Here is a 72,089-nt window from a genome sequence, read left to right as displayed (position 1 = left end):
CTGTATATAGTATGTATGTTTTTTTGTTTTTTTGATGTTTTTTTAAGTTGTTTTTTGTTGTTGTTGGAAATCGCATATGTTTGATGTTAATATTATTTTAGAAAGGTAAAATCTTTGTTTATTTGTATGTGAAATGGATTTGTTAATGAAATTTGTTTATATTTGTTTCGGTTTGAACAGTTTTACTTTAAGAAAATCTTTGTTTATGTTTGTTTGAAATTGATGAACACATATGAAATCTTTGTTTTTTTAGTTGTTTGTATTTCACGTGGATGACTACTTGTTTATTATTTATCTATCTCTACTGTAATGTAATAGGATTTTATCATTGTAAGTTCCATTGAATAGTAGTGTTAATGCCACATTTCAAATACAAAATACAGAAGATGGATCTAGGTATTTTACAATCAAAATACATCATGGAGGTGTGGTGAGGTATATTCCACAGAGGGTTTACAATGGTGGTATGGTAAGTCATTTTGACTTTTGTCATTCAAATCAAATTTCCATTACAGAGTTGTGTTGCATGGCTAAGGAATTAGGACATAGGCCAAGTAATAACTATTACAGTAAGGTTAGTGGTTATGGTGGGATGGAGTTATTAAAATCTGATGCTGATGTATTGATGTTGGACACATATGTGGATGAAGACAGAGTAATAGATGTTTATATAGGACACAATTTGGATGATTATGTAAGTACACAAAGTAGTCAAGTAGGCTCAAGTGTAGAAACAAGTAAAGGTAAGGGGGTAATGCCTGATGTTGAATTAGAGGAAGATGAAGATAATGATGCCTATGATCCTGACCAGTCAGACTCATCCTCTGATGAGTCTGAAAAATATGATGACAGTGACTATGAGCAAGGTGATAATGATGCTTTATATGATAAACATGTTGACAAAGATGTGGAATTTGGTGGTTTAGGAAGTAGTAAGGATGCTATGGGTGATGTGGCTGACAATGATGGCCTACAAAGCATGGACAACTCATCTGATGAGCTAAGAAGCCTTCATAGCTCCTCTGATGAAGATAGTCAGTGCACTAGGCTTAAGTACCCTGTTTTCAGTAAGAGTGACATGCATAATCCTACATTCCAACTTGGCATGGAGTTCAAAACAAATGTGTTGTTTAGAGATGCTGTGAAGGAGTATGCTATTAAGTGCGGCAAACAATTCACAGTTACTAAGAGTGACAAACAGAGGGTTAGGACAGAGTGCAAATCTGGTTATCCTTGGGTTTTGTGAAGGGTGAAGGGATGTTTAGGATCAAAACTCTTGTAGATGAACACACATGCAACAGAACATTTGATGTGCCACATGTGAGTAGTAGATGGATTGTCAATAGGTATTAGGAAAGGATTAGGTTAAACCCTACCTGGCCAATTAAGTCATTGGCAGACACCATTACAACAGAGCACAATGTCAAAGTTGACCTGTAGAAAGTGAGAAGGGCAAAAATTAAGGCTCTCACAATGATTGAGGGTACTACATCTGAACAATTTGCAATGCTTTGGGGTTATGTAGAAGAGATTAGAAGTAGTAATCCAGGAACAACAATTTTCATGAAGGTGAAAGAACTTCCAAAAGTTCATAAAGAGGATGAGCAAATGTCATTTGAAGGGGTCACATGGTGGAGTGTTGTTGACTGCAGTGGGGATAGATTGAAATAATTGTATATTCCCATTTGCCTATGCCATTGTTGAGAAGGAGAAGAAGAAAATATGGTTATGGTTTCTGAATTTGTCGGGGCAAGACTTGAATATTGTGAATTCTCATTGTTACACTTTCATGAGTGACAAATAGAAGGGCCTAATTGATGCAGTAGCTGAGCTATTTCCAAATGCCTCATACAAGTTCTGTGTAAGGCATTTGTACAATAATTTCAAGGGTCAGTTTAAGGGTAGGGTACTGAAGGATTTGTTATGGAAGGCAGCCAGGGCAACCACTGTTGGTGTATTCACTAAAGTTATGAAAGAAATGAAAGGGGTTGATGAAGAAGCATACAATTGGTTGGCTAGAAGAGCACCAATCCATTGGAGTAGGAGTCACGTCCACAGTTTTCCCAAATGTGACATTTTGTTGAATAATCTTTGTGAGTGTTTCAATGCAAGCATATTGCAGGCTAGGGATCAACCTGTGTTGTCCATGTTAGAGAAGATAAGAGTTCTGTTGATGGAAACCATTCAAAAAAGAAATGAAGCAATGAAAACGTACAACAGAAGTGATATATGTCCTAAGATTCAGAAGATTTTGGAAAAGGTCAAAGTGAGTGCAGCTAGATGGATTCCTAGATAGAATGGGGGTTCCCAATATGAAGTTGTTGGCCCATATGGTGAGCAATATAAGGTGGACTTGAAATAATGGACTTGTGGATGTAGGAAATGGGATCTATCAGGCCTTCCTTGTGTCCATGTTGTGGTTATTGCAAACTATATGGGTAAAGAACCAGAAAAGTATGTGCATCATTACTATAAAGTTGAAACTTACCTGAGGATTTATGAGAACATGTTGACTCTAATCAATGGTAAACAAATGTGGCCAAGAAGTCAATATGGTAAAGTGCTACCACCTGATGTGAAGAAGAGAGCTGGGAGGCCAAGACTGAAAAAGAGGAAGGACACAGATGTCCCAATTGATGCAACTGATTCAAGTAAGTTGGGAATAAGGGGAACTCAGATGACATGCAAGAATTGTGGCAAGTTGGGACACAACAAAAGGACATGCAAAGTCAAAGGCCAATTCACCTACCTGAAAGACCTTGTGAGTTCTAGTCAAGTAATTAATATATATTTTTTTTTAAAGTTTGTTAACTTACACATTGCTAACTTTTGTTTTTTAGTTTTTGCAATGCCAGCATGAAGGAAGCCAATGTCAAGCCCAGACTAAAGGGAGCCAAACTCAAAGTTGGGTAAAAGAAAGCCTGGTTGGGAGTCAAGTTACAGAAGCAACTCAAGTTAGAAAGAAGAAGCTAGCTGTAAGTTTTGCAAAGGCCCTATTTGTTAATTTACAAATGTCTTCCTTGCATATGTCGTAACAATGATGATGGCTATTACAGATAACAAGGAGAAAGGTTATGAGAACAAGTGACTCAACTCTATTGCATGCAAGTCAGGATGTGCAGGGGTCTGCAGTAACTTCCAATACTAACATTCCTGTGCAAGCTCAAATGAGATGGAGAAGAAGAGTGATGTACAATGCTAATGCTGTCAAATTTGTTGTGGGTCAAACCAAGAATGCAGTTGACACAAAGTAATGGATGTGAAGGACCACCGTTTTTTTTTTTTTTTTTTTAATGTTGGAGAAGGTTTTTGTTACTTTTGTTCATGAAATACAATGTAATGGATGTGAATGTTTTTGCTACTTTTGTTCATATTCCATAACCTTCATAGTGGTAGGGGCTTTTTGTACGTTTGAAGCCTGGTTTTTGTATTGGCTGCCCCTTTCTTAGTATATGTTTTGAACAACATGAATGGCAAGTGTGTAACTAATCAACATTTGAATGATAATTTACTGTTGATTTGCTACTGTTTCCAAGTCATGATGTTCATTGGTTATGTTCACAATTGTTGATATTCATTGTTCATTAGTGATGTTCATTGTTCATTGAATTTGAAGTGACAATTATGGTCACAGATTGTGTACCTACTTCTGTATGTTTCCTTTGTCTATGTCAAAGTCACCAAACACAAAATAATGGAGACAACATTAATAAGTCACCGAGCACACAATTTTCATCTCAAAAACATATTTTCTATTAACAACACTTCACCCATTGCATATAATTCATAAACAGGATACAGACTCCATTCATTCTTACACTACCATACAACTTCAAACTTTACATTACAAACCATATTCCTACAACCAACCATGACAAAACCAAGCAAATCCATAGTTTCTTCTCTCTTCAAGTCCTTCTCTTCGGTTGTGCTTCCATTTTATTCAACTTCTTCAACAGCCCAGGAATGATCTGCACTGCCCGATCGCACATGGGTGGGTCTATCCAGGTAAAGTGATTACAACCACTGTCAGGGCAACTAAGAAATCTCCTTCCAGGATTTGTGTCGGTCCATGTTGTGTGTATCAGCCTTCTTCTTCCACAAACATTGCAAAACATCTAGTCTACACCACTTGCGTTCTATCTACCTTGATTTCTTGAGCTTCGATTGTTCCTCATTGCTTCGCTCCAATTGATTTCATTGATGCTCTGTGTTTTTCTTCTATTTGCAGTCGTCTCTATTTTTATAGGTTGAAGGGAATACAATGGTAGGTCAGGTTTTGGGGGGAATGCCTTAATTTTCCCTCCATGTGAAAGTATAGGGGGCCACGTCACCCATTCTGTCCACTTCCTTGACGGAAATAGATGGTAGGGGTAAATTGAAAGGAATTCACATAGTATAGCGGTACGCGTGAAAATAACAGTAGTCTGGGGTGTCTTTGAAAAACGTGACAAAGTTCAGAGGTAAAAATGAAATAATCTCTTTTTTCTATCTCAACTTACCCTCTTCTATAAATTGTTTTTATTCATTTTATAATAGCTAATAACATCTTAGCCTTCAAATCCACATCCAAATTAAACTCTTATACTCTGTTTGGATTGAGGGATGGGAAGACTATGTTTGAATTATGAATTTCAACAGAGATAAATAAAAAAAAAAAGTAAGTAAAATGACAATATAAATGGAATATTGTTATATTTTACTTAAATTTTTTCTTTTTTAAATCTTTATTAAAATCCATTATGTAAGTATCTTAAGCATTGTTGAAGCGGCAAGATGGGTACATCTTGTGGTTGAAACTAGAAAGGTCTTTTTGCGAAATGAAGGGTTAATTGGGGTTAGAGATGTGTGTTTATAATAGTAGTAGTTGTGTTATTGACTAATTCAATTAAATAAATACTTAGTCTTATGATCGGTTTTGGAGGCCTAAATTACAACGGAAGAATCATATTTTCTAAGAGTTGCATTGCACAGCACTTGGGGAAGATTTTGACCTTATGGCCTCGTTTGTTTTTAGAGATAGAATGAAAGGGATTTATACTTAGGAGATTAATAGTGAGGGAATTGTTAGTGAGGAGATTGATAGTGATGGAATTAAGTAAAATTATGTTTATTTTGATGATAGTTGTTAATGCAGAAATTGTTAAATTATTTTTATATAAAATAATAAAACAAAATATAAAAAAATTAAACATTAATGTTTTAAAAAAATTGCCAATATGTAAAAAATAAAAAATAAATAAATAAATTTATAATCCTCTCACTATTTTTCTAATACCACCTCCACCTCCACCTCCTCTATCCCAATCCCCCTTCCAACCTCCATCTTAATCCCCTCCTCCATCCTAATCCCTTCCCCAACTCTACAAATAAACACAATACTATATAACTCCACATCCATCATAATCTCATCCCATCCATTACACCCCAAAACAAATAGGGCCTATAACATCAATTCCAAGCAATGAAATACTCGATGCACCTTTTTTTTAAAGGAAAAATATTAAATTAGTGATATGTTTAAAAAAATAATTATAAATTAATAATAAATTTTATAAATATTAATAATTAAGATTATAAAATTTTCATATATATGAAATTATTTTTTTTAAATTACATTAGAGTGTAATTGCCCCTTTTTTATAAACCATTTGTTTACTTTTTGACTTCGAAGGTCATTGATTTTCCACAGATCTTTGGTCCAGCAAATTCAATTCAGTGTTTCTTCACATCCCTGCTCGTAGGTCATGACGGACACCTAGGTCCTAGGACATATCTTAAGCAAGGTACCTTTACTAAGAGTAGGTCATGACGGACACCTAGGTCCTAGGACATATCTTAAGCAAGGTACCTTTACTAAGACCAGTCAGCCTACAACTTCAAAGTCTTATTACTAATTTAATTAAGCATTTCTTTTATATATGTTCCATATTGTAACTGGAGTAATGAATGGTTGTGAACTTAATTTGACTAGTCTGTACAAACCATTGCTTAGACTTGCATTGGAAGTCCTGCAATGTGCATAATTATAACATGGAAAAGGTTCAATATTCAAGATTCAATGGGTTGAGTGAGTAATCCATACCGTCTTTGGAAAACACCAAGAGAGGAGAATCTCTCTTCAGCATTTTACTTGGTAGATGATCAATGGTCCTGTTTGGTACATAGATTACTAGTTAAATTGACAGTTATCAATTGTAACTGTTAGATAGGGCAAGAAACTGCTCCAGACAATTACTGGCATAATTCAGCTTCATCTATACTAATTTAAGAATTGACTTTATATAATAAAATAGATATATATTTAATTTTAAGAATCTATAAAAGAATATTTGGAATGACTTTTACTTATAATTTATGACATAAATATAAGTTAAATAACTTAAAAAAAACTTATGTTATTGGGAAGCTGAGGAGGTATTGTTTTTAATTTTTACTTTTTTATTATCAGATTTTAGCTTGTAAGTAGTTGCAACAAACAAGTTCAACACAGCACATTTTAAATAAGGGTGAACAGCTGATATATCGATCCGCCAAAACCGACCGAACCGAACTGATCCGCCGCATTTTGGATGGATGCGTGATGACGAGCGGACGGTTGCGGATTGATTTTCTCCAATCCGTCAATTTGGCGGACGGATGGCGGATTTGAGATTTATTTAGCCGCAACCGAACCGCCAAACCGCCAAACCACGAGCACCCCTAGTAATTTATAAAATTTTGTGTTTTCAATTTGTTTAAATATTATGTTTGTGTTTTCAATTGAAAAATAGTTTAAATATTCTGTTGAAAAAAAGTTTTCAACTTGAATATATTTTTTGAAGTGAAAAAAATAAACGTATTATTTATCTATATTTTTTGGTTTTTAAATCTAAATCTAAAAATAATAAATAGAAAATATGATATATGCTGGTTGGTTTTTGTTTTCAAAAACATATGTAGATGTAACAATACAGAAACATACAATCTCTACTACTGTTCTGTTCATGATTTTGGTAGTTTGAATTGTTATTATATTTTAAGAACCACAGATTGTAATACTTTATGTGGATGAATCATGCTGTGATTATAATATGTGGATGAGGCATGCAGTGATCGTGATATTCTAAAGTTTTAAATTTTCTTTCTTTAGATAAGGCATACAGTGATTGTAATACTTTTTTAAGTCATTGGCTGTAATACTTTCTTTCTTTTTTTTTTTTTTTTTTTTTTTTGAGAAAGTACACAAGTTGAATTATGTTGAATAAAATTTTAAAACGCCAAACTGATTCGCATCCATCCGCCAATCCGCTCAATCCACATCCGCCGGATTGGCGAACGAATGCGGATTGATTTTCTCCAATCCGCCAATCTGGCGGACGGATAGCAAATTGGAGGTTCCGTGGCCGCAACCGACCCGCACCCACCCCTAATTTGAAAGCCTCAAAAACAGTGGAAACTAGTTAGTGGAAAAATGAAGGGTTTGTTTGGTGTGTTTTTCATAAAAAAATTTGGGAAAATTTCTCTACAAACAAATTTTCAAGAGTAATCAAACCAAACAAATTTTTTCAAAAAAAATTTCAAAATTTTGTTTGGTTACCTACTTTCCAAAATTACTTTCTCTCTCATACACATCAAATCAATCACTTTTTTTAAAACTCTCTCCCCAAAATAATTTTCTACAACCATTTTTGAAAAAAGGCAAACCAAATAAGTTTACATACTTTTTATCTCAAAAATTATTCTACAAACACAAACTAAACACACCCTAATCTTACAGAAAAAATTAATCATCCCAAAATAAGTAACTTGATTTGTCCCTCATAGTTTTCCTTAAGGGAGGTTTCATGTTCAAACCCCTTAGTAGGGTCACGTGATTAAATTCAACAAGAAGATTATCAACATTGTTTTGTCAAAAAGTGAAGAGGCTGAATTAGGCTTCCCCACATACAGCCTGCCAAACATCACTTACATAGATTTGTCTGGTCTTTGGATACAACCCACGTATAATCAGCTCCTAGATTTTGTAAATCTTTATTAATATTGGTTTGTCTTATAACTATTAATGACACTTTTATCAGTAGTCTCCATCCAATTTGATGCTTTTGTTAGCCAACTCTATTTGACTATACTGCATTGAGCTGATCAAATCCCATGACAACATATTTTAATGTGATTGTGCATCATGTCTTGCTACTCAATCATTTTCCCAATAATCTAATAAATGGAAACCCTATTTTTTAATACGATAATGCTACGTACTTCAAATTTTGTAACTCAAAAGTGATTCAAATGGCCAAAACAACGTCGTTTTGACCATTTGAATCACTCTTGAGTCACAAAATTTAAGTTACAAAAGAAAAGCTGTACCTAAATGGTGTCATTAAACAATAACACTAGCATTCTTCAATCATTGTCACGTTTTTCTGTGGAAAGTGAGAGCCCCTGAATCTGACAAGCTCCCCTCCTCCCTTAAAGTTAGGGGTTTTTTTTAATTTCCAATCACAATAGCCTAAATTAATATTGGTTTGACGAGACTAATCATCTCTCCACCTCATTCATTTAAATGTCTCTGATTCAACAGACCATATAATAATTATTTAACATTTGTTAATGGGTTTCTTATGAAATAAGGTTGTCAACTGCATCTTCTCATGGGTTTTCAGATTTTAAGTTGAAAGTTGTGAAATGATAAAGTTTGGATAAATTCAATAACGACTTGAATCTGATTTTTTTTTTTTCTGTTTGATTTTCTTATTTTTTAGTTTGTTGATGTAATAATCATTCCTGTGTGGAGATTTGTTTCCCTCCCTTGTGGAGCCTTTTCTCCCCCCATATGGAGGTTTGGATCCTTCCTTTTATGGAGATTTTTTTCTCTTTTAAGATCTTGTGATACCACTATACCAGATTGATTTAATCTTGTATCAATTTTGTAATGAAAATTTTCTTATCGATTTTATTATAAAAAAAAATTTAAATTAAAGTAAAAAAAAAAATTCACCTTCTCATAATATTCATAAAGCTTTAAAAAATAGGCTGCATACAAAATTACAACCTGACCAAAAGAGAAGAAATTATAAACAAGAAATTACTAAAATTAAAAATTTTCATTAGTACATCGATCAGTATGAACGGAAGGAAGGGAATTTTATTATTATTATTTTTTTAACAATGAGTAGGAGGGGAATAAGGGAGGGTAATTTATATCACACAATGATAAGACTCGAATTCATGCATCACACCTGATAAGGAGCACATCTTATTCACTAAAAAATTTAGCTGAGCAAAGATATTATATAGCCCATACAAATACCTAGGAAATAACATATAATTTGAATCTATGGTGTAGTTTTGAACTTGGTGTGATATGAATTTGATCCACCACATTTCAAATTTTGAGCAAATTTTTTTTTTTTTTTTTTTTTTCCTGATTATGTAGCACTTTTGTTAATAGATACCACTTGTAAGTGAATGATAAATGAAAACTTTTTGAGTGGCAAAAATATTTTAGATTTTAACTAAATTTGTGGATTGTTGGTTAGTCTAAGTTTTATAGAGACTAAAATTGAGAAATCCAATCAGAAATAATCAGTAGAAACAGCTAGCAAACTCAAATGGAATCACAATCTGAAATCTAATTGATGCCTGATGGATCATCTCTCTTTATCTATATCTTTATGCATTGGTTGTAAATCCACAATGCTCAGTCTAGCGCAAATCAAGAATTTGTGTCACTATCTACAGCCTATCTTTACCCCAAATTTTATGATGTTGAGCTTTTGGAAGTTCCTGGTAGATGAATTATACTAGGTGGGAAGGTGTTCTTCATGTGAAATTGACCTTTCTACCTTGTCTGTAGGTAGAGATCAGAGGTTTGTAATAGGGACTTGACTATATTTTGGAAGATACTCAAATTCATAGAAATATTCGAGATTAGAAGAAGAAGAAGAAGAAGAAGAGCGACACGAGGAAGAAAGCAAATTCATGGAGTAACAAAGGTATTGATTTTTCTTATACTCAGGACTAAGATCAATCTCCTGAAATCATAAATGGTAAATTAGTTATTTCAATGTTGTTATAGGAGAAAGGGTGTTTAACGGAGACAAAAATTTAACAGCATAAGTGCATGAAACATCAAATTCATAAAATATGATTCAACCATTGAAGGGATTAAACTTTTGAACAACATAGGTAGTATGCAAGACCTACCATAATTCAACACAAACATTATTTCAAGAAACCCTTATTTCATGCAATCTGGCAATCACACGAGTATATTATAGTATTTAGTCTAAGGTTAGGAATCAACTCAAAATGGACCGACACAAAACCTCAAATATTTTGAAATTTTCATTGAATTACCTTTTTCATTCCGTGCATTATCATGTTTTGTTGACATTGATACAGAATCACAGATTGAATCGAAATGCTGTCTATTCTAGCAAAGATCAAAATACAATGCCTCGGCCCAATTTTGGGGGCTATGGCCAGAAACAAACCTGATATACAAACAAATAAATATATTTTTCATGTTGGCATTCTCTATTTTTCTATTTATTATTTTTCAAGGTAAAAATTCTAATATTATTAGTCTTTGTTATCAAAATCTTATGATTCGTGATTCAATTCACGATTCGATTCGTAATTTTTGCAAAATCGATACGTATCTATGGGTGAATCTATTTTGGAACGATTCACAATCAATTCACGATTCGATTCACTTTTTACGATTCATGCACTTCTTCGAACTATCATGTCCAACATATTTTCAATTCTTTTTTTCTCTATCTTTTTGTAAAAATGACATAATTCAACTTCTAATAACATTTAAAGCCAAAATAACCAATATATATACATGATTTGTTATTATTTTAATAATCATGAAATTTTTTATAGGATCCAATCATATTTCTGACTCAACATATTTTTAAACTTTCTACTCTTTTTTTCTTTTAAAAAATCATAATATATCTTCTAAAATGTGTAAGATTAAAGTACCTTGCACCATGAATTATCTATTACTATTTTATTAAAGTAAATATAATTGAATATTATATGTGAGGTCAGTTATACCATTTAAAATGTTTTATGCTTTAAAATAAAAGATCCTAAATGATTCTATCTTATTATTTGGTCATTATTACTTAAAAAAGTATGTATACTTATTGTTCAAATATCAATATCATTATCAAATTATTGTTACTTTAGAAATTGAGAGTTTGTCTTTATTTATTATATTTTATTATTAAGAATGGTTGATAAGAAATATCTAAAAAATGAAAAAGGTAAAATGGTGATCTTACATAAGAATCTTTGTTAACTTATTACATATTAAACTACATGATAATCATTTAAAATAAAATTTTCATCAATTTAAGTCTAAATATTTCATATTCATAATATATATTTAACATTGAACTGTGTAGATATATGTTTCTACGTAATTTAGAAAAAATGATTGAATCTTACGATTCACGATTCGATTCGTGATTCGGTACAAGGCCATTTTAATTCACGATTCGAATCCCGATTTGACAACTATTAGTAGTATGTATGACCAAATGAATCGTCTTCAATTCCCTTGCTCAGTTGCAATCTATCTTCAGGTCTTGTGGCCATCCGAACTCCTCCAAGAATGCCAATACAACTCCATTCGACCACCCAAAGCCCGTCTACATTGCCAACAAAATCAACCAAAGCCAGTTTGAGATTTATCGCTTTTAACATGTTCCATGGTTGAATCTTAGGGATGACTATTGACTGAAAACTATAATTAATATTCGTTACCTGGGGTATGTATTCACCACCTCCTCCAAATTCTCCACATTTTTCAACATCGTATTTTTCATGCATTGCACCTGATTTCTTGTAAGCAACATAGTTGGTTCTGATCCACCTCACAGCAATGTCCTCTGCCATCGACCTCGCTTCCTTTGATCCGGACCTCGCCAAACCTTCAACAATCATGTGCTGTAGTGGTGCCCAACCATTTGGAAAGTCCCTTTATAGAAAAGATTATTGTTAGATCACATTATTACATACAAAAGATACGATTTTCTCAACTAATTCTTCAACAGATACGATGATCTGTTCAAGGTACATTTTAAAGAGGATAATTACCATTGTTGTCCAGAATTAGTTAGAGATGTTGCAATCCCAACTGCACGAATCAGTCCTGAACTTCGAAGATTTTGCATAACTTGCTCCACCAATGTGCAATCTTCACATATTTAAAACAATATATAGGAGATTATGTGAAATAAAACCCTAAATTTATTATAATTGTCAGCACACTCAAAAGAGTTTGTAAAAGGAATCGCATCTTGGATATATAACAAGCACTACAAACCTGAGTTAAACAACTCAATCCACAGAGGAACGAAGTTTGAGGCAAATATATTCCGATTCTGGTTTGAGGCCTCCCATGTGTGACCCTGAAACAAGAAATTGATTAGGAAAAAAGGATACAACATATAATCTCTGCGAGGCATGTAGTCATAGATTTCACATGAAGACGCTACCTTGCATGTAGTTCCATTGCTAAGCCAATAATCAAACCATTGCCCCATCTCTGCATTCCAAAAAACAGAATTCATGCCTTGTTTTCTTGCTTGAGCCGCTTCTTGAAAGTGTACAGAAATGGTACAATCTCCAGTAACATTTGCTAAGAACGCTATGTCAAGTTCCATCTGAAACAACATGGAAGAGCTCATGTTATATATATATATATATATTGGATTATTGAATTCAACCAAAGGTTTCTTCTGATCAAACCTTGAGTATGAATGCATTTAAATCCACAGGTATAATTGATGTTGTAGCCAATGTTGTGAGATCGTATCCATTCCTGCAAATGAAAATCACACCATCTTTATTCAATACAGAAACAAGCATGAGTGTCTAGGTCCTACACATGTTTGGGTCAAAAATGACCAAAGTGAAACACTACCTCATCCATCTTGTACTGAAATCCCACCCACTTTCAGCGGTTGAAGCCAGTTCCCTATAAAGATGTTGTTTTGCGGAATCATTCATGAGCTTGGAAGCAGTTTCAATGTCCTGAGGGAAGGATCACATGTTTTTAAGCTAAAAACTTCAAATATTTCTCTATGAACTATTCAGATCACACCAGTTTAAATTTAAGTTTATGGGTCAGAGAGGATATACAATGGTTGAAGATTCTGGCCTTGGTTTGTTCCACATTGCATAGTATCGACTTAAAGTGCGATTGCATCCTTCAGCATCATGAATTATCACACTATGTATTTCTGAAAACAATTTAAAACCAATGAAACCAACTAACTTGCAAGGATTGCTAGAACAACCCAATTAGAGAAGATGAACAATATATAGATGTGCGAGATTAATAAAGCTCTCAATACCTGAATTCCAAAATTTGTGTTCTTTTAGCAAGGCAGGGAGAGACTTTCTAGCAAAGTCTATATCGCCGGTCCTAGTGTATATCTCATACACCATCGCACTCAGGAGTGGAGGTTGGCTGCAAAGTCCCAATAAACTTCTTGTTTAACCAAAAAAATATACAAATAAATGCAAGCAAAAACACGACACACTCACAAACCCCAACCCCCATTAACACACACATACAAAGAAAGAAAGACTGACAAGTAGACCATCAATTTGGGAGCTTGAATGCAGACTAATAAAGCCTTCAAAATTCATACTATTTAGTGGAGTGCAATGGTAACCATAGTTGTCAAATCGGGATTCGAATCATGAATCAAAATGACCTCATACCAAATTGCGAATTAAATCGAATCGTGAATAGTAAAGAATTAAATCGAATCGTGAATAGTAAAGATGTTACTTTTTCTAAATTACTTAAGAAAATATTACACACTTTGATGTCAAATATATTTTATGAATATGAAATATTTAGATTTAAATCAATGAAAACGTTGTTTTGAATGATGATCACATAGTTTAATAGGTAAGAAGTTAATAATGGTTCCTATGATCACCATCTTACCTTCCCCTTTTTAGATATTTCTTATTAACCATTTTTAATAAAGATAGTAAATAAAGATAAACCCTCAATTTCTAAAGCAACAATGATTTAACAACAATATTGATATTTGGACGATAAGCATACATACTTTTCCAATTAACAATGACCAAATAATAGGAAAAAATTATTTAGGATATAAAACATTATAAAAAGTATAACTAACCTCACCCATATAATATTAAACTATATTTAATTTAATAAAACAGTAATAGATAATTCATGGTGTAAATTACTTTAATTTTAAACATCTTTAGAAGATATATTATCATTGTTTTAAGGAAAAACTGAGAAGAAAGGTTAAAAACATGTTGGGTCTGACTGAATCTGATTGGATCCTATTAAAAACTCTATGATCAGTAAAATAACAACACATCATGTATTTATATTAGTTGTTTTGGTGTAAAACGCTATTAGAAATTGTATTATGTCATTTTCACTAAAAAGATGGAGAAAAAACGAAACGAAAATATGTCGGATACAATGGTTTTAAGAATTGCATAAATCGTAAAAAGTAAATCGATTGTGAATCGTGCGATTCACGAGAGATTCACTTCCAAAATAGATTCACCTATAGATTCGTATCGATTTTGCAAAAACCGTGAATCGAATCGCAAATCGTAAGATTCTAATAACAGAGATGGTAACTATTACCCTGGTTTTTATATAATTTGAATAGGTGGTTTTGTATTGATTTCAATCCTAATAAAGGTGGATAAAATAGTTACTATTCACTGAGAACTATAAGATCCTTAAATTCATGACCACATTGGTTGCAATGTGAATAAGCTAGTGTAAATAATTTATGATCCAACGTACGTCGTTATTATTCATGATACACAAATGCAAGTTTAATGGGTTAAGCATGTTTCATAGACATGAACTGCATCATGCATTAAATCTATTTTATACCAAGAAACATTGTTGAGAAATAAGCATATGATTTTTTTTGATGGAGAGACAGCGTGGAGGTTGGCAACCGGTGATCCAAAGGAAAGGGCCAGGCAGAAAGACTGATGAAGCTAGAATGGGAGGTTTATTCACGATATTTGTGGATAATATCCCAGAGCTTATGAATTCGAAAAGGTTGTTTGGCTTGTTTTCAAAGTTTGGTGTAGTAAAGGATGTGTTTATACCAATGAAGAGGAGGAAGGCTACTGGCTCAAGATTCGGTTTTGTCAGATATGATTGTCCTGTAGCTGCTGAGGTTGCAGTACAAAAAGCTGATAGGCTATGGTGTGAGGATAAGGAGTTAAAGGTTAAAGGAGCAGAGTATGTCAAAGGGGTGAAAAGCAACAAAAAGGGGAATATAGTTAGTATTCAATCAGGGGGAAAAGTATCAGAAGCATCAGAGGGTGAGTATGATTGGAAATAGGGGCATTCAGAAGGAAGGGTTACTAAGACAACAAGGGTATGGAGGAATGATGTCATATGCGGAGGCTGTTAGAAAAAGAAGTAATCAGGGAATGGAGAATGTAATCATTTAGGCGAGGGAAGTGGGTAATGGATGGTTATATGAAAGTTTGGTGGTCAGACTCCATAACTTTTTCTCCTTTGCAGCTTTTAAGGAGTGTATAAAAAGAGGTTTGACAGAGATATTAGTTAGAGCAGGGGATGGGCAGCTGGCAATTTTGACATTAAGTCTATTCAGGAGATGAAAAACAGTATCCAGAGGCTAAATCGATGGATATTCGACTGGTGCAGTTCGATGGAGAAGTGGAAAGCATGCGATATAGTTGAACAGGAACGATGTATATGGGTAAGTTGTTATAGTGTGCCCTTGAATCTTTGGAGTGTGGATACTTTTCGAAGTATAGGTTCAGTGTGGGGAGAAGTGGTGCAGTTTGATGAAGATACAATTAACAATGTGTCATTTAATTGTGGTAAAGTTAGAATCATAACAAAGACCAAGGAACCCATTAACATGGTCGTGAAGTTGGAGTGCAGAGATGTAATTCATAACGTCAGGGTATGTGAGAACATTGATGCTTCAATGGTTATGGACTAGAATCCAAGTGAAGATTTGTACAAGTCACTGGAAAAGGAAACTTCTGTGAGGAAGGACAAGGAAGATCGCATCTCGGAGAATGGTGGTGGTTAGATAGGGAGAGTCGGGGAGGTGAATAGGAATGATGACGTGGAAGCTGAGGTGGAAATTAGAGAGGAGGTGGCTGAACAAGAAGGCGCCATGTTGCAGCACCAGATTATAAATGAAAATGGTAGTGAAAGTTTGGTGTCTGAAACGAGGGCGGCTGGCACAGATAGGGGTATGGAGAAACCAAACGGTGGAGGGAGTGAGAGGATGGAACCCGGCATGCTTTTGAGCGAATCAAGGGGAAAGGAGGTGCATAGTGGGGTAGCCGTTGATGATCATGTAGTTACCCATGGGTTTGTAAAAAGTATTAATGGGTCTGAGGAATGTAGGCCCAGTATTAATATTGAGGTTCCATTAGTGGGAGCCCATCGAGAGGAATCTGTTAGTGGGCATGGGAATCCAGATAGTGCCCAAGTCTGTGTGGGTCTGTCTCAGTACCAGAATGTTTTAATTAGCTCACAAGCCAAGGTCAAAGAGAAAGGCCACTGCCCAGCTGTTGGTTGCCTTTCTCAGAATCGAAGTAAACTAGGTGGAAGGTATGATGTCAGAATGGCAGGTAACAGAGGAAGAAGGAGGGGAGGGATTCATAGAAATCGATTATCATTTTCTGGAGGGTTTCAAAGAGGAGCGTTACTTAGAGCAGCGGTTGCAGCAGTGTCACTTTCATTATCACAGAATTGCCAAATTAGTAGGAAGAGGAAGATGGTTCTTAAGGAAGCACAAGCTACCTTACATATTGGAAGGCAACTGGGGATGAGCTGTGAAGGGATGGAGCAAGAGGTGATAAACAAATTAGTGGAGTTGGAAAATCAAGATGCTGAGAGGTATGCTAAGATTGAAAAAGGGGGGGAGAAGGGTCAGAACTAGTGGACTGAAGAGTTAGGGGTGGTATGGGTTTTAAAATTAGTCTCATGAAAATTATGTCCTGGAATGTAAGAGGGTTGGGAAGGCAGGAGAGGAGAAGTAGAGTTAGAAATGTAATTAAGGATAAAAGAGTAGATGTTATGCTTATTCAAGAGACTAAAAAAAGCAACATAGATGAGTACTTTGTTCAGTCTATTTGGCCATGGGAAAGGATGGAGTATATAGTTGTAGATGCTGATGGGAGTGCTGGGGGCCTGTTGACTATCTGGAATCCTAACATTTTTACACTATCAGAGTGCAGAGTGCTATGGTAATAGAAATTTTTTGGCTCTTTCAGGTACTGTTAATGGATCTTTTGATTGCGTGTTACTTAATATATATGCCCCGAATGATGTGGTAAAGAGGGCAATGCTATGGGAAATCATTCTTAGGATTAGAGTGCATTTTCATAGCCCTTGGTGTATGGGAGGGGATTGTAATGAAGTCAAATGTATAGCTGAGAGAAAGGGGCGCTCAAGGAGAGATCGAGGGATGCAAGACTTTAATAACTTTGTTGTGCAATTACAAATGGTGGATTTACCAATGTTGGGTAGGAATTTTACATGGTGTAATTCAATAAATGGGGATAGGTGGAGTAATATAGACAGATTTTTGTTGGATCCTAGTTGGCTGGAAAAATTCAGATTCAAGCTATGGGGGTTGCCTAGAAATGTGTCGGATCATTGCCCGCTGCTGTTAATGGAAGATGAGAGAAATTGGGGACCTAAACCATTCAGGTTTCTTAATGCTTGGACCCTGCATCCAAAATTCAGATCAGTGGCACATAAGGCTTGGTCTGAATCATAGGTGGATGGGTGGACTCGGTACAAACTAAAGATGAAACTGTGTGGTCTTAAAGCTGACTTGAAAAGATGGAATATTGAAGAGTTTGGAATTGTGGAGGATCAACTAAAGAAAGCAGAGGAGGAGCTACATGCATTGGATTTGTTGGCAGAATCCAGAGTTCTAGGTGCTCATGAAATTGCATCTAGAAGGGAGGTTAGAAGCCTGGCATGGAAGTTGCGGAGGAGAAAGGATTGGATTTGGTTCCAGAAGTCTAGATTAAACTGGGCTCAATGTGGAGACAAAAATACCAGGTATTTTCACATTATAACTAGTAAACGTCAAAGTAGGAATTTAATTGACTCAGTAGTAGTTGATGGGGTTAGTGTTGAGGATCCTGGGTTGGTAAGACAAGAGGTGCTGAGACATTTTTCAAAGGCATTTTCAGAGGAGCGGAAGTCTAGACCAAAACTGTTGGGTAATTTTATCTCAGTTTGTAGATCTCAAGTGGTGGAGGTGTTGGAAGATGAGTTTATGTTAAAATTGATGTATAAAAAAAGAAATAGAGAATTGTATTATTGATTGATTACAAGATTGTTGAATTACAATTCCTATACAATCTATATATAGAAGAAAATGTGGTAGTAGGTGTAGTGGAGGTGATAGTGGGTTAGGTGAAGTGGAGTGTGTGGTGAAGTGGAGGTAGGTGAAGTGGAGTATGTAGTGGAGTAGGTGAAGGTAAAGATGGGAAATTCTAACAGCCCCCCGCAAACTTAAGGAGGAGAGAAACTAACCAACTTGAGTTTGGAGAGAGTAACAAAACAAGAAAATACATAAAAATAAAAAAGGATAGGAGACACTGTATGGTCGTGTCAGACCGTTGGTGAAGACACTGTATGGGGTGTCATAACGTTGTAGAGGACACTGTATGGTGGTGTCAGACCGATGTAGAAGACAGTTTATGGGGTCATGTCGGACCGTTGTAGAAGACAGTTTATGGGGTCATGTCGGACCGTTGTAGAAGACAGTTTATTGGGTCATGTCGGACCGTTGTAGAAGACAGTTTATTGGGTCATGTCGGACCGTTTGTAGAAGACAGTTTATGGGGTCATGTCGGACCGTTGTAGAAGACAATGTTGTGACAGTTTACGGAGTCTTGCTGGACCCTTGTAGAAATTAACCGGAATCAATGTCGGGACAGTTTACAGAGTCTTGTCGGACCCTTGTAGAAACTAACCGGAATCTATGTCGGGACAGTTTACAGAGTCTTGTCGGACCCTTGTAGAAACTAACCGGAATCTATGTCGGGACAGTTTACAGAGTCTTGTCGGACCCATAAAGGAGCTAACCGGAATCAATGTCGGGACAGTTTATAGGGTCATGTCGGACCGTTGTAGATGCTAACCGGAATCAAATGTCGGGACAGTTTATAGGGTCATGTCGGACCGTTGTAGAAAGTTGCACCCTCAAAAGGCGTGCCCAATTTTATCAAAAGGCGTGCCATCAAAAAGGCGTGCCGGATTCATCATGGCGAGGCACGTGAGTGCCTTGGTTGGAGCGCCCGTTTGTCGGTTGGTGGCAAGAGGCGCGCGATGCGCGTGGCTGCCTCGGCTATAAGACGGAGGCGGAGGCTGAGGCAGAAGCTGAGACAGAAAAACTGAGAGAAACCTCTGAACATTGTCATTCTGAAACACTCGGTAAAGACTTTGTAACCAATCCTTCTCTGAAACATCTAAACAATGGCCTCTTCTTCCCGTTCAGCTATCCAGAATACGGCATCCTCATCCCGAGGTCTACTCACTCTCTTTCCCGACCTCAATGAGTCAACAAGAGAGATAACGGGTGCGGTGGCACTGGAACCTCAACCAAGCGCCCCGGAGTTTGCTCCGTTGAACTTTCCGATGCGGTCTGTGGAGCAAAGAATGGCAGTGCAGTCGGATGTGGAGGCCAATCAGTATACTTTGAAGGCATGTGTGGAAAGCATGACGGCGGTCACAAATTTGTCGAACCGGCTGCAGAGTAGGACAAATGAGGTGCAGCATGTAAACTCCCAACTGGCTCTGCTCCAACGCATGTATAAGGATGCGCGAGCAGAGATAAGTGTGCTGAAGGCAGAAAATAAGGAACTGAAGCGGAAGGCCACCGTGATGTTCCGATTTGGAGGGCCGCCATATGCTACAGTGGAGGAGTATGGGGGAGTGAACGTGCTCGGTGGACAAGGAAGCACGGAGGCAACACCGTCAAGGGCCGGCCAGGACGGAGGCAAGAAGAAGAGACCTGCAGTAGAGTAGAGAAGAAAAAATCCCGCTGTGGGTGTGGGTGTTTTGTTGTGGTTTGTGTGTGTTTTTTTTTTTTTTTTTTTTTTTTTTTTGTGTGTGTAAAATGGTGATCGGGGTGGATCCCTGAGAGGAATAAAAGATGATTGGTTGTGCAAATGGTTTTTTTTTTTTTTTTTTTTTGTAATATAAAAATAAATATATATATAGATATATAAAATAAAGAAAGTTGGGAACAACATAATTTCTTCGGGGAATTGGAAAGTGAAAAAATGAGAGAGAAAAAAGGGGGGAACATGATCAGGAGGATGATAAAAGAAGAAAACAAATAAAAAAAAATGGGTTGTATATGTTTAAATAAAAAAGAGAGTGGGGTGTGGGTGGTGCAGGCTCGTGGGTGATATATAAAAAAAGAAAGAAAAGAAAGTGGAAGAGTGTGGGAATATAGTGAAGAGGAAAAGTGAAACCAACCCATGTGGGGGTGGTGTGTGAAACACTTAATTAAAAAAAAGAGAGAGAGAGACAATGCCCGAGAGAGAGAGAGAGAGGATTAAGCATCTCATATGCACACCTCTCTACTGTGCACACGTTTTTCAGAACGAAAAACACACACCAAACTCTGTGGGGTCGACAGCATCGAGTCTGAGGCTAGTGGAGGTCATGACGGTGGGTGAGGATTCGGAGTTGGGCCAGAGTTCCGATTGGGTTGGCCGGAATATGACCCACGAGTACGGCGACGGGAAGGCGGAGAGAGAAGACGAAGGAGCTGAGAGAGAAAAGAGCGAAGAGAGGATCATCATTTCTTGTCCATCAATGGCAGTCACGTCTCTTCTTCTTCTTTCTCTTGCAAGAGATATTGTCACTGCTGCTGCAATCTCAGAAGGCCTGAACTCCAAGAAGTCAATCGCTTTTATTATGCTCAGGATGAGTTGGGTTGATCTAAATATTGAAGACGTTGGCAAAATTTTATCACCATTGATCTTTCTAAGGAAATTGTCTATGAAAGAGAATGGGGTGACTGCTTGCATTCTCCACTTCAATGTGCTCAAGACTAGAAGCTCCATTTTCTGTATGGTTCTAGCTTCAAACACAAATTTAGACTCACTGACCTGCAAGTCGAGACATAAAGGAACCACAGTCTCCTCCATTTTAGCTGCGCATGACACAACCAGAGATGTAGATCTGAGATCGGATGAAGCAGATCTGGGGATTTGAGGAGCTAATAAAACGTGAGATCGGATTTGAAGCAGATCTGGGCTGTTAAAATGTGAGGAAACTGAGATCAGAGAGGTTGACGGAAGGCTTCCAAATCGATCTCCGATATCAGCTTGGAGGTTGATAGGCCTGCAGGCCAGGTGTCTGCGCTTGAATCGGTAGTCACTAAAGGTGGGAAGGTTGCAGAGAAGGATTTGTTGAATCCGACTGAACAGTTGATGAATCAACTGCTTAAACTGGATGCGATAATAGGCGATGGGGATGTCAAATTGCAGAGGAAAATGCAGGTGAGAAGAGTGCAGAAATTAGTTGAGATTCTGGAGGAGGGGCAGTGGTGGTGGACTCGAAGAAATTTCAAGGTATGTGTAGAAAATTCTAGCAGATTAGGTTGAGGTCCGGCGGGCGGCCAAGGTGAGGTTACCGCCCGCCGGGGAAGCGAAAATAGTAGGTTCTAAACCGGCTCTGATACCATGTTAAAATTGATGTATAAAAAAAGAAATAGAGAATTGTATTATTGATTGATTACAAGATTGTTGAATTACAATTCCTATACAATCTATATATAGAAGAAAATGTGGTAGTAGGTGTAGTGGAGGTGATAGTGGGTTAGGTGAAGTGGAGTGTGTGGTGAAGTGGAGGTAGGTGAAGTGGAGTATGTAGTGGAGTAGGTGAAGGTAAAGATGGGAAATTCTAACAGTTTACAATGGAAGAGATTTGGGAAGCAGTGCAAGATTGTGATGGAAATAAAGCTCCAGGGCCGGACGGATTTAACATGACTTGTATACAGAAATGTTGGAAGTTTATGAAAAATGATGCGTTCTAGTTTTTGTAGGACTTCTACACCAATAGGAAGTTGGTTAAAGGGTTGAATAGTTCTTTTATAGCTCTGATACCAAAGAAGATGTGTCCTGAAGGGTTGGCGGATTATAGGCCTATATGTTTGGTGGGAGTGATATATAAAATTTTGGCGAAGATTCTATCCAAAAGACTGGGAAAAGTTCTACCAAAAGTTATTAGTGAAGTGCAAACAGCCTTTTTGGGAGGTAGGAATATATTTGATAGGGCAATGATTGCTAATGAGGTGGTGGAATGGTGGAAGAAATCAAAAAGAAAGGGAGTCATCCTTAAACTTGACTTCGAAAAGGCCTACGATTCAATTAACTAGGAGTATTTGTTCTCTATGATGAATAATTTGGGGCTAGGAGAAACATGGGTGGGTTGGATGAGAACATGTGTCATCACAGCAAGAGTGTCTGTTTTAGTTAATGGGTCGCCAACAGAGGAATTTAGTCCAAAAAAGGGGTTAAGGCAAGGAGATCTGCTATCTCCTTTCCTGTTCAACATTGCAGCTGAGGGACTATATGTGTTATTGGAAAGAGCAAAAGAGTTGGGACTAATAAAGGGGGCTTCTGTTGGGACATCAAACTTAAGATTATCACATCTCCAGTTCGCAGATGATACGATACTGTTTTGTGAAGCAGAATGGGCTGAAATAGTGAATGTGAAAAGAATCCTGAGTTGTTTTGAGGTTATGTCAGGGCTAAAGAAAAAATTTCATAAAAGTGTGGTGTGTGGAGTAGGGATCAGTGAGGAAGAGTCTCAAGCTTTTGCTTCAAAGTTGTTTTGCTTATGTCAAAAGTCACCTTTAAAATTCTTGGGATTACCTCTTGGTGCAAACCCCAGAAGAAAGAAGATTTGGCAGCCTATTGTGGATAAGGTCAGTCCCAAGTTAGCACTGTGGAAAAGGAAGTTGTCATTTGCAGGGAGGCTAACTCTGATCAAATCTGTTTTGGATAGTTTACCAGATTACTACATCTCTATTTTTAAAATGCCTAAAGGAGTAGCAAAGGAACTTGAAAGGATCAAGGCAGCCTTCTTGTGGGGTAGCTCAGGTGTAAAAAGAAAGATTCACTTAGTGAACTGGAAGGAAGTAACAAGGAAAAAGGAGCAGGGTGGGTTAGGATTACGAAGGATCAATGAAATGAATGAGTTCTTGCTGGTTAAGTGGTGGTGGAGATATGGGGTGGAAGAGAACTCATTATGGAAGAAAATTATTATTAGCAAGTGTGGAGAAGTAGTTCGGAAATACTCTTTGGATCCTGTAGGACGCTCGTGATCCTCAGCTAGTCACTTGAAAAGGAATGAACACTCCGGTCGAGGGTGCCAGAATTAGCACTCCGACGGATAAGTCAGTGTATACTCTCTGGATTACTTATATCTCAAGTTAAACTTACTTGTTCTCACGTACCTCTCTTTGGTTGATACTCCTCTATTTATATTTTTCCCTGGGCCTCAGGGTCGGGCCTACCTTCAGTCCATCGTACAATTGCTTACTCGGCTTCTTCTGTTGCAGACCAATCTCCACTCGGCTCCTCACTCAACTGGTTCTATGGCTGATTAGAATACCTCTGAATTTATATAAGACGGGGCCGAATGAAATATATATAACTCAACTCCCTAGGAATAGTATTCGGCATCCTTACATCCCCAAATACTCGGCTCCCACAGTAAGTATGGGGCCGAAGGGGGAAGGTGGTTACCAATGAAGGAAGGGAGTGGCAATGAATCTATTATGTGAAGTGATATTCTAAATGTGGCAAGATCTAATACTGGATTGTTTGAGTTCTTTGTATCGAAGTATCAAATTAAGGTTGGAAATGGAAACAGGGTTGCATTTTGGCATGATAAATGGCTATTGAATGTCCAGCTAAAAAGGGAGTTCCCTAGGCTGTTTATGCTTTCAGTGGAAAAGGAAGGCACATTGAGTACTTTCATGCAAACGAGGGACAGCTTTGGGGATTGAAAGCTAATGTTCAGAAGATCATTACTTCCCAGGGAGGAAGAGGAGGTAGTCAGGCTGCAGGAATTAACAAGAGATGCTCCCAGCCTTAGTTTGGAGCAGCAGGATTCAGTCAGCTGGACTGCCACTCGCTCTGGTTTGTTCACATTGGCATCTTTAAGACAATGGTCTGAGGCCAACCAGGGTCCTTCCGTTCAGGTGCCTAGGATGCTTTGGAATAATGTGGCACCTCCAAAAGCACAGTTTTTGAGCTGGATGGTGTGGAGAGGGAGGATTAAAACCACTGATATGTTGGTAAAATTTGGGGTGTTAAGTTCAACAATGGGAAATGAATGTCCTTTTTGTAAAAGTGAAGCTGAAACAGTGGATCATCTATTTTTGCTCTGCCCTGAGGTGTGGATAGTCTGGTCAAAGTTGTTGCTCTGGTGGGGAATAAGATGGGTCACACCTCCTACTGTGGTGAGTCTGTTGCTATGGTGGTCGGGAACAAAATTCAAAAAACTGGTGTTGAAGATTTGGAGACTTGTTCCAATTGCAATGCTCTGGTCTATCTGGAGGTTGAGAAATGAGTGTGTTTTTAAAGGTACACTGCCCAACATGGAAGAGCTGAGTGAGATAGTAAAGGTGAGGGTTGGGTTGTGGGTTAAGTATAATTTATCTAATATACACTATTCAGTCGATGATATTGTGGAGAATTTGAATCAGATCAGGATGTGTCTACTAAGTGCCTGGATGGTTGCATGCTATGGCTGATGCTGTATATTGTGTTGGTTATGGTTTGGTATTTGAGGGTGGTTCTAGTGGGTGTTTTGGTTGGGGTTTGGAAGTCTAGCTTGAAGTTCGGAAGTATAGGAGTGTTACTCTGTTGCTATTGCCGCCAGTTGTTATTGCTACAGAGCTGATGGTAGTTTGTTGTTGCTGTTGCTACAGAGCTGCTGTAAGTTTATTGCTGCTGCTGCTACATAGTAGTGCCGGGCCTTGGGTGGTCATCTGTAGCATAGAGGGTAGTTTTCTTGCATTGGACTGATGCTGCTGTTAGGTCTGATGCTGGATGTTGCTGATGTATGCTGCTGTCTTGGCCTGCTGTATGCTGTTACTGCATGTGGCTGTTCTGGTCTGTGCAGTTGCTATGGGGTTGCCCTGGTAAAATGTTGCTTTTGCTGATGGAAGCTCAATGATTTGGAGCTGGTGAGGAATTATGTTACTTGTTTGTTGTTTTGTTTGTTTGGCTTTTGATTGCTTTTGATTGGCTTCTCACCAATCTTGGATTAAGTGCTTGTACATGATTGTGCTTCCTTTGTGGTTGCCAACCTAGTTGGGATTGTGGAGGTTAGCTATGATGCTTATGCACTTCCCTGATTTGTTGATGTAATTTTGCATACAATTTGCTTTTATCATTAATAAATCTTTTTTTGTTGATCAAAAAAAAAATAAGCAGATGATTTTGATACTTAATTCAAGAAATAAAAAGAAAAAGAAGAAAGATGCAAAAATTAGTCATCCTAATCATTTATCTGTAAAATTATTCAATACCAATTCAGTAATTTAATTCAAGAAATAAAAAGAAAAAGAAGAAAGATGCAAAAATTAGTCATCCTAATCATTTATCTGTAAAATTATTCAATACCAATTCAGTAATTTAATCTGTGATTGGCAGTACAGGCAATTAACCATGCCTACTGAGAAGCAAATAGATGTGCTGACGTCTTAGCAAACTAAGAAGATTGTATGACCGATGGATTGCAATTTTTTTACTACATTTCTCATTGTATTGCTAATCAGTAGTATACCAATGCTGTAGGGGTTGAATACCCAGAACTATGTACTGAATTTATTTTTAATAAGTTCCAACTAACCCAAAAACCATCCTCTAGCTAGGGCTCTCAAGAAATAAAGAAATGTTCAAAGGGACTTTACCTCCTGTTAGTGTAATATGCCCTCGCACCATTAAGAACATGCCCAAATTCATCTATAAGGGAAACGAGATTTGTCACAATTCCTTTTGCAGTCTCATACATTTTACTTGCTAGCAAACCCCTGCATGACAAATTCAAAGCCCGTCCCATTAAAAAGATATAAAACAAACGAAAATAATGGAGACAACGAAAAAATGTATCATGAAAATATCTCGAAGCTAATGCCAGATGACTAGAAAAACTTAGGATCGACTGAGTGGTTGATCAGAAAAGACATCGAGATTATTTTCACAACAACAAAAAAAAAAAGTTAATGGTCAATAAACAAATGTAAAGACAATAAACAAATACTTTGACTGACCAAATTAAAATATGCAATAAAGAAACAACGTATTTCAACCCAAGTAATTAAGGTACATTTTAAAAGTTAGGTAGAATAGTACATTATTGTAGGTATCATATATAAAATTGACTAATTAGAAATATTTAGTTAATTTAGTGGCACACATTTAAATGGTTAGAAGGTAAGGTAATGTTAATAATATTTTTAAAATACATATATATATATATATATATATTCAACTAATCATTTTGAGATTGTATATTTGAAAAAAAAAACATTCAAAAACATTGAAAAATCATGTTATGACTTGGAAGCTACTAACAACTCTGGTACAAAAAATTGCTATGCTAGAGTAATATATATATATAGATCACTCCCCAGTATTTAAGGGTGTGTAAAAAGTTATTACTTTAATTTTTTATAAAAAGATGTACAAAAAAAAGATAGAAATGTGATTGGATATTTCAAATTTTTTACTATTTTAACCAAAACAAAAATAAAAATTCCAACCCCAAATGGACCCTTAAGATTAGATTAGATTAAATTCAATTTAAGAAGAGAGTTTAAAGTAAACTACCAATGGGTCCTAATAGTTGAACTTAATTCCCATCAAATCCTATTAAAAATAAGTCTTGGTAAAATTGTTGATAAAAATAATTTTTTTAAGTTAATTTTTTATATATGTCACTAAAAATTGACAATTAGTAACTTTTTTTTTCATAATTTTTATAAATTATCGCTAAAACTTACAATTAATGACTTTTTTTATAACAATTTTTTTTCATAGAACCTATTAGACAATAAATTCACTTATTAAAACTTACACGTATGTACCTTCTAGTTATGCTATTGGAATCACCTCACTTTTGTTATTGATAGAAATCATCCATACCTTTGACGACATTAAGTCCTAACTTCTTCTCTTTTCTTTTCTTTTCTTTTTTTTTTTTTTCTATTTTTGGGATTAAATCCTAGCTTTTATAGGTATGCGGATTGATCCTATTCAAAATCATATTTGGATTCATTAATCAATGTCCCATCTATGGGACGACAAAAAAGTAATCATATCAAAATTAGTTTTATTGTTACTACAATTATATCGTTGACAAAGTTGAGGACTTTCCATGTTTCACCTAGACCAAAAACACACGATTATTCCAATCCTGACAAGGTAGGTAAACCATAAAAAATAAAAACAGCAATAATACATACCATTAAAAGTGGTATTATAAAACGAGTAATGCTAGAGGCGTTAAAAATTTTATCAAAAATTTTACTAAATGTCTCGCATGGGTATGGGACCCATACCATGTGGATCCCAGACCGCATGTGAGACATTTGGTAAAATTTTTGATAAAACTTTTAAGACTTCTAATATTTTTATTATAAAACACTTGTGAATTGACGCACACTTAATAAAAATAATATAAAATAAAAAAACAAGATACAGCAACAATGAGTACTATCATTAAGTAGTCTCAACTATTTTCCAAATAAAAAAAAGAAAAAACAATTCAATCACTTTTTCCTTCACGCATTTTCTCGGAAACCAGAAAAGAAAACAAATCAAAACAACTCACCTTATTACCCAGTAAGAATCCCAATAGTAAACCTCTCTAAACCTCGACCCGGGTATCATCACCGGTTTAGCCAACGGGAGCAGAGTATGAAACTCGGGCCGGTCCAAGACCCGGTCCGACACTTTCCGGCTCAAATTCTTCCATAGCGAATGAACCTCCAAAGCCCAAGCCCGAACCTCCCGGTTCACCACCTCCGGCAAAAAACCCTCTGGTTCGGGCACGAAATCGACCGGTTCAGTATAAACCAAATCTTCTCCAGCACCATTGAAGTAGCTCTGAATAAACCCATTAAAATCGGTAACCGATACAGATCCATTGGGGGTCCTTGGAAGATCATCGAATGCGTTTTGGGTAATTGACAGATTGGATTTTAATGAAAGATCTACGTAGAGTTTTGGGTCGAAGTTTTTTGGACCCAAGGTGTTGAGTGCAGTCCGTTGGAGAATTTCAAGAAAGGTGATTAATGGGGTTTTGCGGACTACTGGGCCTGAGTTAGAACATGTCGGACTTGGAGTTGGAGTTGATACGGTTACGGATGTGAAGATGAGAGAGAGGATGAAGATGATGAAGGGAGAGAAAGGGTGGGGGATTATGGGATTAAAGTTTGCCATTTTTGGATGGTTGAAGAAGACATACTAATCTGTGTATATATATAAATATGATATCAAGAAGAATGATTGAAGAAGAAGAAGAAGAAGAAGAAGAAGAGGAGGAGACCGGCACTGGAGCCTGGGTTGGGTTGGGTTGGGTTGGGTTGGGTTGGGTTGAGTTGAGTTGGATGCTTTGATTTTGGATGTTTCGATGAGTTGGGCCATTTTGGGAATATGAGGCTCGTTTGGAGCTATTTTCGTAATTTTTTTATTAAAATATAAGGTAAAAAAATTAGTATATTTTGAGTATTTTTTGACTTTTTACGAAAAAATATGTAAAAAATAGAGAGAAAAGAGAATCGTTGACTTTTTGATATATGTTATAGGCTTTTTGATTTTTTTAATAAGTTTTTGACTTCTAGGCTAAAACAGCTATTTGCGAAACGAGACCTGAGTCAAAAGTAAAAAAAAAAAAATTAATTTTTAATTTATTTTAAATCATATTTGCTTGTTTTCACTTTTCTAAAAATACTTTCAAAAAATTTATTTTTTTATTTTTTGTATTTTTTTATTTTTACTAAATTTTTTAATATTTTAAGCAATTTTTTTACTTTTTAGACATACTTAACATAAATATACCTAAAAAGTAAAAAAATTGTGAAATTTTTTTTAAAAAAATTCACTAAATACTAAAAATATTTTTTTAAAAAATACTAGAATTCAGTATATTTTTTATATTTTTATGTATTTATTAATTTTTTAAAATATTTTTTTTATAAATTTTTTACTTTTTAAATACATTTAAGTAAGGTGCATTTAAAAAATGTTTTAAAAAATGTTTAATATTTTAAAAATATTTACTAAAAATTAAAAAAAAAATACAAAAACTAAAAAACTCAATTTTCAAAAAATTTAATTCAAAAAATTTAAACCAAACATACTTATAGTTATAATAAAAAAAATTAAAATCAAAAAAATTAATTTTTAATCACCTTTTCAAATAATGTCACGAAAAAAACACTAATGTCATAATTTGTTGTAACATATTAACCCGATGTGTATGTACGGACGTTGTTCCTCTCTCATGTTTTTTTTTTCTTTGTTTTTGATGGGATTCTCTCGTATTATTGTACTAGCGTATATTCATACTTAGAAATATGGTGTAATTAATAAAAAATTATAATATAATTAAATATAAAATTATTAAATTAAAATGTAACTTATCAAATCTATTACTAAAAATTTGAGGTGAAAATATAAATACAGGTGGACTTTTTCAATTTTTAAACATATAACACCACTTTCATTATCTCTCTTATCATTGCTCGTGAAAAGATTACATTTTAATAATGAAACTAAATTTTTTTGTTTTTTTGGTGTGTTAACGGAACCAATTTAAAATTTTGAATTCAATTTGTTCACCAAAGAAGAAAACAATTTCCAAAAAAACTACTTCCGATTTTATTTTGATCTGTTTAGTGCTGTAGCAATAACTTTTTTAGTTGATTTTTTTAGCCTGAGACTTTTTTAGTCGTTTGATATTCTTGTTTGACTTTTTGGCTTTAGAATGGTAATTTTTTTTTGTCTTTTTGTGATTTTTGTCCTTTTATGATTTTTTAATTTTTTTTTTGTCCTTTTGTAATTTTTTAGCCCCAACTCAAAAACCAAGCAACACCTTAATGATATTTCGTCTCTTAATAATCAAGGAATTTCAATTTTTTTATTTATGTAAATTTTGAATTCAACTTTATAAACTAACGAAAAAAATTCCACAAACTTTTTTTAACATAACCATATTCAAACCCAACAGCACCAATTAGCACACAAAGAGAGGTAGAGAGAGAAAGGAAGATGTGTGAGAAATCAAATAATATTTTTAATTTTTTTTTTTTTTTGAATAATGCTAGAGACCCTAAATATTCTACCAAAAGTTTTACCAAATGTCTCACATAGGTGTGGGACCCACACAATGTGGGTCCCATGTGGGTCCCACACCCATGTGAGACATTTGGTAAAACTTTTGGTAGAATTTTTAGGGCCTCTAGTATTTTTGTTTTTTTTTTCTATAACCGAGGCATGTCTTAGATTTATGAATTTATGTATTTTATGCTCTTATGTGATTTATTGGTTTGTGTGTTTAGAGAATGAGTGGTGTTTTGGAAAGTTGATAAAAATTAATTTTTTGACTTTTTGATTTTTTTTGTGACTTTTTTAACAAAAAGTTGGGTTCTTTTGTGTAAAAAAAAACTAACTTTTTTTGCTAAAAAAGTTAAAAAGTCAAAAAATTGACTTTTTACTATTGTTCTCAAAAGATCCCTGAAGAGCGTGGAGAGAGAGAGAGAGGGAGTGAATATGTTTTTGAAATTTAAAATCTGAAAATTGAGACGGATTAGAGAGAGAATAAGGTAAGTTGTGAAAGAGAAAGAGGAAGGGTGGGTGAGTGAGTGGGTGGGTGCAAAGTTTTAAATGGTGATGTTAGATGTAAAGAAAATAATTGCAGTGGAGAAAGTAGTGCACTACACTTTAAGCCTCCGTTTGGAAAGTGGGTTGACTTTTTGGCTTTTTTATTTTTTTTTTTATTTTAGCCTGGACTAAAAAGCTTAGTTTGGGAAGGACTTTTTGGCTTTTTTTATTTTTTGGGCAAATTACATATACACCCCTCCAGGTTTGACAAAATTACAGATACCCCCCTGAGGTTTGAGAAATTACGAATTCCCCCCTGAATGCTATATTTGCATAAGAAATTAGGGAGTAATTTGTTATGAAATATAAACCTCAGGGGGTAAATTGTTATGAAAATACAAACCTCAGGGGGCGGGATGTAATTTCCGAAACCTCAGGGGGTATCTGTAATTTAACCAAACCTGGAGGGGTGTATATGTAATTTGCCCTTATTTTTTTTGTGAGAGAAGAGTGTAATGATTATGGATTGGACGTGATGTTTTGTTTGTTATGGCTAAAATAGCTTATTTTATCTTTGTAACTATTTAGAAAAAGACAGTGAGAGAGAGAGAGAGAGAGATTTTGAGAGGAAAATCAAAAAATAAAGAAATTATCTTGATCTTTAAATTGCTAGATAAAAAAATTTAAACCGTTGATATATTTTGAGACATCTTCAAAAACAATTTTACTTTATTATATAAATTAAATTCTGTGTATAAAGATCAAGTATTATGTCAAATCCAAAACCTTTAAAAAAATTAAATCCAAACATATATAAATTGAAAGTTACATAAAAAAAAATAAAAAATAAACAAACAAACAGAGCGCGCACACAAAAAAACAAAAAACAAAAAAAAAAAAGAAGAAAAAACCACGTCAATTTAAGGTTTGGAAACACAACCCTTTCCATCAATTTCCCACTCATTATCTCTCCTCCATCTTCCACCACTCTTTGTCACTATAAACAGAACTCACATATTCAAAAAAAAAAAAAAAAAAATTACACTCATTTTATGAATATTAAAGTATTATTTCAAATCTAAAATCTTTTAAAAAAACTAAATCTAAATCCATATAAATTGGAAGTTACATATAAAAAAAAAATTAAACAAATAAATAGAACACCAAAAACAAACAAACAAACACACACACACACGTCAATTTATGGCCACGTGAGATTGTCCATCAATTCCCCACTTATTATCTCTTTACACCCCTTATTGTCTCTCTACACAGAACTCATATATTCAAAAAAGGCAAATTACAAGCATCTCCCTCGAAATTTGATAAAAATACAGATTCTCTCTTAAAGTTTGAGAAATTATAAATTGTCCCTTGAAGGTCAAATTTACATAACAAATTGGGGAGAAATCTGTATAAAAATAAAAATCACAGTGGGACAATTTGTTATGAAAATATAAACCTTAGGAGGCATGATGTAATTTCTCAAACCTCAGGAAGGAATCTGTATTTTCACCAAATCTCGAAAGAGTGTTTGTAATTTGCCCTTCAAAAAAACATATATACGGAGGTATGTATGTCTCCACAATTTAGGTGGCGTTCAAAAAATATATCCACCTTCCTCTTTCTCTCTCTACCTTCATTTTATTTTCTCTTTCTTTTCTTAAGTTCTCATCAGCCTTTCTCTATGGTGTTTGGTACTTCCATAGATTTCAAAAAGTTATAAACAATATATCAAAACTCAAATATGTTGGAGGTTATTAATAGCTACAAAGACACTATTTTAATTAAACACAAATATACTATTTTAATAGCATATAAAGACTGATCTAATACACAAAGAACCACACTATTTAACAAAAAAATTAACTTGACTGTGTTGACAAATTATCAAATTCCCTAGTTTGAAAGAAATTAGAAAAGAGAAGTTAAATTAGGCAACAGCAAAATCTAAATCACACCAAATAAATTTATATTATAAAATTTTGAGATATTATACAATATATTTTGTATTCTTGGGAATGGAAAGCAAACCCACAGGTTGCCCCCCACTCCCTCTGCCTATTTTTTCTTTTCTTCTTATACTTCTTTTTGCTTTTGTTCTTTTTTGAGCAAGTTGTCTCTCTTTTTCCTCTACGTCTCTCTCTTCCTCTTCAAACTCCATTGTTGCTCAAGTTTAAGCTTCAAATGGGAGTCATAACCCAATTAATGAAAATTCATTAACCCAGAACATTCATTAAAACACATTAAAAATCACAAACCCAAACCCAAATCTTAGAAACATAAATCCAAACATGTACCTAATCAATAGAAATAAAAAAATACATAAACGCAACACAATAAAACCTTTCAGAAATCAAAACACATTTAAAAATGAAACCCATTTCAAAACCATCAACAAAAAAAAGAAACTAATCAAACTCTCGATGATGGAGGACGAAGGCGCTGCTGTGGGTTAAGATCGAAGAGAAGAGATGAAGAGTTACTGTCGATGGAGATTGCAGTGTGGAAGAGATGTGGCAATGGAGAGCTGTTGTAGTGGGTAGAAATGTTGCTTCCGGTGGCGGCAGAAGAGGGAAAGGGAGAGACATGAAGAGAGAGAAAGGGTTTTGTCGACGGCGTGCTCCTAGCTAAGAGCGATGGTGACGAGATGAGAGGTGGTGAGCGGCAGGGCCGAGAGTAGAGGCAGCGGACAGAGTGATGAGAGAGAGAGAAAAGCAAATGAGAGTGGAGCGTGGACGTGGCTTTTGAGAAAGTGGCTTTGGGCAAACCGAAGCGTGTTGAGGAAGATGTTTATGGGCGGGAATATGAAATCCTTAGATTGGTTCATACATTTTTAAGCGTTGGATATTGTTATTAAAAGTCAACTCAACCGTTCAAATGTCCACAAATGTATATAAGACAAATTCAAATTCAGCCTTCCATTGTTATATAAATATATATATATATATATATTCTATAAAAAAAAAATCATAAAAAAAATTTCTAGCCAAATGGTGACTTTGTTGAACACAGGAATATGGGAAGAAAGGGACTTTCATAATACATGGCCAAACTATACTGAAGAAGTGACATTTAGGTAAGGAAAACCTACTCCTACATATAAAAGAAACACGTGCATGCATATCTTATCACAATAATGAGATTTTAAGGTTATTTGCATGATGAAGACGCAGTTCATCCGACATAATCTTGCACTGCATGCACCGTCAGCACGCTTTCCTGTCGCCTTTAATCTGCATCTATCTCTTCATCTCAATTACGTCATCATCAAGTTGCAGCAGTACAGGTAAGAAAATACAATTATAACGCATCTCCAATGGTTAAGTTAAATGACTAGTCAAAGCATCTACCCAGTTATATGCATGGCGATTGTTTGATTATTGATCTAAGTGGCTAGATTTTGATTTGGTTTAGCTGTTGAATTGATTATTGATTTGGGATAAAGAATTGGTTGCTTGTAATGATAGAAGAGAGAATGGGGCAAATTTGAGTCTGATTTGAGGTGGTTCTGCAAAGTGGAGGTGGGTAAATAAGGCAGAAGAAAGGGTTCTCTTGCATCTTCCCTCCCTGGGATCATAAACTCTCACCAAGTCAAAACTCTACAGTTGTTGTGACCTATACAATTTACTGGTTACATAACATAAATGCACACACCACATATATACACAACATATATACACAATTCATGCGACCCACAAGAAGAATTGGCTGTTAGATGACTTGTATGGTGATTTGGATGTGTGATGGGTTTGTCATGAGAAGGGTAAAACAGGCATTTAAAGAAATTAAAATTATGCTACATCATCAAAGATTGTTAGGTCAACTAATGGTTGACTCACATGCAAATTCTACCTCAAACTAGTCTAGAATCAATCAATAGTACATCCCTTGCTTGATTGTTAGAAGGAAAGCTGGGAAGCCACACCACGATCAAGAAAGACGCATCCTTTCTTTGAGGCAATGGGGGTAAACATGCGATCAAATCCCGGTAAATCACAAATTGACATCTTGTAGAAAGGTGCAAGGAAGGCCTCATATTTAAAACATATTTTCAACCAAAAATTGTTCAACTCACCCATTTTATATGCTATATTTGATTGAGTCCAAAAACGAGGGCAAAAAATTATGAAGGTAAATGACATTTGTCATTAGACGTTTTCCCCATTTAATTTCAGCTCTATATCTACATGATAAATTGCATTATATCTAAAAATAATAAGACCCCCTATGATACATAGAAAATCATATTAAAGGTGAAGAATTCTCCTAAAATATTTGGGTGATAAATAGCTTCTCTTAAATACAAATGACAATTGCTTGGATTACATGAAGAGAACGGACAAGGTACACAAGCTACTATTCAATGTTTGACCTAATGAAATTATGCTCGAGTGTATGTAGCGTGCGCGCATGAATTAAGAGGGGCTAGGATCCTCCGTTTTGAAATTTTCTTAGTTCTTCTGTGCAATGCATTCATAGATGCTAATATGATACAAATCTCAAAACAAGATAGTACAACTAAAATAGTTTATTATGTATTCTTAGCAGCTAACCTAATAGGAACCTCAAAGCAGGATCATCTGACTGGGAGTATATTACAATGAAGGAACAGAAATTTCAGCACAAAAGCAAAAGGGAAATGAAGAAAATGATAAGCTCCTCAGTTGTCCCTTCAGTTCCACAGGTAGCTCTATCTAATCCGATAAAGCTTCAGAAATTGGAACGACAAGAAGTCTTCATCAACGAAGCATTTCTTTTTCTTTTCCTTTTTTTTCTAACAATGCCTAGCGCCGGGGGGGGGGGGGGGGGGGGGGGGGGGAATGAATGATAAAAACAAATAAATACATCCGATCAATGTGTATGATAACAACAAATAAATACATTCGATCAATGTGTATATATACACAAACAGAGACATTTGAGAAGGTGACTCGGGACTAGGAAGCCCAAAACTTCCTAAATATCAAGAATGGTTGTTACCATGACAAGCACAGATGAAATTGGAACAATACAAGACCAAGTGCCAACTGTCAAATCAACCAGATTGACCACACTGGATAGAACACAACCCTCTTCACCATTACAAATTGATAGTCACACAGGCAATGTTTTGAGCAAGTAGAATCACAGTTGAAAATTTCCTTTGAACTCTGGGATTTTCTAATTTAGCTGTATAATGTGTCTATGCTAAAAGAAAGCTAATTTGAACAATCAATCCTGAAGTTGAACATCACAGCAACCTTGGATTGCTAATGAAAAGCTAGGGAAGCAGATAAAAAGCGAGCTACAATAACGAACGTTTTCCCCTTAAGCTTCGCTTATCCCCCTTGGGGGGAAGCAGGTATCCTTACGTACTAGATTCCTCTTTGGGTAGGAAGCAAAGATGCTTCCTAGGGAGCACCCCACTATGAGGAGGACCTAGTAACCCAAATGAAAAGCTTTACAAGCCAGTGTTGTGCTAGTGGCATTGGCATGGTGTATGTCTAAGGAAGGAGTGGAATTGGGAATTCGCCTCCCATGGTCTTTTGGATTATCTTTCCAAGGTCAGGTGTAAATACTGTTTGAAAATACTTTACTAAAAATGCAAACAGTTCATGAAGAAGAGCAGTATGTTCAGGAGACAACACTTCAAAGCAGAGAACCCACCCCCTCGTTCACTGTCAAAAGCTTTGCAGACTCAACAATCTTGAGACATCTACTTCTTTCGACAACAAAGTACAGATTTCAAAGAAACAAACACAAATTCTAGTAACTCCCACAGATGTTTAAAACAGGAAAGGTTCTCTATGAATTAAGCAAAACAAAGCAAAGGGTTTGTTGCAGAGGAAAGAAAAATAACAAGAGGAAAACTGATGGTCCATGGAAGTTCTGACTTCTCATATGAAAAACAATTAAAGAATTTATCTACTTTTTTCATTATCTTAAAAATTAAAAACTCTTTAGAGCAACACTTATAAAAGGCCAGCAGTACCAGTCACCATATAGCATATGTACGCAAACAACTCTGTATGTTTACATATTAATTTCTGTTCATAATAGAAATTCAACAGAAAAGAATTTTCAACAAAAAATTTCATAGAAGCCCAAGACCAAATCAGCTCGATACTTTTCATGCATGTTTGTACAAAAGTTTAAAAACACATCATTTCGCATGCCGTAGAAGATAGATTGATTCCCTAAATAAGTCCATGAAGCAACCAACAAGGAAATAATACCGTAGCATTTATTAGAGGGCTACCAAACCAAGTAACAATAAACTTTTCCTAGGTGATCATGGTCAATATAAGGTAATACTTATTTGCTCCTCAAGAAGAGCTTATTATGCACAAAAAAATCCACCAATAAAGTAAAAGAACAATGAAAACCAACTACCACCCTATATAGTTATATTGACTTCACTAAAGAACATGTTGATAAGGTGTAAGCGGTCAATATTGGAAATAACTTGTAACTTAAGAGAAAACATCTGATCAGTTACCTAGGATGTCCACAATAACTTGTAAGAGCAATTAACAAGTACTTCTAATTGTATCCATAAGCTTCCATAATCATCTTCCCTATCTAGTAAATACACAAAACATCACTAATGCTGTATATTCCTGTGTATCATGACTCAGAAACGGTGGGACCAACTCCACTACCTGTTTGTTTTCTGCAAGGGCTGCTCACAACATTTTAATTCTCACAAAACTTTCTAGGATAATCCTTACCTTAACAGCCAAAAAAACACTGCAAGTCATCCTAGGACTGAAGTATCTTCTTGTAATCTTGGAATGTCCCAGCAAAAGGTGTCACTTTCCCTTCGGATACCGCCCACAGCTGGTCCACGCTTCCAGATATCAGATGTTCATCATGACTCACCTACAATTGAAGACATGATTAAATACTGTTGTCGCAATTGCAACTGGAAATTGAAGGAGAAGAGGCACAATACCATCAGCACGCCTCCTTGGAACAGAACAAGACCCTGAATTAATGCCTCCACAGCATCCAAATCCTGCATTTCACCAGTATTACTATGTTAATTAGGGAACAAAGAATCAAATATGCAGTTGCAATGCTTTTGTTTTCTTATTGCAAGGCTTACAACCCACAAAAAAAAAAAAAAAAACAAAAAAAGAAAGCAACCCAATTTTGGAAGACCATAAATCATTACGAAAATCTACTGCTGCAAACATTCATTTGCATTCCCCATATGCAGGTTCCAGTACAAAATGACCCCTAATAGTTAAGCAGTTTGAATTAGCTCAAAATGCTAAATATTGAAATAAGCGAATCCAGAAACCAATCTGCCACGATCCTGAACATCCCGTTGAACAATGAGCTGGATAATCTTCGAATCACATGATAACAAAGGATTAATTTTACCTTCCTCTAATAAGTACAATCCTGCACATGAGATTTGCAATAAATGAAGCAAATAAAAACATGATACAAACTTACAAGATGATTCGATGGCTCATCTAGCAGTAGAATATGAGGCTTTTTGAAAGTTATCTTTGCAAATGCAACTCTGCTTTTCTGACCACCTGACATAGTATCCAGAGCAGTTTATAATACATGCAGAGAAATCTTCAGTAAAGAAGGCTATAGGCTATGAGTCATTACACAGGTTCACTCCACGAATTATATGGTGTGAGAAAAATTAGTTTGTCCATGTAGTCATTAAATTCAGAGCATGGTTTTCAAAGAACTAAATCAATGTAGTAGGCAGTCTTCTTCAGGTCCAAGTCCAATCAAAGTTTTAGTATTTAGTAAAGTACAATTTCCACCTTACAACATTGAAAATGAATAGAAAAGTTAAGGTAGGTACCAGACAGGGTGTACATTGGTTGAAGAGCAAGATTTCCAGTTATACCAAAAGAACCCAAGTGAGCTCGAAGCTTCTGTTCAGGCACACCCTGCAAGAGGAGAAAAAACAAAAACAAAAACAAAAAGCAAGTAAGAAAGAAAGAAAGAAAGAAATCATACAACAAAAGATAAATCATTAAAAAAGCCTGCCATAAAGATTTACATTCATCATGTATGCTTCCAGACATTGACATATATAACTACATATAAGCTGGGATCAAGTTATCCCTGGTGGTCGAAAATGTCATTTATAGACTCCTCAGTATCTATTTCTAGGACATCATTCAATGAGTCACCCATATCATGGTTGTCATGCAGACCAGATATCATTATAACAATCATCTCTCCCTCTACAAAACTCTAATTTAGAAAGTGACACAGCTAGGACAGCTCCTGATCTCCATCAACTTGATATTTTGCCATTGGCAGACAAGACAAGCACCGAGGGACTCTCAATCCAACTATAGAATTTGCAAAAAAAAAAAAGGGGGGGGGGGGGGGGGGGGGGGGAAGTTACCAAGGGGTGCAAAACTATATAAATATAAACATTAAATTAGAAACCCATCCACAACGATGGTGATTGCCTTCACTCAAAACATTATGGGATCCTGTTATTAGCCAATGGATGAAAAGTTTTAATGACGTATAGAATAGAAGAAACCAGCTGATTTTCTGGAAGGTTAGAACTCCATAGCTGAGGTGAAACTCGATCTTGAACTTTCTAGCAATCTTAGCTGGATTTGCAGACAGATACCTAGACGCATTGATAACTCTTTCATTTCTTTCTCTCCTTTTTTTTTCCCCATCTCCATAAATTTAAAAACTCAATAAATGCACTAATCACAACCTCAATAGTGAACATAAACCAAAAAATCAAAAGCCAAGACATAAATTATACTGAGAAGAAACTCACTGGGAAGCAGCGCATCATGTATAGAAGGGGATTTGAAGATAGGTCTAGCCCGTCTACATGATGCTGACTAAACACAGCAATGCGAACCTGTAAAGACAGAACAACATTAGTGCCAGCAACTTAAGGTAGGTGAGGCCATAAAAAGTTTGGAAGTATCTCAAACTTTCAGCAGTCATCGTCCAGTCCACAGAAACTAAAATTTAAGTGTTTCTCAACTTAAGAGGCTAGGAAAACGCAGTATATAAGTTTAAAGAAACATGAATCATGTACAAGTGACAAGTGCGAAGTAGGCTAGGATTACATAGGATACTGTGATGACATCCAACAGACATAACTAAAAAAATCAAGGACCACATTTATCACATTAGCAGTGTAGTGGCATTACAAGGTGGCCCCCAATATTGCTTGCTGCAATGACTAACCAAATCTCAAGCTGGAAGTAAACTATAAATTGTATCCTTGGCCATCCACAATCACCTTGGAGTATTTAGCAAAAGGAAAGGAATACTGACTGATATAAATTTTAACAAGTGAAGATTGGCATGGAAATGAAGAAACAGATGAAGTGGCAAATAATCCCAGCAAACATGATCCAAGACAGAGTCCCTGGATTTAATAAGTTGAAGATATTTATCCAGAACTCAAATTTAAATGTCAGAAAATATATTTGGTTTAGTCTATACTATTATATATGTGAAGGCTTCTCATGGTGTTGACATCTCATATTTTGGGCTTTCCCAAAATCCCCCCACAATAGTTTTTTAAAACAAAAATTATATGGAGTGGTGACTGGGACTCGAACCCAACCCAAGACCTCGGTTTGGGAAACAATCATTATCTTTACCATTTGAGCAACACACAACATATATACTTTTATATCAAAATCAGAATTTATATTCTACAGATTTAACAGCACACCCATTGGGTGGGCACACACTGACTAGTATGTGAAAAGCAATGAAACTTCTTTCTTCTCATAGCTGAACATGTTTCAAGTTTTAACTATCAATTTGGTGACTGAATTTGTATGGCATAGAAAGTTTTTACCTGTTATCAGAATCTTACAATTCGCGATTCGATTCGCATTTTTTGCAAAACCGATACGAATCTATGAGTGAATTTATTTTGAAGTGAATCTCTAGTGAATCGCACAATTCACTATCGATTCACGATTCGATTCACTTTTTACAATTCATGCAATTTTTAAAACTATCATGACCGACACATTTTGATTCCTTTTTTTTTCTCTATTTTTTTAGTTAAAATAACGTAATACAACTTCTAATAGTGTTTAGTACAAAAATAACCAACATATATCCATGATTTGTTGTTATTTTGGAGATCATAGAGTTTTCAATAGGATCAAATCAAATTGAGTCAGACCTAATATGTTTTTAACCCTTCTTCTAATTTTTTTTCTTGAAAGAAATCATAGTGTATCTTCCAAAAATGTTTAAGATTAAAGTAACTTGCAATATGAATTATCTATTGCTATTTTATTGAAATAAATATGCTTCAATATTACATGAGTGAGGTAATATTGAAGTAGAAAATAAGGATGTATGCTTATGAAATATCAACATCGGTGTTAAGTTATTGTTACTTAGAAATTGAGAATTTGTCTTTGTTTACTTTCTTTATTAAGATTGTTGGTAAGCAATATCTAAAAAATGGAAAAGATATGATGGTGATCTTACATGGGAACATGTGTTAACTTCTTACCTATTAGACCACGTGATCATCATTCAAAACAACATTTTCATTAATTTAAGTATAAATATTTTTTATTTGTAAGATATATTTAACATCTAAGTGTGTAAATATATTTTTCTAAGTAACTTAGAAAAAGTGACTGAATCTTTACGATTCACGATTTGACAACTATAAAATAAATTCAAGTTATCCAATAATAAATAAAACTGTATAATGTTAAGGCATTCTCGCTTTGAGCATTCCTGTATAAAAAAATGAGGTTATATTAAAATTATATCATAAACTGTTTAAACATATGAAACACAAAACTTTGGACTACTTTTTTAAGTTCCAGGAATTTTTAAGTTTTTTGCTCCTATTAAAAACATAAAAAATAAGAAATGGGAAAGTTTTTATCAAAAACTAAAGCATGGACCACAGCCCTAAAAAACGTAAAATTTTGCAATGGCCAAGTATGACCACAAATAGTGTTAGGTGAGTAGCTTTGGATATGGATAGAAGAAAAATAAAACAGTGAAATAACATTGTATCCCTAATCCGAAAAGGACAGGCTAAAGTTTAAATAAGGTTTACACTTCGTGATTAGATTGGTTGGACTCACTGACAGAAAAGAAGGGGGGGGGGGGGGGAAGAAAAAAAGAAAAAAGAAACTCTAAATTATGAATAGTAAGAGCTTTGTCAAGGTCAGGTAAAAACACATGATCACCTGTTCTCAGGTTGTATTTTATTTGTGACAGTCAATGTTGAAAATTTGGATCTTGTACAATTTAATGGGACTTGGGAGTAGATTATTAATTCAGTAAGTCTAAATTTATAGAAAATATTCTAGAGTCTGGTTAAAAAAGCTGCATTTGCGGCTCTAGTCATCATATTTGCACAGAACGAGCAGGTGAACCTTTGCAGACAACTGAAACAGGGATTCAATATTGAGAGCATTGGCAATGATATGAGAAATAGATTTGCTGCTGCATAATGTACTGGAGACAGTTGCAACACAAATATATGACTAAAGTGGGGATTTAATTTTTCGTAGAAAAGGTCGGGAAAATGATATTTTGTAAGTCTGAGATCTAAGCATGGTTTGATTAGATTGGAATCTGTTCTAAGATCTGTGATTGTGTATATTGAGTGATAGGCTCTGATTGTATTTTAGCCATCTTTGATGGTTGTTTAATGTTGGCTGGACTTGATTGTATAATGTTGTGGGGAGCGTCCCAGGGGTTGACCCTGCCAGGTATTTGCAGTTAACTCATTGCATGTTATTACATATATTTTTTTAAAATTGGAGCAATACACAAAACTCTAGTTTTCCCTTAAAGGTGGTCACTATCCAATAGTGGCAAGTAAATAAATACCTTGGCCGAACGGTAAACTGTCCCCGAACTTGGTTGCAGCTCCCCTGCAATCAGCTTGAGTATAGTTGATTTTCCAATACCATTTGGGCCAACCACTGCAAAACAAGTTGTATAATTAGAAATTCAAATGGAGGATAAATTGAGCAGCCTAACATGATATTCAAGTAATTGCTCTCTCATATCATCTTTATGTAATTCTAAGTTCCCGAAAAGATGAGGTCTAAAGGACAAACCCCTTGAGATGACATTTTCAAAAATACAAAAGACATAATTACATATAAAAACAACATATCTTCCAATTATTTAAAAAAGTAACTGTGACAAGAGTGATATGTTAACCACTGAACAAATAGATATATGGGTAATACATTAAGTGGAAAAAACACAAAAGTCTTAATTAGAAATTTAGAATAAGCTAAAAAGAAAATTTAGGTCTCGTTTGGCAAGTGGCTGTTTTAGCCTAAAAGTCAAAAAGTTACTAAAAAAACTAAAAAGCCAACAACTTATACCAAAAAATCAAAGATTCCCTTTTCTCTCTACTTTTTGCACATCTTTTCGTAAAAAGCCAAAAAGTCATCCTAAACATACTAGTTTTTTTTACCTTATATTTTAGCCAAAAAGCCAAAAAGTTACTAAAATAACCTGTTCCCAAACGAGGCCGAAAGAGCGCCCAGCAATTTATGTTCAGAAGCAGAAATGTAACCAATTCAGAAAATGATCCTTACTTGCTACACGACTGTCAAGATCAATCCCAAAATTCAAGTTCCTAAACAATAACGGCCCCCCAGGATAACCAAAAGATGCATCACTGCAATCACATTTATAAAACATTAAGTGACTCCAATAAGCAGTTGATCTATACACTGAACAATAATATTAGTAGACAAGGGAATAAAATTTTAACATCAACATACTTGCCTTAAAAAAAAAATTAACATCAGCATGCTCACAGAAAATTGAGAAACATATTAAGCAGATGCCAGGACTTCTTCGACTTGAGTGGTAAATTCCACAAAGACGAATACTACCATGCAAGAACCAAGAAATTTGGCTCACAATCCAACTAGTTTGTTTTGCTCGACTCAGGTACAGAGAAAGATGGGGCTGTAAAAGGTAATGCTTGCAATATTTCTTCTCAAGGTAGGGCTAGTAATATGAAGAATCATGTGGTTTTCTATCTAAGGATGTGAGTGAAGCCGATGAGTGTGAAGGTAATGGTGCTATTGAAATGGTTGTTAAATCAACTCCATCAAAAGATGAAGAAAGGGAAATATTGGTAGCCTTCCATCATTGTGGAATCAAAACCAACAGAAGCTTGAACAGAAGATTTGTCGACTCAAGCTTGGTAGGAAGAAGCAAACTTTTTGATTTGTTGTTCTTAGCCTATTGGCAGGGGCAGATCTACAGTGTGCCCAGCAGGGACACATGCCCGTCCTCAGATTCTCAAAAAATTTACTTTTGCATATAGATTTAAATATAGTTTTCAATTTGCCCCTCCTATAATTTACATATGCCTCTCCTAAATTTACATATGCCCCCCAACAATTTTATAAACCCCTTAGTTTTTTCTTTAAAATCCTTTATATTTTATATATAACATTATATGCATCATACATAAACCGATTATGAAGAAGAACAAAGTATTCGTAAAAAACCACAGCTCTTTTTTTTTCATATCAGTGCTTTTTGTTCCCGTCGGGCTGTTGTTCCATTGTTCCCAAGCTCCTTGAGTCACGATTGAAAGACTGACGGTGGTCTTGGCCAGTGAGTATTCTAGGTAATCAACCACCGCCGACTACAAGTTCATTGAAAATCATTCGAATCTGTAAGTTTCCTCTCTCCGTTGATCTGATACTATGGGGTTTTGCCATTTTGTTCTTCATTCTTGATTGTTTACTTGTGTATTCAATTGGGTTATGTTTTTGCTTCTTGAGATTTGGAATTTGCAATGGCCTGATGCATATATATGATTAGGGCTGAATTTATATATATATATTTTTTTTAATACTCAATCTGCCATGTTTTATTCTTTTAAGAATATATAACGCCTTCTTATAATGAATTTAATGAATGTGCCATGAATGGGATTTGGGAATCTGTTGTGTATATATGCTTTTGGTTTTCTCTCTTGATGCATTACTGAAGCATTATTGCTAATTTTTTAAATGAATATGTTTTTTAACGATGAACCAGTCTATCAATTCAATTGATTATTTTATAGGTGTTTTTACTTAGATGGTCAATGTCATATATATGTAGGTAATAATTTGATTGGAGCTGGATTCAACAATGATGGATCATAAAGGACATTTTTTATTGCATTGATAATGCTACTACAAAGCAAAGCTTTCAAAAGATGAAGACTCATCGAGGTCAATTGTAAAAGTTTACATTGGAAACATTATTAATAAAATTTAAGTTTTGGGTTTATTATTAGTTCAAAAAGTTTACACCATCATTTTTTGTCATTTTCCAAAAAAAAATAATAAAAAAATCTGGGGTTTGTGATCCTGAAGTAATTTCCTAGCTCTGTCACTGCCTATTGGATTGTTCTTGAATTTGCCTCTTTGGCTAAGCTTCTCTTTCTAGGCTTTTTTTTTCTTTTCTTTTTTTTTTTTGGTCCTCATTCGGAGGAGGTTTTGGCCGGCATTGGCAATATTTTTGTGTATCCTTGGGGGTTGTGATTTGAGCTTCAATGTTCATCCATTCATTTTTGGTAATAAAATTGCTTAATTACCCAAAACAAAATGCCAAGACTTCTTTATACATATTTGAGGAACCAGAGAAATTCAAGTAACTTGGAGACAACCTATGATAACATTGAAATAAAAATAGTACCACTTGTAATTCCAAACCTGAAACTTATTATAGGTAGGCCTGGTCTGTCATCTGGAGTAGGGAACTCAAACTTGTAGCTGCATGTCATAAAGGTCCAAAAACGATAATTAAAAATAGCTAAAATGGGAAATGAAATGCAAAATTCATCCAACATCAAAATTCCAGACATTTGGGTGTAAAGAATGTATCAGCCAGAGACAAAAATTAAAATATGCACCCACACACACAGATTTAAGGAAGCAGTTCATACTCGGGGTCATTAATAACTTCGTCCACACGACCCATCCGCTCCAATGCCTGATGAATTCAAGGAAAAAAAGAGGCAATAAGATACATTCTAGACAACAGGACTAACAAGGTAATTAGGAAAGCTAAATAATTCAATTAACCAAATGTTACAAGTTCATAGATGATAAGATAATAACGCACTACAAACACAACCAATTCAAGGGAATAACTAGCCAACTGACATTTGACATTATTTCAACTACACAGTATGTTTCTGAAGTCTAAACACATCAAGCCAAACATTAAAAATCAAAGCTGAATATAGGGGTTCTAAGCAGCTGACAGAGCTACACTTGAGTAATGGTGAAAAGTACCTTGATTCTCGACTGAACAAGAGATGCACGCTTTGCGTTGTAGCGGAACTTATCGATAAAAGACTGCAGCATAAAATAAATAAATAAGGTTTGCATATTAAGCATTAAGGTTTTACAAATTAGAAAAACATGACATGAAAAGAAAAAGAGAATGCACTTTCACAATTCTTTAGTTATCTATGACATCTAAGAGATCTCTTGCCATCAACAATTGGCATGTTGGACCCTGGTCAATGCAAATTAACAATTTTATCACTTGCAGAAGTCAACAACCTTTTACGGTAAAATATGTGCAGTATGCATTTTAGTTGAGGACTCTACTATTTAGTGCTACTTTCTTCATAATTTACCCATTATAAAAGCCCTGCCTTGCAGGTGGCTGCCAACCCTGGCAGATGTTGAGGGTTTTCCATCTCTAACTTCCTGTACTTGTGCCAAACTGCACACTTATATCCACATGCGTGTGCTCAACACAATGCAGCAACTGTAGTATCTCTTCATATTGGAAGGTAAATCACAGCACTACCAATGGATATAAAAACTTGGATAAAGAAGGTTAAGGTACATATCATAACAACAACAGCAACTGGACTACCATTTTTCTAATAGAGAAGAGAGTGAAGTTTTTTGGACACAGCCATCAGGTTACATAATATGATTGCACCTGTGCTTTATGGTACAAAATATTGGTCAATTAAGAAAAAAAAAATGCCAAAGAATGAACATGGCTCAAATGAGGATGATGAGATGGATAAGTAGCAATATAGAACCTTTTTTTTTTTTTAAAGTTAGAACTTACAAGCAGCACCAATTTAAGATAATAGAGAAAAAAAATTTGAAATGGTTTGATCATGTCCAATGTAGACCAACCAACATGTGCAATGTAGACCAACCAATGCACCAGAGGATGGGGGTGTGTTCTCAATTTTGAGTGTGTGGCCTTTATGGGCTGTTGTACCTACAGGAACGTGTCTTGAGCTGCATTATAATTTTTTTTTCGTAATAAAAATGCTTATTTACCCAAAAAAATACACAGATTTGATCCAATTTGATGGTGCCACAAGGACAAGAGGAAGACTAAAAATAACACAGGTAAAGGTAGTAGCTGAGAGATGATTGACTTAATGATTTACAAATTATATGGCTCTACAAGGAAGTGACTAGAAAAGACAGGTCCATCCATGTAACTGACTTCAAGAGATTTCCATCAAGGCCTATGAGGTGAGTTGTGTTTTACACAAGATGAGCTCTGTAATGAATGAAATTTAGCGCTTCTTACATATGTAGGACAATGAGAAATGACAAGAAAAGAACTGTAAAATGAAATCATAAATATCAACTCAACCTTATCAAGATGAGCACCACCAAAGAAAACCAAAAGAGTAAACACAATAAAACAAAAAATATATATATGCAACTTCATTATGTAGTAAAGGAGCAATGAAACAAACCTGCATATGATCCCTCACACGTTCATTTGCCTCAAATGCTTTCTGTTGGTTCTTGAGCTGCTCCTCTCTTGTCCTCTCAAAGGTATCATAATCTCCTTTGTATGCAATCAGTTTTTGTCCATGTAAATGGAGAATATCTGTGACCACCTGAAAGAGAAGTTAGCCAGTGAAATTTCAAATGATTATATAACAAAAAAATTATAAAAAATATCAAATTGACCCAATAACACTAATCTTCAAATAAGATAGTCCAGGATAACAGAAATGGTACCGTGTTCAAGAATTCCCTAGCATGAGAAACAACTATAAATGTTTTCGGCCATTTCACCAAGTAAGATTCCAGCCACAGGACGGCATGAAGATCAAGATGGTTCTGCCACAATAGAGGGAAGAGTAAGTTCTTTCTCAATTCTACTAAATAAATGTATGTTATGAAGGGAACAAACCACACGTGATGTACCGTGGGTTCATCTAGTAGTAACATATCAGGCTCAATAAATAGTGCACGAGCAAGTGCTATTCGCATTCGCCATCCTCCAGAAAAGGTTTTTGTAGCCTTCTTCTGCATTTCTGGAGTGAAACTGAGACCCTGAAGATTATCAAGATAAGTCAGATATGATTCAGGAAAGGGGGATACGAGATTGAAAATGAAAAATCAATGGCATATCTAAAATCAAGAAAACCTATGTTACATGGACTTGGGCATGAGCATCGGGTGCGGGTTTCAGCATTAGACCTTCTTAAATCTAAATCTTAGGATATTTGGATGATGTATCCAAAAGTTGGATATAGATACACACATCATGGGCACTTACATAAGATGTTAATTAGATTATATTCTTAGATAAGATGTTGTAAATTATGTAGAAACATAGTTGACATTAAATAGAATTTAGGAAAAATATAAAATTTCTAGGGTAATTTGGCCAAAAATCTCTTAATATAATCTTCTAATGAAAGGACATCTACACAATTTTTCATGTATAGAATCCTTAAAAATAGATTTTTCATGTGAGAAGAACACAAATGACACACGACAACGAATTTGTCCTTTTGCTGAAAAAAAAACATTTGTTCAGCGTGGTTGGTTTGAAAGGTGCACCAAGGTCATTCAAGAGTTTATAAAAAGACAGTATATATTACAGGTGTATTTCTCTACAGCAACAAAACAAATGACACAAACAATTTGTGATAATGGTATTAGTCAAATCAACCAGCAAGTTTTTGATGCTTTACAAACTGCATTACACAAGTGTATTGTGACTTTTAATTAAGTGCTTGTTTTGTCTCATTTGTCATAATGTATTGGTTAAATGAATCTCATCACTCATGTTTGTTATCAATACACAATATATTAATGTGATGTGTAAAAGTGGTCATTGTAATATTATTAAATTAACTTTGCTAGTGGTGATGGAGTAATTTTTTATTTGAATAGAAATTAAAATTTTACGGTCAGAAATAATTTGTAATTTTATAAACATTAATTTAAGAAATTCTTAGTGCCATATTAAACCAAAACTCTTGTGCACATTAGTGGGCACAAACTGTTTGATGAAAGGTTTAAATAAAGATTTTTCAAGTTGTTTCAGGTATAAGAAATGAATGGCTTCAAAGTTGGGACTCACTTTGTCTTTCGTATCTTCAATAAATTGCTTGTGTATGTGGAGATTTCATATGTATAAATAATAGATTCTTTGTTATCACAGAAAAATTTTAATTTATTAATACTGTAAAATTTTACTCTGTTAAAGTTATAATTAATAACAGTTACTCTGGTTATATTATCATTTCATTGTCTTGATAAATTTTTATTTATATTTGTACTAATGGCAGTTACAGATATAGTTACTTTAGTGATGCAGATGGTATTTCACTATTTAAAAGCTAAATTTAGATAGTAAAATTTTGCTATGAACAGAGTAAGATTTTAGTATTAACACTAGTTTGGACAGTAAACTTTGATTATTTTTTTTTTTTTTAAGAATTTCATGGCCAACATGAATCTTATTTAATAGATCTCAATGAAAGGATTCCAAAAATACTAATTTTATTAAAAACCGGTATCTATATCAACAGTTATATCATTTTAAAATTTGAAATATAAAATTAGTCACATTTTGATAATAGTGTTATGTGTAAGGCAAAATTTCTGTACATGTCCTTATTGCATGAAAATTTTATTATGAGGAACTTTTGACCACAATCCCCATAAAAATAACACACACCGAACAGTCATTGAACACAACCATGAGAAGCACGATTGAGATCATCGCCACATGAAGCTAAACCAATTCAATATCCTCCGGGACACCAAATGCAATAAAATATTTGAATATAAATTTTTGTAATCCAATCAGATTAGATAGTGGACTCGCCATACATATATATATATATATACATTTACATATATACATATATACATATTTAAATAGAGAGAAAAAAATAAACAGAGTCATATTTGAAAGACAATGTCCATTGATTTCAATAAAAGGACAATTTAGTCTTTTTCGCATATTGTGTTCTCCTTGAGCTAAAGTTTTAGAGCGTGTCTTGCTGGGGAGTAAATTCTTGCGTGCGTCCTCACCAAAAACCCAAATTTCTATCTCTCATCAATGTGAGAGTCTGTAAGCTAGCCAAATGTAATATAATTTATTATTTTGTCCATCAATGGGCAGGCCCTTTGAGACCTCCAATTAAATTAATGTGTGGCCTATGAAGTCCTTCATGGAAAGTGAATAAAATATCGCAAACCTCAAACCCAATGCATAAAGAATAAAACAAAAACACTTCAGTTTTTAGAGCTAAGGTATGACAAAACACAGACATTACACTACTCGAAGTGAACAAAGTAAGATATAGAAATCATTAAATTTCAGTCACTAAAACTCACATAAGTCCAGGGCAAAACTTGAAATTGTATCAGACAATGGAAAATATCAAATATATCTTAAACTATTAAACATAGCTCCAAAGATATATGACATTCCTAGATCTAAACCAATATGCCATGACAATAAAAGTTGGTCTCACCAACACAAAAAACGCACAAGAAAAGGTATGATCGTCATCTTACATGGGAACCTGTGTTAACTTCTTACCTATTATTAGACTACTTGATCATCATTCAAAACCATTCTTAATACAAAAAGTAAACAACGATAAACTCTCAATTTTCAAGTAACAATAACTTAACACCGATGGTGATATTTCATAAGCATACACACCTTTACAAATAACAATGACCCAATAATAAGAATTAATTGGAATCTTTTATTTTAAAACCTATAGCATTTAAAAGGTATATATGCTTATTGTTCAAAAACGTATTTTTTTCTTAAAATAAAAGAACTTGCAGGACCATTAGGTTTAACTGACCTCACCCATGTAATATTGAAGTATATTTATTTCAATAAAATAACAATAAATAATTCATATTGCACGCTACCTTAACGTTAAACATCTTTAAAAGATACATTATGAATTTTTTTAAGAAAAAAAAAAATGAGAAGAAAAGGTTAAAAATATATTCGGTCTGACTAAATCTGATTGGATCCTATTGAAAACTCCCTGATTTCCAAAATAACAACAAATAATGTATATATATTGGTTATTTTCGTACTAAACACTATTAGAAGTTATATTCTGTCATTTTAACTACTAAAAAAAAGGAGAAAAAAATACCCAAAATATGTCGGACATGATAGTTTCAAAAATTGCATGAATTGTAAAAAGTGAATCAATTGTAAATCATGCGATTCACTAGAGATTTACTTCCAAAATAGATTCACCTATAGATTCATATCGATTTTTGCAAAAATTGCGAAATATGTCAGAATCTAATGATTCGCGATAACAGAGGTAGAGATTAATCCAGCCGCAATTCAGGATAAACCTAGCTTAAAGGTCAAGTCCAGCAGATACATTACTAACAGTCACTGACAAAATGTAATTTCATGAACTTACCGCAAGAATGGAAGCTGCACGTGACTCTGCAGAATCAGCATCAATCAACTCAAGCCTCTTGTATATCTCTTCAAGCCTTTGTGAAATAGCATTTTTGTCAATCCCCCCATTCAACTCCCCTTTATTCTTTCCAGTTTCACCCTCCATCTCCAATTCTCTCTAAAGGAAAATGACAAAATCATCAGAATGTCTGATAAAATAAGAAATAGGCACACAATCCAACCCAAAATATAAAAGGCAAAATAACAGAAAGTTAATTACTGCAGTAATCACTACTCTCCTCCAACATGAAAGTGTCTTAAGTGTATACTCAACCTGTAATGCAAGTATACGAACTTCTTCTTCCAATAGCTGGGCTCTTTCAATGTCAGCATTAAGAACACACTGCAAGGCTGTTGTATCATCGCCAGTAACTTCCTGCTCCACATGTAATATTTGGCAGTTCTTAGGAATACCATCAATAGCATGCATAGCCATGTACCTGAGGAAAGTTGTTTTCCCAGTACCGTTTCTTCCTACAAGACCTGTAAAGAGAGAACAATGCAATACAATACATCAAAAAGGTAATGGCTTTGCACTTCAACAACTAAGTGTCAGGATGTCAGCTGAAGGGAGACATAATGTGAATTAAATATCAAAAGTATTTTAAATATACTTGATGTAGAATAATGTTCTCTCTTTCAAGAACATGCACTATCAATGAATTTAAAGAAATGTGATTCATGTATATTGTCGGTGGCATTGATCCTCTTAGAGATGCAAGCCTTAGACGTACTGCAATGTGCAAGCCACGTGATATCCATCTCATGAGATTTTTGGGTCAACTATTGTGGAGTTCAGCCAAAAAGGTAGCAGCCCAAGGCATCCTTGCCCACCATCTACTTTTAACCAATTATATAAGAATATTGCAAAAGTTAAATCATTACATGGAAAAGTTGTAACAGAACTATCAATTCTTCACTCATCAAGGAAAAAAAAATCAAATCTTCCGAAGTGGCAGCTCGATAAATCATATTAGTGCATTGATTTAGAGAGACTCTAAGGCCTTGTTTGGGAAGTTGGCTTTTTGACTTTTTGGCTATTTTAGTCTAGCTAAAAAAGTTGTGTTTTGGGAAGATAGTTGGATTTTTTTATAACTGTTACGGTTGTGAGAAAAAAAGTAAAATGATTATGGGTTGGACGTGACATTTTGTCTTATTAGCTATTTTAGCCTATTTTGTCTTTATTGGCTATTTTAGCCCAATAGTCCTTCCCAAACAGAGCCTAAATATCAGTGGAGAACCTAAGATATAGAAATATAGTCAAGCAGCATGAATAACCAGTTGCTGGAAGTGCAATACGCTGGTGAAATAGCAAAGAAATGGTCATGATACAGATACCAACAGAAATTTAGAATCTAATCCCTCCCCACAAGATACAAAATTCAGTATGCTCATTTCGTTATGTCAATTCTAGGAAAGAAAACTATGTTGCAATGCAAAGCGAACTCACCATAGTGCCTTCCAAATGAAAGTGTCACAGTACCATCAACAATAAGTTCACGACCACCTATAGAGATATTGAAGTTCTCCATATGGATGTCCTTGACAGTTGGTCCCTCGCCATGATGTACACATGCAACAGGCATTCCAGCTTTGACTGCTTCCATTTCTGCTAAATGTGTCTGGTATTGTGCCTGTATAATCAGAGAGCAAACTGATCAGAAAGAAAGCAATAACAAAGCAAATCCAATATCCGGGTTCAAGAACAACATCAACACATAAGAAAACTCATTTTTATCATTATTTAAACTGAACAGGGCCAAGCAGTGAAATGGAATTCGACCTGGTTTGATATCAAACCCAAGAATGAAGAGAAATAATATTACCAATGTGATTTGATAAGGTCTAATTGATTTCAATAACTATCAATCAAACATGTTAACTTCCTATTGTCGGAATTTTTTCTTTCTTACCTCCCTTTGGCGTTCGTCCTTCCTCTTCCTCCTTTCAAGCTTTATTCTGTCACGTTCAGTTAGCACAGGACCATCTATCACCTCTGGCTTCTTCTTTGGAACTTCTTCCTCATCCATTCCATCAAACATTCTCAATGGCGTTGCAAGACTTCTCACTGTTGGATTAGGCTTAACCAACCCATGCTTTCCAAATTTTTCAGACAGTTTGCCACAAACCTACCATAAAATTCCATGACAATCACATCAAGATTTTAGAAAGAGCAAAAGATATATTATAGACCAAGAAACTTGTCTTATGGGAAGGGTAGGAGAAAAAGAACATTAAAAATAAATTATGTAACATGGCAATTCTAAATAAAGTTTGGGAAAGCACCTAATACAAAAAGTATAACTATTACCACAAAGAGTACAACATTTTGCTCAGCACAAAAAACATGACTTTTACCACAAAAAATATAACTTTTACTCATCACAAAAAGTATTTAACCACAAAAAACATAATTTTGTCATTCATACATACCTTTACGCTGAGTTTGGTTGGGGTGGGAAGGGATTTGAAAAGGAAAAGGAAAAAAATAGATGAAATGTGAATAAATTATACCTACATTTCACACACCTTTTCCTTTCTTTTTCCAAATCACTTCTCAAATTCTCCAACCAAATACAGCCTTAGCGGTACACACCCTAAGTTCGCCAGTCATAACTCTCACCACAAAATTGTAACTTCTACCACAAAAATTCAAAACTTTCATCACAAAAATCAGAACTTTACTTTCTCCACAAAAATCAGAACTTTTCTTACATTTAGGGTGTGCATTGTAACATTTCCCACAAAGTTTTCATTTTGCTCCTAGTGGTTGCCAATCAAAGGAATGAAAAGCCATAATGTATAACACATCAAATTCTTGAGAGTTTCTGTATAATGAAGCCCCAAAATACAAAATACAAAATACAAAAAAAAAAACCTTCCTAATTGATTTGAGTTCTTTTTTTTCTCAAATTCAAACCAACATATCAGTCTCTTTTGTATTCAACTATTTTCTCAGCAACAAAACAATGTCATCATATTGCGCAAAATCGTGAAACAATCGATTAGCATATATTGAAATTCTAGCAAATTATCAAATAAAATCGTAATTGAGAATATATAAAGAGTAATTGAAGAGAGTTTGACTAGTTTAGGGTACCAAACGACATTCGGAATGATCAGTAACGCAGCCGGAATCGACCAAGAGTTCACCAATGGCATCGAAAGCGCCTTCGCCTTCGAGGCCGAAATCGAAGTCTTCGTCGGCGAGGACATTGACGATGTAGTCGATGATTGGTTGATCTACGTCTTGAGCTTTTCGACCTAACACTTCGTGTACGACAGTGCTCGCTACCTGAGTCATCTTCGTGTACAACAACCTCTGAAGTTGCACTCGCTCCGACCCGGGCCGCTAGGGCGATGAATGGGGATACGATGACGAGACGGCGAGGTATATATGCTCTACTTTTCTATGCCGCCTTCTTGTCAAATTTCAATAGAGGTTATTTTAGTCAATTAGCAAAAAGTTATTAAATTAGTCAAAAATCAACAACTCATACTAAAAAGTCAAATATTCTCTTTTCTCTCTACTTTTTGCACATCTTTTCGTAATTAGCCAAAAAGTTATCCCAAACATACAAGTTTTTTTTACCTATCTTTTTAGCCAAATAGCCAAAAAGTTACTAAATTAGCCTGTTCCCAAACGAGAGCTAACTAAGCCTCCGTTTGGGAAGTGGGTTGGCTTTTTGGCTTTTTGGCTTTTTTGGCTATTTTAGCCTGGGCTAAAAAGTTTGGTTTGGGAATGACTTTTTGGCTTTTTGACTTTTTTGATTTTTTTTGTGAGAGAAGAGTGTAATGATTATGGGTTAGATATGATGTTTTGTTTGTTGTGGCTAAAATAGCCTGTTTTGTCTTTTATGACTATTTTAGCCCCAACCCAACTTGCCAAACACCACCTAAATTACACATGTAGTTTTCTATTGGATATTTGTCAATAAATCCAATTATTTCTAAAAAAAAAATTATTAATATAAGTCTTCTTCATGGAGGGTTTTTTTTTTTTTTTTAATGTGGTTTTATTTTTAATTTTGATTGTGTTTTAGTATATAGTAATACCCTTTTGTTAATGTGATACTTTAATGTGATATGTATTAATGTAACATTTCAAAAAAATTAAAAATACCTTAATGTACGCTTCCTAAATGTGACAATATGGCGGGTGTAACGTGACACTCCAAAACTTTTACTTCAAAAAAATAAAATAAAAACTATTTAGTACACTTTTCCCTAATGTGACAATGTGATAAATATGATACGACACTTTAAAAAAAATAAAAACTCTTTAGGGCTCGTTTGGGAAGGGAGGGTTCGGGTTTTTTTTTGCTAAAATAACCACAAAAAAATAAAATAGGTTTTTTAATCCAATAAGATAAAATATCACATCTAATTCATAATCATTACATTATTTCTCTCACAAAAAGTCAAAAGTCCTTCCCAAACGAGACTTTTTAGCCCTGGGGTAAAATAACCAAAAAGCCAACACACTTCCCAAACAAACCCATGTATTTTTCCCTATGTGACAGCATGACGGATACGATGTAACACTTCAAAAAAAAAAACTCTTTTGTGTACTTTTCTCAAACGTGATAACGTGGAAAGTATAATGTGACACTCTAAAAAAAAATATCCTTAATGTGCTTTTTCCAAACGTGATTTGTGATACTCCAACGTAGCAGGCATAATGTGACACTCTAAAAAAATTTAAAATTTGTTAGTGTAGTTTTCCCAAATGTGACACTCTAACGTGATGAATATGATGTGACACAAAAAAAATTATTTAGTGTACTTTTTCTAAATATGACACTCCAATGTGGTGGGCAAATGAGTCATTACATATTCAAAAGAACTAAATGGATCACAATAAAAAATATGGGACTATATAAATTACAAGTCCAACATATAGGACTTATTGGTCAGTCTCCCTTTCCTATTTACATTAAATCTCACTTGGGCTAATTTTGATAATTAGTTAAAATAGTTAAAAAATATATTTTTTTAAAAAACAAATTTTTTCTTACACTTAATTCTTGAGTAGTCGGTTTATAAATTCTAATTCCAATTTTGTTGGCCAAAAATCTAAGCGTTAAAGCACTTTGTCCAAAAGGACAAGTTTAGACAAAATGACCAAAATATCCTTAGATATATATCACATACGGTACTCATGAACACAAAACATTCTCTTTTTCTTTGTTTGAACAGAAACCTCTCTTTCTCTCTCTCTCTCTCTCTCTCTCTCTCTCTCTCTCTCTTCACAGTCGAAAACCTAACTCCGATAGTAGCCATTGTCATCTGCCACAAGCTCTTCAGTCGTTCCTCCACCGTTGAACGACAGTGGCGGCGGCTATGAACAGTTTGATTCCCCTATTGTTCGTCGCCTCCGCTAAGGCTTTAATTCTATCGTCGTTATGACTTTGAGCTCCCTATCGATTTTAACTCTGATGCTCGCGAGACTCCAAAACGTCCTTAAACCTCTCTACCGATACATCATCCGTTCTCTCCCGCTCTTCTTCCTTCCTCTCCCGCTTCACCTTTACCACCATATTTGGCCGTCGCACGTAGCGTCGACGCTTCAGCCTCGTTGTTTGAGTTGAAAAGAATAAAAGGAACTCATTCCCTCAAATCTATTGAGGCCGAAAAACGAAGATCTGGGACAACATAGATCTGATGGTCAAGAGGTCATTGTCACTCGCGGTTGACGCTTGTGAGCTCGTCGGGGTGGAAATCGGAGTTAGAAAATTGGTAGAAAGAGTCAACGATGGAGCACGCATTCGATTCCATTTCAGTGAGATCTGAGTTCATCGCCACTAATAGATCTTCCATCATCGTCCCTCTTACTTCGTCCCCAACTACCAAAGCCAAAAAACCTCTTGTAGATTTGAACATATATATCTAATATTTGATCTGTTCAAAAAAAAATTTAATATTTGTTGTTATTAGAATTAATGTATAGGGAAAGAGAGAGAGAAACAATTGTGTATTGATAGATATATATGTTGTTTCTTTAACAATGTTAGAAGCTCCTTATATAGGGGAGGATTACAAATCTGAATAGGAAAGTGGCCGAAAGTAGCCAAACACTAACTTAAAGTAATGTATAATAAAGACAAGTACTAACCTACTAATATCATTACAAGTACTAATATACACTAACAGCCCCCCTCAAACTCAAGGAGGATAAAAATTAATCAACTTGAGTTTGGAGAGAGTAACAAACCAGGAAAACAAACTAAAAAAATAAAATAGGATAGGAGACACTGTATGGTCGTGTCAGATCGTTGTTGAAGACACTGTGTAATCGTGTCAGACCGTTGGAGAAGATAAGGTCTGGACAGTTTACGAGGTCATGCCGAACCGATGTAGAAGCTAATCCGAATCAATGTCGAGACAGTTTACGGGGTCATGTCGGACCGTTGTAAAAGCTGACTGGAATCATTGTCGGGACAGTTTATGGGGTCATGCCGGACCGATGTAGAAGCTAACCGGAATCAATGTCGGGACAGTTTACGGGGTCATGCCGGACCGATGTAAAAGCTGACCGGAATCAATGTCGGGACAGTTTACGGGGTCATGCCGGACCGTTGTAGTAGACACTGTGGGGTCGTGTCAGACCGTGGGAGCCCAAAAGATATATATATATATATAAATATAAATATATATATATATCGCACCCTCAAAAGTCGTGCCCACTCTATCAAAAGACGTGCCATCAAAAGGCGTGCCCAACAGAAATCGTCGAGCGGCGAGCCATCAAAAGGGGCGCCGGACACGCGGCGATGCACGTGACCGACAGAGTGTCGTGTCGTCCTCTTCGGCATTGTCTATATAAACCAAAGCGAAGCCTGAGGCTTGGAAGCAGAACAAACCAGTTGAAACCTCTTCGTTCTCTGAGAGCTTTTCTCTAAGAGCTGCAAACCCTGAAACACTCTGTAACATCTGAAACACTCAGCAACCCATAACATGGCCTCTTCTTCCCGTTCAGCTACCCAGAACATGGCCTCTTCTTCCCGTGGTCTGCTCACTCTCTTTCCTGACCTCAACGAGTCCACAAGAGAGATAACCGGTGCGGTGGCCCGTGAACCTCAACCAAGCGCCCCTGGTTTTGCTCCGTTGACCTTTCCTATGCGGTCTGTGGAGCAAATAATGACAGCGCAATCAGATATTGAGGCCAATCAGTATACATTGAAGTCATGTGTGGAGACCATGACGGCAGTCACAAACTTGTCGCACCGGCTTCAGAGTAGGACAAATGAGGTGCAGCAGTTAAACGCTTAACTGGCTCTGCTCCAGCGCATGTATAAGGATGCGCGAGCAGAGATATGTGTGCTAAAAGTGGAAAACAAAGAGCTGAAGCGGAAGGCCACCGTTATGTTCCGATTTGGAGGTCCGCCATATGCTGCAGTGGAGGAGTAGGGAGGAGGGAACGAGCTCGGCGCCGTGGGAAACACGAAGGCAACACCGTCAAGGGCCGTCCAGGACGGAGGCAAGAAGAAGAGAACGGCGGCAGAGTAGAGTTTTTGTTTGTGATCGGGTTTGATCCCGGTAAGAAGAAATGACAGTTTGTTTTTTGTTTGTTTTTTGTTTTTTTTTTGTTTTTTGTTTGTTTGTTTTTTTTTTTTTTTTGTAACTCTCTAGGGAGAACGCGAAGGAAGTAGATTCCTGAGATGAATAAAACAAGGTTTGGTGTGCAAAGCTATATGGTATGAATGGAATTTGAAAAAGATTTAAAATAATGTGAAAGAAAAATAAAGAAAGAAATAATAAGAATAGATTTGAAATCAAAACGAAAGAGTGGGGAAATAAGGAAAGTGGTTCACGTGGTTTCGGGGCCCACGGTTTTGTTAAATCCAGGAATGGTGTTTGTGGTGGTTGTGGTTGGTGGTTTTGGTTTGTGGCTTTTTTTTTTTTTTTTTTGGAATGGAAAAGGGAAGATAAAATAAAATAAATAAAGGTAAAGTGGGGGTAGTGGGAATTATAAGGAGTTTGCAGGAAGAATACAATCATAGGCAATTCGGTGGGTGGGCAAACAATGATGAAAGATAGATGGTTGGAAGTGGAAAGAGTAAACAAATATGAAGATATGATGAGGGGTGTGTGGCACAAGTTGTATTGATATATTTTATGATTGTTTTGCATGGTCTCACCTGAACACCGCTCACCCATCTAACCCCAAGAGAGAGAGAGAGACCCGAGATGGGTTTGATATATTTTATTATTGTTTTGCATGGTCTCACCTGAACACCACTCACCCATGGTCTCACTTGACAAAAATGATGAAAGCTATGCAAAACCTGAGCTTGAAACAGAAGTGGTGTATTGAGAGAACCACGAGAAAAGACGAGAAAATGGAAATAATAAACACATCAAAACAGTTTCCATTAGATGTGATGATCATCAGTCGGAGATTGTAAGGCCGGTGGTGCTTGTGGATTCTGGGCTTTGGTGTCCATGAACCATGACACACAGTCTTGTATGGCTAAGGTGGTTGTGAGCTCTTGAAGGAGGACTGGTCCAAGAAAGAGGTCTTGGTCAGATCCAATTTTGGGTCTTGGGCTTGGAGGAGAGATAAGAAGTGAGGGTTGTTGCCATTATTGAGAGATCTACGGCGTGTATGGAAGCACAAGGAGGATGAAGTACATAATTGAAATTGGCAAGGTTGATCTGAACAAGGCTTGTGCCTTCACTGTGATGGAAGTCATGCAGAAACAGTTGAGAGATGAGAGGTCCGGCGGCAGCCCGCCGGTGAAGCGAAAATACTAGGTTCTCAACCTTGCTCTGATACCATATTAGAATTAATGTATAGGGAAAGAGAGAGAGAAACAATTGTGTATTGATAGATATATATGTTGTTTCTTTAACAATGTTAGAAGCTCCTTATATAGGAGAGGATTACAAACCTGAATAGGAAAGTGGCCGAAAGTAGCCGAACACTAACTTAAAGTAATGTATAATAAAGACAAGTACTAACCTACTAATATCATTACAAGCACTAATATACACTAACAGTTGTTATTGATGATGATCATAATGAATTTGCAATACAAATTATGATGAATTTGAAATCCAAATATATGTTAAAGTCCAAAGTTGAATTTGAATAGATTAAAAAAAATAACAAATATAATTGAAACAAAATTGAATAGATAAATAGAATTTAAGGAAAAAATTGAACAGACAGATATAATTTAGGAGAAAAATTGAACAAATAAATAGAATTTAGGGAAAGAATTAAACAGATAGATATACCTTAGGAGAAAAAATTAAACAGATAGATATAATTTTGAATAGATAGATAAAAAATTTGAACAAATAGATAAAAAAAATTTAAACAGATAGATATAATTTGAACAGATAGTCAAAAAGTCAAACATATAAAAAAGTCAAAGTGTAAAATTAGAAACAAAATATTCTTCAGGATTTTTTACCAAATTATTTCACAAAACGTGGACCGTTCATTAATAAAAAATACCTGATACTTTATATGCTCCTTAGATTAGATTTATCACCAATTAATCATTAATTCTTTTCATAAAAGATTAAAAGTCAATTAAAATAATCAATTTTCAAAGTAACTTTTAATATCTTATATCATCATTCATATATATAAGTAATGTTTACTCTCAACTTTTCTTTTTCCTATGTGATACATCTCTCTTTTTTTCTTTTTTCTTTTTTATTAAAATGCCACATCAATATATCTTTTTACCATTTTTTTTAATTTAATACATACAAAAAATACTTTACCAATTAATTTTATTATACCTTTTTCACTTTTTTTAAAAAATAAAATATTAAAATTATTTCTTATTTTTGTATCTATCTTATTTGTAACATTAATTGTATTGAATTTCTTAAATAACTAGAATCACTTTTAATTTTATTATTTGTAATATAAAGTTATGATTAAATATCATATAAATTTATTATATATATTTATTTAAGTTATATTTTTGTAGCATGAAAGGTTAAAATTATCAAATGAATGTTTCTTTTTTTGTGTTATAATTTAATATAATTTAAAATTATTATATATATTTATTTAATTTATATTTTTATAGTACGATAGAACTAAAATTATTAAAATATACACAAATAATTTATTTAAAATTATTATATGTGTTGATTTAAATAACACTTTTATAAAACGACAGGATTAAGATTATCAAAATAAATAAATAAAAGTATTGCTTCCCTTTAACTTTTTTCCGTCTCTCATGTGGCGCGTCTTCCTTTTTGTTTTTTTTTTTTTATATTAAAATTCCATATCAATATACCCTTACCAAAATTCTTTCTAAAATTTAATATTTAAACGATTTCTGCTTAATCTAAATTACCCATAAACAAAACTTAATAGAATTATACATACTAAAAATATTTTACCAATTAATCTTATTATACTTTTTTCACTTTTTTTATAAATTAAATATTAAAAATATTTATTTTTATGAAATTTATTATATATATTTATGTAAGTTACATTTTTATAACACGATAGTGTTGGAAATGGTTAATTTTTTCCTAAGTTAGGTCTATTTTTTAGGTGGGCCCCGAATGTCGATTAACTCGGGTTAAAGTGGTAACGCGTTCTATGCCGCGTTGTGATTCACGTGGTATATTTGGTTGCTCAAAACCATTACCGAGTGAATGGGAAATTGAAGCCAAAGTGTGCTCCATGAAAATGGAGTTTTGGTGGAAATTCCTTAAGGTTGTAAATTGGCTTGTCCCACATTGGTTTGGTGGGAGGTTTTGAAAGGGTTTATAAGGCTTAGGGTGAGATACTTGGGGTGTGCCCCAAGGGGTACCCAAGTGTTTTAGAGGGAGAGAGGTTATGGGCAAAATGGGCTAGACCCATTGGACCCAAAAATCACCACACGCGCGCGCGCGCCGCCGCCGCCCGTCCGTCCGTCCGTCCGGTCGGGCTGGGCTTGGCTTGGGCGCGGGTGTGTGGTGTGTGGTTGGGTTGGGCTTCTAATCTTTTTGGGCCAAAAACATTTGAATTTAATTTTATTTTTTATTAAAATAAAATCCATAATTCAAATTAAATTGGTTTGGATTTTTTGTTCATCCAAACAGGGCCCTTCCCGGTTTCAAACAGAAATAACCTGTTTTGGAAATAGTGCACACCCAAACAGGGCCCTTCCCGGTTTCAAACAGAAATAAACTGTTTTGGAATTAATGCACACCCAAACAGGGCCCTTCCCGTTTTGCTATCTGTTTGAATTCAAATCCAACAGGTATCATACCTGTTCAATTCAAAACCAAGAGTTACATACCTGTTTAATTCAAAATGAAGAGCCACCTTCACATCTATAAATAGGACCACCCTCATTTGATGTTTTGCATTCAGAAATTTCGTATTTCACTTCTGTTTTCTATTCTTCATCTTGCTGCATTTTATTTTCAAAAGAAAGAGTGTAAACACTAAGTGTGTTCGTAAGGCAAACAATTAGTAGTGCTGCTATTGTTTGTGGAAGATCATTTCATCCTGGGAGATAGACGTCCGAATTCTGAAAGCACCGTGGAGAGGACGAATCTGTCTTAAGGAGACAGTGTTAAACACTGGACTTGATCACAAAAAATAATTCGAAGAAATTAAATCAAGTAAGTTATTTAATTACTTTCAGTGTTATTTTTATTTGTTTATTTATTCAGATTTTAATTTTGTTTTTGTAACAAAATAAAATCTGTTTTGTTTTTATTTATTTATTTTTTATTTCGAGTTTGATTTTTGTAATCAAACATATTCTCTCCTTTTCTCTATTTCTTTTATTCTTGTTGTTGTTTTGTACACAACAGAATTAAATCTTTTTAAATACAGTGAAGATTGTCCTACAATCTTAAGACAGAATCCTTTTTGGGTATCTTCATTGTATTTAATTTTCTGTGTTTTCAAATTAATATTCTGGTTGGAAAAACAAATAGTGATTTATGCTATTTGACAGATAGTAGTAATATACTGTCTCTTTTCTTTGACAACTACTAGTAGTACGATACTGGTGTCATTAACAATTCAGAATATTATTTGGTATTACAGAAAATTCTTGTGATATTTTATTTTTCTAGTTTTAGTAACAAGGAAAATAAAATTATTTTGTTGTTATAATTATTTTCTGGTTTTAGTAACTAGAAAATTAATTTGTGTTTTAATATTTTCTGATTTTTGTAATCAGAGATTATGGCTACTGCAACTGAAACTGCATCTGGCAGTGATACTCCTATTGTTACACCTACATCGGTCCCTATCCAGAACCATGTTCATGTACCAATCAATCATGAAGAAAAACCGGAAAAATTTAATGGTACCGAGTTTAAGAGATGGCAGCAGAAGATGCTGTTCTATCTTACAACTCTTAATTTGGCCCGGTTTCTCCATGAAGAGGCTCCAGCACTTAAAGAGGGTGAAAGTGATCGGCAAGTTGTTGCCGCTGTAGATGCATGGAAACATTCAGATTTCCTATGCAGAAACTACATCCTAAATGGCCTTGACAATATGCTGTATAATGTATACAGTCCTCTGAAAACAGCAAAAGAATTGTGGGATTCTTTGGAGAAGAAATACAAGACAGAAGATGCCGGCACGAAGAAATTTGTCGTCGGTAAATTTCTGGACTTTGTTATGGTAGACTCCCAAACGGTAATATCTCAAGTTCAAAGTTTTCAAATAATTTTGCATGATATTCATTCAGAAGGTATGTCTCTTAGCGAGTCATTCCAAGTCGCAGCTTTAGTGGAAAAGTTACCACCGGCTTGGAAAGATTTCAAAAATTATTTAAAACATAAACGCAAAGAGATGACTATGGATGAATTGATTGTAAGGTTAAGAATTGAAGAAGATAACCGAAAGGCTGAAAAGAGGAATGGGAAAAATCCCATTGAGTCCAAGGCAAATGTGGTTGAACAAGTTCATAAACCACATAACAAAAAGAGGAAGTTTACTGGAGATGGTCCTAAACAAGGCGATAGTAGCAAGAAGTTCAAAGGAAAATGCTATAACTGTGGCAAAACTGGACATCGAGCTTCTGACTGCCGCCGCCCTAAAAAGAATCATGGAAGTACAAGTAAGAAGACCACCAATCAGGCCAATGTAACAGAATTGGATTACATCTCTGACGGAGTGAATGACATCAACCTTTCTGCTGTGGTGTCTGAGGCTAACTTGGTTGGAAATCCCAAAGAGTGGTGGGTTGACACTGGAGCAACTCGTCACATATGTGCGGACAAGAAGATGTTCACTACCTACAATGAGGCTGCAAATGGTGAACAACTTTTCATGGGAAATTCTTCTACTTCTGCTGTGGCTGGACAAGGGAAAGTAATCTTGAAGATGACATCAGGGAAAGAACTGACCCTCAACAACGTACTACATGTACCTGACATCCGGAAGAATTTAGTTTCTGGGTCTTTGTTAAGTAAAAATGGTTTTAGGCTTGTATTTGAGTCTGATAAGTTTGTATTAACAAAGAGTGGTATGTATGTTGGTAAGGGATACATGAATGATGGTCTCTTTAAGTTAAATGTAATGACAGTTGTACCGAAAGTTGCTATGAATAAGAATAACACATCTTTTGTTTATATTCTTGAGTCAAATTTATGGCATGGTAGATTAGGACATGTGAATTTTGATGCTTTGCGTAGATTAATTGGTTTAGATTATATACCAAAGTTTGAAATTAATCCTAATCATAAATGTGAAATTTGTGTAGAAGCGAAACTAACTAAGGCTCCATTTAAATCGGTTGAAAGAAAAACCGAACCTCTAGAATTAATTCACACTGATGTATGTGATTTAAAGTTTATTCAAACTAGAGGTGGCAAAAAGTATTTCATAACATTTATCGATGATTGCACAAGATATTGTTATGTTTATTTACTTAGAAGTAAAGATGAAGCCTTAGAAATGTTTAAACTCTACAAAACAGAAGTTGAAAATCAACTTGGTAAAACCATTAAAATGGTTAGAAGTGATAGGGGTGGTGAATATGATGCACCATTAAATGAATTTTGTGCACAACATGGCATTATTCATCAAACTACAGCCCCTTATTCTCCACAGCAAAATGGTATTGCTGAAAGAAAGAATAGAACCCTAAAAGAAATGATGAATGCCATGTTACTAAGTTCAGGCTTACCACAGAACTTGTGGGGGGAAGCAATATTGTCTGCTAATTATGTTCTTAATAGAATACCCCACAAGAAAACCAAAAGCATTCCTTATGAATTGTGGAAAGGTCGACCACCTTCCTACAAATACTTAAAAGTGTGGGGGTGTTTGGCAAAAGTTGAAGTACCTGTTCCTAAAAAGACTAAAATTGGACCAAAAACAGTAGATTGTGTGTTTATTGGTTATGCTCAGAATAGTAGTGCATATCGGTTTCTGACTTATAAATCAGATATACCTGATATAAATGTGAACACTATTATAGAGTCAAGGAATGCTGTGTTTTTTGAACATGTCTTTCCTTACAAGAAAGGACAGGAATTAAGTTCACAGAAAAGAACTTATGATTGTACACAAAGTCAAGAGACTAATGACAATCAAACACAAGAGACTAGTAATAGTCTCGACCAACAGGATTTAACTAATGATGAACCAAGACGAAGTAAAAGAGCGAGAACATCAAAATCCTTTGGTCCAGATTTTCTGACATACTTGTTAGAAAATGAACCTCAAAGCTTTAAGGCAGCAATGACAGGTCCTGAAGCACCTTTGTGGAAAGAGGCTGTTAATAATGAAATTGAATCCATTATGCAAAATCATACTTGGGAATTGGTGGATCTTCCACCAGGTTCTAAACCTCTTGGATATAAATGGATATTCAAGAGAAAAATGAAAGCAGATGGTTCAATTGACAAGTATAAAGCAAGACTTGTTGTTAAAGGTTACAGACAAAAGGAAGGTCTGGATTATTTTGACACATATTCCCCTGTGACAAGAATAACATCCATTCGCATGCTTATTGCTATAGCAGCGTTGTTTAATTTAGAAATACATCAAATGGATGTTAAGACAGCTTTCTTAAACGGTGATCTAAATGAAGAGATCTATATGGAACAACCCGAAGGGTTTGTAGTATCAGGACAAGAAAAGAAAGTTTGTCGACTTGTAAAATCCCTTTATGGATTAAAACAAGCACCTAAGCAATGGCATGAAAAATTTGATCATGCAATGCTTACTAATGGGTTTAAGATAAACGAATGTGACAAATGCGTCTATGTTAAAAACACTGACCAAGGATATGTCATAGTTTGTCTTTATGTAGATGACATGCTTATCATTGGAAGCAGTCAAAACATGATCAAATCAACTAAGCAGATGCTTAACAAAAGATTTGATATGAAAGATATGGGGGTCGCAGATGTTATATTAGGAATGAAAATTACTAAAACATCTGACGGATATGCATTATCTCAATCTCATTATATTGAGAAAATTCTTGATAAATTTATCAAGGATGATTTGAATTTAGCTAGAACACCTGTAGACATCAGTCTTTATTTATCGAAAAATAAAGGTGATGCAGTGTCTCAGTTAAAATACTCCCAAATCATTGGAAGCCTAATGTACCTAATGAATTGTACTCGTCCTGATATAGCTTATGCTATAAGTAAATTGAGTAGGTACACTAGTAACCCTGGAGAAGACCATTGGAAAGCGATCATTCGAGTTCTTAGATATCTAAGATTTACTCGTGATCATGGTTTGAACTTTACTCGATATCCAGCAGTACTCGAAGGTTATTGTGATGCCAATTGGATATCGGATACTAAAGATTCAAAATCCACTAGTGGATATGTCTTTACTCTAGGAGGCGCTGCTGTTTCTTGGAAGTCCACGAAACAAACGTGCATCGCACGATCCACAATGGAATCCGAGTTCATTGCTTTAGACAAAGCAGGTGAAGAAGCAGAATGGCTTCGTCACTTCTTAGAAGACATTCCAATGTGGCCAAAACCTGTGCCAGCTATTTGCATTCATTGTGATAGTCAATCTGCAATAGGCAGGGCACAGAATCACATGTATAACGGTAAGTCACGACATATACGTCGTCGACATAATACTGTAAGGCAATTGTTGTCAAACGGAATAATCTCAATAGATTATATAAAATCTAAAGAGAATATTGCGGATCCGTTAACAAAAGGTTTGACAAAAGAGCTAGTGTATAGTTCATCAAAGGGGATGGGATTAAAGCCTATTACATAAGAGTCGTCATAATGGTAACCCTACTTATATGACTGGAGATCCCAAGAACTAAGTTCAAAGGGACAACTAAGTTATGTATGGCTCGCCAGAAATCACCAAGGGATTAAAATTCCTACCCATTCCTATGGTGAGAGTGATATCTGCAACATATGTTGTCTGCAGGGGTATAAGGATAAGCTTTGCTTTTAATGATTACTTATATCTTGATTAAGGCATAAAATCAAGACGAGTATAAAGAGATACTCACAATAAGAATCACCTATATGAGTGTTGAACTGGGGCCGGTTCTATGAGAATGAAGAGGCTAAATTCTCTAGAAACACTTATGAAAACCAGGTGCGTTCAAGGCCAAAATGAACACAACAGTGAGAACCACGATGTGTTAGAAGATATTTTGTGTGAAATCTATTGTCTTGGCTTACACAAACGGCTGAACAATTCAAGGCATCGCGTCCATTGGTTAGCCAGTAAGTCCGATAGGTTATCACTAGGGAAGGTTCAAAGCCGAAAACTACCTATCCTGATGCAAGATATTTTCGACTTATACTCTTTCGTTAAGTCTGCATATTGTTGCATTTCCGTTGTCATCAAATTCCATTCATGTGGGGGATTGTTGGAAATGGTTAATTTTTTCCTAAGTTAGGTCTATTTTTTAGGTGGGCCCCGAGTGTCGATTAACTCGGGTTAAAGTGGTAACGCGTTCTATGCCGCGTTGTGATTCACGTGGTATATTTGGTTGCTCAAAACCATTACCGAGTGAATGGGAAATTGAAGCCAAAGTGTGCTCCATGAAAATGGAGTTTTGGTGAAAATTCCTTAAGGTTGTAAATTGGCTTGTCCCACATTGGTTTGGTGGGAGGTTTTGAAAGGGTTTATAAGGCTTAGGGTGAGATACTTGGGGTGTGCCCCAAGGGGTACCCAAGTGTTTTAGAGGGAGAGAGGTTATGGGCAAAATGGGCTAGACCCATTGGACCCAAAAATCACCACACGCGCGCGCGCGCCGCCGCCGCCGTCCGTCCGGTCGGTCGGGCGGGCTGGGCTGGGCTTGGGCGCGGGTGCGTGGTGTGTGGTTGGGTTGGGCTTCTAATCTTTTTGGGCCAAAAACATTTGAATTTAATTTTATTTTTTATTAAAATAAAATCCATAATTCAAATTAAATTGGTTTGGATTTTTTGTTCATCCAAACAGGGCCCTTCCCGGTTTCAAACAGAAATAACCTGTTTTGGAAATAGTGCACACCCAAACAGGGCCCTTCCCGGTTTCAAACAGAAATAAACTGTTTTGGAATTAATGCACACCCAAACAGGGCCCTTCCCGTTTTGCTATCTGTTTGAATTCAAATCCAACAGGTATCATACCTGTTCAATTCAAAACCAAGAGTTACATACCTGTTTAATTCAAAATGAAGAGCCACCTTCACATCTATAAATAGGACCACCCTCATTTGATGTTTTGCATTCAGAAATTTCGTATTTCACTTCTGTTTTCTATTCTTCATCTTGCTGCATTTTATTTTCAAAAGAAAGAGTGTAAACACTAAGTGTGTTCGTAAGGCAAACAATTAGTAGTGCTGCTATTGTTTGTGGAAGATCATTTCATCCTGGGAGATAGACGTCCGAATTCTGAAAGCACCGTGGAGAGGACGAATCTGTCTTAAGGAGACAGTGTTAAACACTGGACTTGATCACAAAAAATAATTCGAAGAAATTAAATCAAGTAAGTTATTTAATTACTTTCAGTGTTATTTTTATTTGTTTATTTATTCAGATTTTAATTTTGTTTTTGTAACAAAATAAAATCTGTTTTGTTTTTATTTATTTATTTTTTATTTCGAGTTTGATTTTTGTAATCAAACATATTCTCTCCTTTTCTCTATTTCTTTTATTCTTGTTGTTGTTTTGTACACAACAGAATTAAATCTTTTTAAATACAGTGAAGATTGTCCTACAGATAGAGCTAAAATTATTAAAATAAACATACATAATTTATTTAAAATTAGTATATGTGTTGATTTAAGTAATTCTTTTATGATATAATACAACTAAAATTATAAAAAAATAAATAATTAGAATCATTTTTTAAATTTTAATTTATTGCTTCTTTTTTTCTCCAACTTAGTGATTTTTTTAAATATTTCATATATTCAAAAGCATAAATAATTTAACTAAATATTTAAAAAAAAAATATTTTAAAACAAATATGTTTAGCCGTGATCACACGGGTTAACTACTAGTTTAATTATAATACTACATTTTGTTTGGATTGAATACTAATTAAATTACATTATGTAGTTTTCTATTTACATCGAATCTCACTTAGACTTATAAAAAAAATAAATTTTTTATTACACTTAATTCTTTTCGGAAAAGATTAAACGTCAATTAAAATAATCATTAATATCTTAATATTTAATTATAATACTATATTTTGTTTGGATTGAATACTAATTAAATTACATTATGTAGTTTTCTATTTACATCAAATCTCACTTAGGCTTATTTTGATAATTAGTTTAAATAGTTTAAAAATTATTTAACAAAAAATAAAAATTTTCTTACACTTAATTCTTTTTGTAAGTGATTAAAAGTCAATTAAAATAATCAATTCTTAAAATAATTTTTGATATCTTAATATTTAATTATAATACTATGTTTTGTTTGGATTGAATACTTATTAAATTGCATCATGTAGTTTTCTATTTACATCAAATCTCACTTTTATGACACTAAAATAGTTAAAAAAATTACTAAAATAGGCAATTCCCAAACAAACCCTAACTCTTTGTTTGGATTCAAAGATGAGAAAAGAAATGAAATTATTGTAAGTTCTCACTTAAGTAAGAAAAGAAAATAAATAATTGTGATTTCTCACATTTTTATTTGGACTAGTGAAAATAAATAATTATGATTTCTCACATTTTTATTTGGACTAGTAGATGGGCATGTGCGGTGCACGAGGATGTTATCTTCCAACCATTTGAATTTAAATTAAAATTTGATAGTAGTACATATTCTTGTTAAAGATAATTACATTTCAATGATTTTAAATTTCTTTCTCATTTGAATTTGAATTAAAATTAAATAGTAGTACATGTTTTTCATTGAAATTAGAAATTTTAAATTTCATTCATCTGTTCTTTTGCCATTTGAATTTGAATTAAAATTAAATAGTAATACATGTTCTTCATTAAAGTTAGAGGTAATTACATTTCAATGATTTAACATTTCTTTCATTTTTTTTTTTTTTTGGCACAAAATGGTGGTTAGTATGTTATAGTATAATGTAGGCCACCGTCATTCCATAGACTCGAATTTAAAATTTCACTCACCTTGACACTTAGGTGTCCTCTCCATGACTACTTGAGCAATTGCCTAGGATCTCCTTACACTTTGTCTTACAGTATAAATGAGAAGGTTGGGGATATAACCATAATGGTTACTATATTCTCCATCATATTTTCTTTTTATATATATATGTATTGATATAGTGGCTTTATTTTCTAAATGTAGTTTGTAAAAGCTGTGTATATAATTTTAGTAATTTTGTCTAAAATTTCCCTATTCACCTGAAGGGGGCGCTTTGCGTGGATTCCAAAATTAGGCGAGGTGCGCGTAAACTGGTTCGGACCCCTGGTCATCAAAAAAAATATTGTTAACGTTTTTACTCACTTAGTTTTCGTACTCACATATTTGACATTTTTTATTATTTATTTATAAGGCTACGGTGTTTTGATATGCTTCCAGTAATATATAGCTAGTAGTAAATATTATACAAATAGATATCAGGTAAATAAATAAATCATATATATTACCAAAAGAATCATGAATACAAATTAAAAAGGGAAAAATTCACTTTACCCCCCGTAGTTTGGCCCATATATGGTTTAACCCCTAATGTTTGTAAATGACCACATAACCCCTTTGTGGTTTGTGGACTAAAATGCACCATTAAACATTTCATCCAACTTAATAGCAAGTGTGAAACATATGGCAGATATAAGGGGTTATATGTTTGTTTTCAAAGTTCAATGGGATAAATTGCACAAGAAACAAAGTATAGGGGGTTAAAGTGAAGTTTCCACAAATCACAAGGGATTATGTGATTATTTCCAAACGTTAAGGAGTTAAACTATACATGGCCCAAACCACAGGGATTATAAAGTGAAATTTGCCCAATTAAAAATTGCAAAAACATCTTGTACTTGAAAGATAATTAAAAATACAAATTATGAATAAATAAAAAAAATTGC

At 34.8% G+C, this 72,089-nt stretch overlaps 3 protein-coding genes across 3 annotated transcripts; all 3 read right to left on the bottom strand.

Annotated features, from left to right (window-relative positions):
• Positions 1-11,329: 11,329 nt before the first annotated feature.
• On the bottom strand, positions 11,330-30,127 carry LOC114301488 (putative trehalase). The gene is made up of 11 exons (XM_028246435.2): positions 27,914-30,127; positions 25,992-26,111; positions 13,362-13,477; positions 13,147-13,247; positions 12,929-13,038; positions 12,754-12,826; positions 12,501-12,668; positions 12,329-12,413; positions 12,100-12,199; positions 11,767-11,980; positions 11,330-11,651 (listed from the first exon to the last, which is right to left on the bottom strand). Exons 1-11 carry the CDS (start codon positions 28,522-28,524, stop codon positions 11,565-11,567), a joined length of 1,785 nt encoding a protein of 594 aa, XP_028102236.2. The 5' UTR covers positions 28,525-30,127; the 3' UTR covers positions 11,330-11,564.
• LOC145806257 (cyclin-B2-1-like) lies at positions 20,517-21,573 on the bottom strand (the record flags this gene model as incomplete). The annotated part of the gene is made up of 1 exon (XM_082902709.1): positions 20,517-21,573. A coding segment is annotated over one exon (921 nt), but the record flags the coding sequence as incomplete, so codon positions are not given.
• Positions 30,128-37,267: 7,140 nt separating the features above from the next.
• On the bottom strand, positions 37,268-55,073 carry ABCF3 (general control non-repressible 3). Its single transcript, XM_028246431.2, has 18 exons — positions 54,740-55,073; positions 53,553-53,768; positions 53,090-53,273; positions 51,914-52,122; positions 51,599-51,757; positions 48,093-48,221; positions 47,904-48,005; positions 47,633-47,779; positions 46,182-46,244; positions 45,830-45,876; positions 45,597-45,656; positions 43,467-43,549; positions 42,742-42,836; positions 39,674-39,760; positions 38,723-38,810; positions 38,353-38,438; positions 37,844-37,906; positions 37,268-37,770 (listed from the first exon to the last, which is right to left on the bottom strand). The coding sequence occupies exons 1-18, from the start codon at positions 54,941-54,943 to the stop codon at positions 37,651-37,653; spliced, it is 2,142 nt and encodes a 713-aa protein (XP_028102232.1). The 5' UTR covers positions 54,944-55,073; the 3' UTR covers positions 37,268-37,650.
• Positions 55,074-72,089: the final 17,016 nt, after the last annotated feature.

The sequence above is a fragment of the Camellia sinensis genome, chromosome 13, assembly GCF_055761805.1.
Source record: "Camellia sinensis isolate YWXY chromosome 13, ASM5576180v1, whole genome shotgun sequence".
NCBI classification, from domain to species: domain Eukaryota; kingdom Viridiplantae; phylum Streptophyta; class Magnoliopsida; order Ericales; family Theaceae; genus Camellia; species Camellia sinensis.
Note: the sequence above shows the minus strand (reverse complement) of the source record. Positions and strands in the feature narration are given on the sequence as shown.

Coding starts and splice junctions, on each gene's coding strand:
- ABCF3 (XM_028246431.2), bottom strand. CDS start 54,943: ATGACTCAGGTAGCGAGCACTGTCGTACACGAAGTGTTAGGTCGAAAA. Junction 45,657..45,829: donor GAAGTTATTAATGACCCCGA/GTATGAACTGCT, acceptor TATGACATGCAG/CTACAAGTTTGAGTTCCCTA. Junction 43,550..45,596: donor CTACCTATAATAAGTTTCAG/GTTTGGAATTAC, acceptor ATGTGATTGCAG/TGATGCATCTTTTGGTTATC.
- LOC114301488 (XM_028246435.2), bottom strand. CDS start 28,524: ATGGCAAACTTTAATCCCATAATCCCCCACCCTTTCTCTCCCTTCATC. Junction 13,248..13,361: donor ACACAAATTTTGGAATTCAG/GTATTGAGAGCT, acceptor AATTGTTTTCAG/AAATACATAGTGTGATAATT. Junction 13,039..13,146: donor GGCCAGAATCTTCAACCATT/GTATATCCTCTC, acceptor TCCTTCCCTCAG/GACATTGAAACTGCTTCCAA.